The 72089-nt window shown below is 37.1% G+C and overlaps 2 protein-coding genes and 1 long non-coding RNA gene across 8 annotated transcripts; 2 read left to right on the top strand and 1 right to left on the bottom strand.

The window, feature by feature from the left end:
- The first annotated feature begins 21202 nt into the window (after positions 1-21202).
- Positions 21203-52300, top strand: LOC104449207. 3 transcript variants are annotated; one of them, XM_010063274.3, is made up of 27 exons: positions 21203-21718; positions 26048-26207; positions 26759-26851; positions 28182-28284; positions 28511-28598; positions 36009-36183; positions 36670-36798; positions 36907-37515; positions 37631-38233; positions 39369-39437; positions 40451-40561; positions 40636-40881; positions 42121-42168; positions 42323-42469; positions 43170-43340; positions 43450-43512; positions 43992-44102; positions 44192-44275; positions 44359-44406; positions 45125-45199; positions 46687-46782; positions 49131-49211; positions 49293-49364; positions 50275-50319; positions 50413-50496; positions 50582-50685; positions 51726-52300. In XM_010063274.3, the coding sequence occupies exons 1-27, from the start codon at positions 21519-21521 to the stop codon at positions 51838-51840; spliced, it is 3930 nt and encodes a 1309-aa protein (XP_010061576.2). In that variant the 5' UTR covers positions 21203-21518; the 3' UTR covers positions 51841-52300. The 3 variants fall into 3 exon arrangements, with proteins under 3 accessions (XP_010061576.2, XP_010061574.2, XP_010061575.2); XM_010063272.3 differs by having other exon boundaries at positions 28439-28598; XM_010063273.3 differs by lacking the exon at positions 21203-21718 and adding an exon at positions 21795-25246 and having other exon boundaries at positions 28439-28598.
- A 3828-nt stretch (positions 52301-56128) lies between these two features.
- LOC120294917 lies at positions 56129-60235 on the top strand. Its single transcript, XR_005552271.1, has 2 exons — positions 56129-56506; positions 59605-60235. It is a non-coding gene; the product is annotated as an uncharacterized LOC120294917 (long non-coding RNA).
- A 190-nt stretch (positions 60236-60425) lies between these two features.
- On the bottom strand, positions 60426-64495 carry LOC104449209 (probable beta-1,4-xylosyltransferase IRX9H). 4 transcript variants are annotated; one of them, XR_726511.3, is made up of 4 exons: positions 63042-64495; positions 61177-61426; positions 60851-61086; positions 60426-60774 (listed from the first exon to the last, which is right to left on the bottom strand). XR_726511.3 is itself a non-coding variant. In XM_010063279.3 (4 exons), exons 1-3 carry the CDS (start codon positions 63857-63859, stop codon positions 60916-60918), a joined length of 1239 nt encoding a protein of 412 aa, XP_010061581.1. In that variant the 5' UTR covers positions 63860-64495; the 3' UTR covers positions 60426-60774; positions 60879-60915. The 4 variants fall into 4 exon arrangements, 3 of the variants coding, with proteins under 3 accessions (XP_010061581.1, XP_018732258.1, XP_039171860.1); XM_010063279.3 differs by having other exon boundaries at positions 60879-61086; XM_018876713.2 differs by having other exon boundaries at positions 60426-61086; positions 63042-63891; positions 63926-64495.
- Between the last annotated feature and the right edge of the window lie 7594 nt (positions 64496-72089).

Raw genomic sequence — 72089 nt, 5'->3', positions numbered from 1 at the left:
CGTGATACTCTTCTATTGTATTTTTTTAAAATTTTTTGTATTTTCCTCTTTTTTAATTACTTTATTTTTTATTTCTTTTTCCCTTCCATCATTATCTAATAAAATTTTATTAAACAGAAAATTGTAGTAATATACATAAAATACTAAAACACCTAAAATATATAATAAACATATATTTATATATTGAATTTATATTATAAGATAGAATTAAATTTGAGTATATAGATAAAAATAAGATTGAATTAAAAAACTATTTTTTTTTTTTTTTATTTTGAATTTCTTATATTAGAATCCAAATATTAGTTATATTTAAATATAATTATAATTTGTTAATTTAAGAAATTTGTTATTGAGAAAAACTTTCCTATTATATATATTAGAAATCCTATTCACCTTTCTTCCATCTCCACCATAAGATAATTTTATTAAGTTTATATCTTCTTTATATTCAACTTTATCCTATCTTGAGTATACACCAAATACAGAATATGTTAAATTTTATCTTATCCTGAATTTTATTCTAACTGCCAAATGCAACCTAATATCATAACGATTGTGCCCCGGTGAAAAATTGTGTATCCTTCATGAAGCCCAAAAAAAAAATGGTAGCAAATTAAGATAAAATATATGATATGCAAATAATCAAACCCTGTTCATACTTATTGTTTAAACTTTTACTCTCACCAATCTTTCCTCTTTCCCTGTGCTAATCCAACTTTCTATCTTTTCTTTTTTCTTTAATTGATTATTAATAAATACCCTAAGCGGATCCATGTTTACATATAAAATTATCTTGATTAAGTTCACGGCCGTTACAAATTTATCTTAATAAATACCTATATGGTGGATCCACAATTATCATGTTCGTGATTATTTATAAATACCATGTATAGCGTATCTGTTGTGCTAAAAATATGGTTACTGCCCAATGTCGAACTTGAATGTTTTAAATTTATCTTATTTATATTCAAACATATGGTTATGCGCCGATCAAGTTGTGATTTGGATTTTAATTATGTCACTGGAAGTCCATCTTTATGAAATATTTAAAAAGGTAACGATATTTAGGCTAGCTAGTAGCGATTTGTCTTTATATTCAACATCTATATATATGAAAAAGAAAAAGAAAAACAGATTAAGAGGGTTTCACAATTCACCTCATCTTTTCTTTTGGCTTATTTTTTTCAATGAGGACAGCAATTTAATTACTTTTATGAAAAAAATTGCTAGTTGCGCTTTCCACGGTTCATATCTGCTTTTATTTTCATCATCATTTCAAAATATTCACGTGATGTCTAAAGTTATTTTGATTTTTACGACTTATGTAGTTTTTGTGATTCTCTAAGTATGTTGTCTTAAGTTTATTGTATAAAATTAGGGATAGGAGTACTACGAGTCTTAAAACTTATTATTAAAGTACGATTGAGTTTTAAAACTTTCAATAATACAATCAAGTCCTAAAATATGTCATTAAAGTGCAATTGAGTTATATAACTTTTAAAAAGTGCAATCAAATTCTACAATTTGTCAATTTAGTGCAATTAAAGCTTAAAATTTATCAGTATTTTTCATTTGTCAAGTTGAATGGAATTAATTGAAGGACTTGATTGTACTAACTTAACAAGTTTTATAATTTGATTGTATTTTTTGAAAATTTTATGACTCTATTGCATTTTCTTGATAAGTTTTAGGACTTTTAGTATATTTATCCCATATACTTGTTTGTATGCTTTGCTTCGCTTAGCATCCAACCAAAAATTATTAACCACAAAGAAAAGCTTATTTAAATATTGAAATATTCTAAAGATTTCAAAGTGACTTTAGATATTTACAATTATTCATCTTTTAAAACTTTGAAGTTTTTCTATACAAATTAAAAAACTCAACATCATGATTTGCTTAGCTCGCACTTTTGAGATTAAATGACTAATTAATCTAGAATTTGACTAGTTAAAAAGTTGCTGTACAGCAAATGTATCACCAGAATGCTAACCCTTCTTTCATCCGAGTCTAAACTCTATGTTTTAATGCATATATACAAGTTTCCGATCAGTTTTATCATGTCTACCTTGTTATTTCTCCACTTTTCTTCCTTTTATCTATTTTCTTCAAATTAATAAATTGGCATTCTCATAGAGTGCCTCGACCATATACCAAACATTATTTAAGATTTCGATTCATGAGGTACTATGATTCAAATGGAAATTCGATATATAGCTTTTTTGTTCTTAACTGCTTTAAGAGCGCATGTGCTGTTGGAGATCCTTCTTGGGAGGCAATTACAAGATTCAGACGGCAGATACGAATTTAGAATATCGATGATTCCGATTTGCTACACGCGCCTTTACTTTCGAAGGGGGAAAAACTACACTAAAATTGGTGAAAAATAATACCACCCACACAGATGCTCACCATATAAAGATAGCCCGCATCGAAATATTTCTTTTTTCCTTTCCAAACTTATATGACAAGCTATAGGTCAGACGGACAAAAGGATTAGAAATAATAGGAAATAATATCACAAGTTATTCGTGAACAACTTGGATGACCTGAACTATACTACATATATATCGACACATGTACAACCAATTTCCAATTTGAATATACTCTATATAGGCGGGATTCTTATACCTTTTAGGTGTATATTACGTCATCTAAACACGCATAGAAATTTCTATAATGATATTGTATTAAGTGCGTTACTTTCGGAAACTTTTTAGTATTTCACGATGATATCTCTTCCATGCCATACTTTCACAAATTGCTTAGCGCTAAAAACATACAACTTCATATAAAATCAACAACGCTTAACACCATTGACACTTATTAGGCCTCTACAAGTGCTTCAATGGCGCCGGATAAGAAAATAGTGAGTTACAGTAAGCTATGGAAGCCGAAGAAGGAGGAGAGGAAGGAGAAGACAGAAGGACAGAAAACTCGAGTTGCCCCGAGCGGTCAAAGCTCAAGAGGTCAGCCAAAGTCACTTTTTTTTTTATACTTTTTTTTCATGTATAAGTCGGTAAAAAGAATCTGATCGATCGGCCACGCAGGAGATCATCTTTTGTTCAAGTTCTCACACGCCTCGATTGATTATCAAAGGCCAAGAGGGTTTGCGACTTCAGCCCCGAAACAAAGAGAAGAATCTCAACTGACCGTGAGCCCACCCTCGGATCGAAGGCTGTCTCAGTTCGATGATGTTCAGCCGCCCAAGCACGATTATTATAACTCGGTGCTTCCTCAGGAGTTCGAAAATTTCGCTCATCATTTTAGTGAGGAAAATCCTCACCACTGCATTGTAATGTGAGTTGGATTCTTTATGATCGTGGTAATTGCTCGTTAGTTTCTGGCAAAACAGTCATATAACAATCCAGCGACAAGTTTCATATCGATTTGTGCTTCGTATCACATGGACGAGATTGCTATGACCAGTTAGCCTTTTTGTGTGTTTACATAGATATTTCAAGTGATCCTCAGCAAAACTTTATGATTCAAGTACATGATTTTGATGATCATGTCACAATGCTCCAGCATTAATGGTTTAGTATGATTTCCTCAGTTCTTTTAAACTGTTATGTTGTGTGGGAAGGCGTCAAATTGAGCTATTCTGATGCAGATGTAGAAAAATCAACTAGGCCATGCATGGGATTTGGTGTGTTTTGTATTCTAGGCTGCATATTCATTCTGGAAATTTTTTTAGATGTCCTATGTAGAAAGTACGTCGGAACAAAAAAAAAAAAAAACTTCTGGCAATAATGAGTGAGGAGCGCTTGAACTTATGCTTAAGTTCTTATTTGCTAATCTGTTTGCACTTAAACTTTGTTATATGGAGGCAATGAGTGTTTTGGAGTTGTTATACCGATAGAGCCTAATTTTAATTTGAGATATCAGTTCTCTGGAAAATTATTGTATAATAGTATCGTCGATTCACATGACAAAGTATCTTTCATCGAACATTCATTCTTGGTTTTTATTAAATTAGCTTCCATGGAAAATTATAAGGAAGTAGAACGAGTAACCAAGAACCTAAACATAGTGGCCACTCTTTCAACATAGAAGGGGGAGGTGGGGTTTGAATCCCCACCTTCTAGGGGTTGGGGATCTTTTAGGAGGTTGGGGTGGGGATGAATTAGTTTCAAGTGTGAGTTTCGACTCCTACGCCCTGCAAAGAAGTAGGGTAAAAGTTTAAGAGTGAGTATTAGAATAAGAGTAGAGTAGAACCGACCAATAAAAAAAAACCAAGAACCCGAACAAATTATTTTAAAGGAAAGTTAGTGTAGGAATTGAAAAGATAAATTGACAAACTGAAAGGTATAATTTGTGTTGATCATTGTTTCTCATTCACAACGGCTCCACACGGCTCATATAGCTTATTGCAAAATGTGACCGCTTCTAAGCGGTTGATATCCAAATTAAAGGCCACAACTTTTAGGCTCCATGATCACTATTCATAATTGCACGTAAACATGATCTATAAGTCGTTACAACTCTCCAGTAATCATTAGACTTAACTACATTTTCATATTTGAGACTATAATCGCTCTCCATAATTGTGTGTCGGCCTTCCCTACAAGCCCTTGTGACTTGTCAATTGTCACTGGATTTAACCGTTAGACCAACATTTTTATTTTGTTTAGTATATGCCTTCAAAGTTTATTTAATTCATATGATAAGTCTCAATCATTGACTAGTTCTAATTGTATGTTGATAATTATACTATGATCACCAATTATCTTGGTCATCAACAGGCATTTTACTAACCACGACTTGTTGATGGTATAATCCCTTTCTGTATTGATGGCATGTTGTTTTAGACAACTTGTTCATTTTTTGGTATTAACATATGCCTTTTAAAAGGATTAAAGGCTTATTACCTTTCTAAAGGATGACCAGGTGCTTGTCACCTTTCCAACCCGTATTCGTAATTTGACAGTTACTTTTTCTTGCCCTGTGAAAGCTAGACACATCATCGCCATCGACTTATTTCCCAAACCATTGCCATTGGGATGGCATATTCTTGACCCAGTACCTCTTTTGGCTTGGCAAGACCCATATTTATAGTCTTCTTTTACTTGCCTTCCGTCCTCAACCGTACGCCAATTTTTTCCAAGTCTTTCTTCTCCTCTCTTTGCTTCGATTCCAAAACTCATTTTTGTTCATTTAGAACTTTCATGGCTTCCAAATTCCCTTTTTTTCATCTTCAATATACCTGTCTCGTTTTGAAAAGCTCAAGAAGAAAGATTACCGGACTATAATGAGTCTATGCTATATATGAAGAATTATGTCTATCAATATCAATGCTGACATCTTGCGGCATCTATATGGGCCAAACATTTTGTGGCCATTAGATAGATATCTTAACTTGATTTCATATTAACCACTAACCCAATAATTTCTGTTGTGTAAAGTATTGACTTCAAATGTTACTATTTCAAATCAAATATCTTAACGATAGTCATTAGATAGCTATCTATTTGTATGTACGCTATGGAGAAATATTTGGCTAATTTTAATTGAATTATGTAGAGAATGTTGTAAATATTTTAAAATTAAAAGATGATTACATGATGTATAATATCTTTTTCTGGTCATATACTCAGCTATGACCACAACACTGTTCAAAATTGTTAACTTACGAAGTATAATTATAACTTAAAAGCGAGAGAAAAAAATGTAATTTGAGAGGGGGTAAGATACAAGAAATTGATTGGAAGTGCATTAACATTAGATGAAGAAGTAGTGCCGACATAAATTTAACTTAAGAATTAAACAAAAAATTGCAATAACCTATTTCGGGCAGGGTGAGATATAAAATTTCTATTGGGAATATCATAAGAGTAAAATATAGGTGCAAATAAAATATGCTGAGTACCAAATGCATATAATAAAAGGTTAATATCACAAACAACCCAAAACCCATATATTTATGATAAGTTTAATCCATATTAATTTTTTAATTACCAAAAACTCCAAACCGGTACATCAATGACAAATTTATCATTTATTAATTTTCATTAAATTTTACCGTCAAATTGCTAAATTAGATGATATCTAGCAATTGACAAGTGTACTAATTTGTGTTTTTTCATAATATTAATTCAATTTAACAGAAACTAACGGGTGTAAATTTGTCATAAATATACTAATTTGGAGTTTTTGATAGTAAAAAAATTAGCTTGGGGTAAATTTGTCATGAGAATATCAATTTAAGATTTTTAGTGATATTAACCTATAATAAAATGCATTACCCCCGCTAGCTCTTGGGCTTATAATTGATATAAATCTAGATGTTTAATTTTAGGAGAAAAGTCAATCTCAGGTATATCCAATAAGGAAAATTATCCACCAGCCTTAAGCCTAATATAAGAGGGATGGACGAAAGCCTATTGTACAACAAGACAATTCAGTTATAAATCTTTCAATTGTACTAATTTAGTCTTAAGCATATTGTACAATGATTAGTTTAGTTATAAATATTTTGATAATTTGTCAATTTAGTCCAAAACCTTTTAATGAATTTACAATGTAATCCTTCTGGCTAATTTTGATTAAAAAAAGGCAAACATGGCAGTTTAATTAGTGTAAGTTGTCCTACGTGGAATAGCCGATGTTGACGTTGACTATTTTTTATTTTTTTTTTTTTTCCAAAAGTTTTATTAACTTTTAATGATTTTTATAATTTATGTATTATTGGAAAAATTTTTAAAATATTGTCAACATTAGTGATTTTTAATCAAAATTAATTGGAAAGACTATATTGATAATTTGTTAAATGTCATGACTAAATTAGCATAATTAAAAGGTATTGGACTAAATTGGCCACTGCATAATAGGTTTATGATTAAATTAATATAATTAAAATGTTTAGAACTGAATTTACCGCCATACAATAGGTTTAAGGCTTTTTGGACAATTTTGCTCAAATCCACGAAGTGCCTTACTTATTTGATGGACTTAATAAGATGTGAGTTAGAGCGCTGATTGATGATGAGGGACCATCTATAATATTTTCTTAATGGGGACGGATATGATATGTCATTGCAAAAAAATGAAGTATTTTGCTCGAGAAATAAAAGCAGTATTCTTCAACCTAGAAATTAGAATGGAAATTATTGGTTTGTTTTTCTATTGATTACATTTTATGATTATTTATTAACTTGAATCACTTTACGAGGGCAATTGGCCCTCATTATGACTTATCTATAAATTTCTTTTTTGTGAAATTTAAAAAGGCAAAAGTAAATTTGAAAGTCAAAATAGTGCAGCAATGTGCATGATCCCTACACAAGCTTGTCCCCTAGCAGTGACCAGCTTCGTGATTAATCCAAGTGCATAGCTTTTAAGTATGTATTTATCGTTGATTGATAATTATGATTTATCAATGTTTTCAACCGCTGTAGCATTCTAATACATATTAAATGAATGGGTGATGAGTAATCATGAGATGACTATATTAAAAGATCGGATGTTCTTTTGAAGACTTCTAATGATTTTAACTTTCTTCCAAACTTACATTTCTATGGATTCTTTTTTGTCAAATGAACTCAATCAATAGAAAAATAGGAAAAAATAAGTATTCAAGGGATAATAAGGGTGCCGGAGAATTCCTTAATTCCTTTAAGAGCTTATTAATGAGTTTTTTTTTTCCAAACAAACTTTTCTTTATATATATTTACGTATATCGTTTTTTTCCCCTCCTAACCCTAAAACTACTCCATTATTGTTTTATGGATAGATGGATGAATAGCAAAGATGGGACGATGCTTTTAGGCAGACTTCTAATGATTTTAATTTCCTTCCAGGTTCACATTTCTATAGAATCTTGCTTCCCAAATGAACTCAAATCAATAGAAAGTACCAGAAAATTAATCAGTAATGAAATAACAAGGGTGCTCGCGAATTTCTTAAATTAAGGTTTACTTTCCTCATTTATATTCTACTTTTATTAGTTCTCACTTGTAAATTTAACATTACTTTTGATCTAACCTTATTGGTAGTATTTAGAAAAGTGCTTTACGAACGCAAATGTAATTGGAGTGTTTATAATTAGTGATTAACATAAGTGATTTAGAAATGATGACGTGGTTATTGCGTTCAACCTTTAGGAATGGATAAAAATTACTAAACTAAACATTCATGAAATAACACTCCACTTTGCACGATGCTTTAAGTTAAGAATAATAATGCGGAAAACATATTTGAAGAATTTATGAATATTTCAATATGTCTTAATAAGGCACATTAGCCTATTTATAGGCTTTATAAGAGACAATAAAAAAAGTAACATATATATATATATATATATATATATATATCTATTAATATATGCACAATTAAATGAGATATTGCGTGATCTTGGGAGATACAAAAAAACTAATAGAAATATTTTAATCTTTTTCTAATATAGGAAAATATCATAGAGAATTATCCCGATTATCTCTAACATCCTCCCTCAAAGTGCATTAAATATGTCCACTCGAGTTTGAATACAAGTCTTACCAATTTCCAACAACTCAGTCGTATGAGGCAGGTCTGATAGTTCGTCATCGCAAAACTTCCAAATCTAGTTGGTCTAAGAGCAAACATCGAGAATTGGAGGGGAAATAACAAGCAATCGATGTGGTTGGCTTGTGACATAGTAACTAAGTGACGCAGACATCGTAGTATCAAGTGGCCTATCTAGTTGGCTTGGGAAAATAGTTATTAAACAATGCAACCTATGAAGCTAACATCAAAAGAAAAGCCACCCTAGTGAAAGGCTCGATTGGGTGATGTGACTGTTGCAATGTGAAAGGCTTGACTAGTTGATGTGATTGTTGCGATTGGCATTGAAACATTACCATCATGAAATGAACTCGACTAAGCGCTTTCTCATATGAGGGGGCCTTGCAGACCACGTGACAAAAGTATGTTGGTTGCTAGATGAGATAAATATTGTTGAAAGCACTTGACTAGAGGATATTAGGACTTATTGAAAAGAAATAACAAGAAATGAGAGATCGACTAGCTTTGATACCAAGTTAAGAATAATAATGTGGAAGACAGACTTGAGTAATTTCTATGTATTTCAATATATTATAATGAAGAACATTAGCCTATGTATAGGCTTTATGAAAAACTATAAAAAAAAAAAACATATATCAATCAACATATGCTTAATGAAATGAGATATTGAATAGAAAACTAACAAAAATATTATAATTATCTCTAATATAGGAAAATATCTTAGAGAATTATCTTAATTACATCCAACACCTTATAATAGATGATACTCGTGTTACCACTAAGAAAACTAGTAGTGTCATTCCCAAATTTAATGATGAATTTAATATCATTCACAGTGGCCTTAGTGTGGGAAGTCATTAGGAGAAAGAAGGATCGTGTTCCTTGGGCTTCGCTTATTTGGAACAATTTGATTGCTCTTAGATTTCAATTCAACCTTTGGCTAATTAGTAGAAACCGTTTACCCACCTAGGTTTTCCTTCTCTCTTATGGTAAAATTGATAGTGGATTATGTGCTTTTTGTAATGCCAGACTAGACTCTGTTGATCATTTGTTCTTTGACTGTCGCCCAACTAGTCTTGCTTTTTTTTTGGGTTGCGAGATGTAATCTTCCGTGGAGAAACGGGTCTTGGTCGGAGAATCTCCTTTGGGCCTTGAAGTTCCTTCCTAGTAAGGATTTTCTCCATTGCATCACCCGTTTCTCTTTTGGAGCCATGTGCCACCTCATTTGGAAGAAGTGAAATAACATTATTTTTCGGGCGGAGACGTTGGAGTTGTCGGCTTTGAAAAACCATCTCATCAAAAGTGATCAAGGACAAGGCTCTCACCTTAGCAATGTGATTGACAACCCAAGGAACATGAGTCTCTAGAGATGCTGGGGCTTCGATCTTCCATTTCCGGTAGTGTTTCCGATCCTCCTACTCAGTGCCACCTGTAGTTGTGAGCCTTTGCAGTTGGTTGATCTTTCCTTGCTGTTGCTGTGTTGGCCGTTTTGAAGATTGTCAGCCTTTGTTTCTTCCTCCGTGTTGGCTCTTGCTGGCTATCTTTAGCCTGGCTTTTAGTTTGTTGTTTTGTCCCCCTTCTGTCGGGTGTCTTTTCTTTTACATCAGCTCCATCTAACTTTTTGTTACTTTGAGTGAAAGTTTTTGGCACCGATATTTTGTATAGTTGGTTAAAGCTATTTATATATTCTTACCTTTACCCCCCCCCCCAAAAAAAAAAAAAAAAGAGTTAATATCATTCCCTAGAATTTGAACAAATCTTCAATACTAGAAAGCTCTTTGCTATAGTTGGATGTCTTTGCTGCTTGACCTGGTCTCAAATAATATCTGGAAATACATTTGAAATAAGTCAATATCTATAGCAAGAAAGTCAATTAAATACTATCCTAGTTGATGGCTACGGAAAACAAAGATAGTGAGTATTAATCTCACATATCTACAATATATGGCAAGGACTCATTGAAGTGATTGACATCTTTCGTATCTGAATTATGTATAATTATTGCCTACTTCAAGCATTAACCAAGTATTCAACCTCTATTTTGCGCATCTTGTTTTCCTTCTGTCTTTTTCTAGCACAATGAGCCACCACCATGAAAACTTGCCCAACTTCCCTCATTCTTTTGTTTGTCCTATTGGTCACCATTGGTAAGTTTCTTCAACATAGTTTTCTAAGGTTTAATTTTATGTTTTATATCTCTTCTTTTTCTTTATAGTTTATGATAATAGCAATTATAATATATGCAGGAAATGACCTGGAAATCATTCCAGGCGTGGGCGCTCGGTGTCAAGAGGCATTGTCGGGCGTTGGCTATCATGATCAGCCCTGCGACACCGCGTGTGTAGAAATACGGGCCAAAAGCATATGGGTTTTGCTTCTTCTACAAAAGCCCTAGTGACACTTTGCGTGTACATCATCCATGTTGATGCTTTTTCTTTAGCAAAAGATCACTTAGAGTCTGTTTGTTTTCATTATTTTTTCTATTTTTGAACAAAATTTCTGGTTTTTTGTTCCAAGGAACAAAAAAAGAACAAAAACGCGTTTATTTTGTTTTGTTCCAAATCTATTTTTTTGTTCCAAAGGAACATAAAAGAACAGAAATAAGAAACAAGAAAAACGTGTTTCTTGTTTGGAACAATTTTCTCTCTCCTCTCTTTTGTTCTCTTTTTCTTTTTTCTTTGGCCGGTCGCCAACCTCGGCCATGGCTGGCGACCGGCCGTCAAGGGCCGGTGACCTCGCCGGAGCATCGCCGGCCCTCGTCGCCCGGTCGCCGGCCATGGTCGAGGCCGGCGACCGTCAAAAGAAAAGAAAAAGAAGAAAAGAAGAAAAATAAAAGAAAAATAATAAAAAAATTAAAAGAAACAAAAAAAGAACACAAATTTACCAAACATGTTTCGTTCAATTTTTATTCTCAAAACAAGTTTACCAAACGCCTTCTTCTGTTCAAAAATTATTTTCCGGAGCAGAAATAGTTTTTTCTATTTCTGTTTCCGGAACAATTTTTAAAGGTAAACGTTACCAAACGCGCCCTTAGTACCTGTTTGGTAACCATCCCAACAGTGACTAATTCTGATTTTTTGTTCCCGAGAGTAATTTAGGAACAAAATCGCGTTTGGTAAAATTTTTGTTTCTTGAAACAAATTTCTACTTTTTTGTTCCCGGAAGTAGATTTTGAATAAAATCAAGAATAAAAAGAAAGTTGGTTATTGTTCCGGAAATAAATCTAAGAATCAAAACCAACTCTTCTTCTTCCATTTTCTCTTATTCTTCTCTTTTCTTCTTCTTCATCGACTGCCATCTCACGGTTGCCGTCCGTCGCCGCCTGTCACCATTTGTCGGCAACCGGTCTGGCGAGCTCGTTGGAGGCAAGCCCAATCACCGGCGTGGCTCGCCTAGCCCCGCCGGTGGCCAGGTGGGCATCACCCAGCCCTAATAAGGCTCGCTTGACCACCGGCGAGGTTCGGTGGGTTTGGGCAAGCCTCGATGGTGGCCAGGCGGGCCTCGCCTAGCCCCACTGGTGGCTAGGCCGACCTCGCCGGGGTTGGGCAAGGCTTACCCACTACTGTCCGCCAATTCATCATTGTCCGAAAGGAAGAAATTTTGTGTCGTTATCAAATGAATTTCTATTTTTAGAGTAGAAATTTTATATCGTTATCAAATGGTTATTTTTGCTTATAAACTCATCTATAAATAGAAATAGAAAAAAATATTTCTCTTTTAGAAATCAATTTCTGGCTAGAATGGTTATTATTCGCGCCTCAAATGGCTTAAAATGCTTAGAATCTGTTCTCGAAAATAAAATAAAAAGAATTATTTTTATTAGAATCTACTCCCGAGAACAGAGTCGTTTCCAAACGCGCCCCTAAGTGTCAAAATCGAAACAAAATGGATCATTTTGGGAGGGTGCATGACAAACCAGAATTTTTGTTCTAGAAACAATTTTTTTATTCCAAACTTGTTTCTAAAATAGAAACCGTTTGATAAAATTATTTCATTTTTCTATTTTAGAATAGATTCTTGTTACGTAAATAGGTTTGGAATATAAATCGAAGTAAAAATTTTCTACTTTTCTATTTTCGGAACAAAAAAATTATTCTCATCGTTCGTTCTTACTACGAACCGATTGTTCATTCATCATTGCCAACCACCGTCCGTCGATGGCCACATCCATTGGTCGCCGGTCGTTGGTTGTTACCGTCGCGCCGGCGCTAGTCGCCAATTGTTAGTTGCCGACGTCGCCACCGGTCGCTAGTTGTCGGTTGCCGATCGCCGCCGCTAGTCGCCGGTCGTCGCCCGGTTGCAACCCGTCGATCGTCGGTCGCCACCGCCGCCACGGCCACCGGTCGCCGCCGTCGGCTAGTCACCACCATTCGAAATGGAGAAATTTTGTATTGTTATCAAATGAATTTCTATTCTTAAAGTAAAAATTTTGTGTTGTTATCAAACGGGTATTTTTGATTAGGTGGTGCATGACAAACCATAATTTATATTCCATAAATAATTTTTCTATTTCAGACTTGTTCCTGGAAGAAATCTGTTTGGTAAAATTATTTTATTTTTCTATTTATGAAATAGATTTTTGTTTCAAAAATAGGTTTGGTATAGAAATCGAAGTAAAGTTTTTACTTTTTTATTTCTGGAACAAAAATGAGAAATAAAAATTATTCTCATTGTTCATCTTTATTACGAATCGGTCGTTCATCCGTCTCCGCCGACCACAATCGTTCGCCAATCATTGGCCGTCGACGTTCGCTGCCGTTGCCATTTGTCGGTTGTTGGTCGCCGGTTGCCGTCCGTTAGGCGTCGGTTGCCTAGTGCTGCGCGTTGCTGGCCGCCGTCTGACGGTCATCAATTGCCGGTCACCAGCCGTCGGTCGTCGATTGCCACTATTACCATCTGTCGTCCACCGATTGCCACCGCCACCATCTGCCGGTCGTTGGTCACCACCTGTCCGAAAGAGATAAATTTTATGTTGTTATCAAATAAATATTTTTGTTTAGAAATTCATCTAGAAATAGAAATAAAAAAAAATTATTTCTCTTCTAGAAATCAATTTCTGGCCAAAATGGTTATCATTAGAAACTCATCTAGAAATAAAAATAGAAAATCTATTTCTCTTCCATAAATCACTTTATGACCAAAAATGTTATCATTCGCACCCTTAAGTGTCAATCCGGCAAAAATGTTGACGTGCGCAATTTCCAGCAAAGTAAGTGCAAAATGGTGTCATTTTGCACGCTGTCGTAGTTAGATAATACAAAAACGACGTCATTTTGGTGTCGACGTATAAAAAAAATTAATATAAAATTAAATTTAAAACTAAATTTATTTAAAATATTTAAAATAAAAATACATAAAAAAGGGGGAGGCGACCGAGTCCTCCCTAGTGCCGCCAAGAAGGGCCGGCGATGGAGGGGGTGGGTCGGCCGGGGTCGCCGGCCCCCGCCTCCCTTTTTTTTTTTTAAATTTTAAATAAATTTTTTAAATTTTAAAATATTTTTATTTTTAAATGTTTTAAATAAATTTAATTTTAAATTTAATTTAATTAATTTTATATTAATTTTTTTACCACATTAGCATCAAAACGACGCTGTTTTGCACTTATTTCGCTGGAAAATCGCCACGTCAGTATTTTGGCTCGATTTTGATCGGATTAAGACTTAAGTGATCTATTTTGCTCCGATTTTGGCACTTTTTTGTAACTTTTGGCACTTAAGTATCATTTGTGCCAACTTTTGGCACTCTAGAGGTCCGAATGTCCTTTTTCTTTTTGTGCTATCTGAGATGAATAACATATATTTTATTTTTTTGGCTAGAGAAGCATCAACATGCTCATTAAGAATTTTTTCGCAATATCATTTTGTGAATTTAATTTGTTCACATCGTACCCCGAATCAATAACTCTAGTCCGTGTATGGCCAATGCATTATCCACGAGACCCTTTGCGGAAGATTTCAAACAAAAGGTGGAAATTGGAAAAAGGGTGTGAAAAGGTAAAGAAAAAAAAAACTTTCTAGACATAAATAGTGTAACGACCCGGGCCTAGTTCGGTAAGGGGTGATTATGCCTTTGCTTGTGTGCCCGCGGGCTTTCCTATCTATTGAAAACAAGAGCATAGAAGTAGCGATGTGTAGGGTAGCTGACTTGCGATTCCTACTCCCGTATGTTCTTCTTTTTTTCTCTTATTTATTCCAATTATGAGAAGGGCTTGCGTAACCCCGGCTCAAACCCACCCGTTAGAGCAAAATGGGTGGTTACCGCTTGAAGTCGAAGGCGGGAAAGGGGTAATGGATAGAGGATTGGACGGACTTGCTTTAACCGAAGGGGAGAGTTACAAAGGATTAAGCTGTGTGATATTGTCCGCTTTGGACACTGAGTTTTCACGGCTTTAAAACGCGTCACACAAGTTAAGGGGCCCAAGCCATTATAAACTGGCCTTGGACTCCCCCCCTAAGCGATGTGGGACAAGAGAGAGAGGATCCCTTCCTTGCACACGTCCGGGGACCGAGGCGCGGACGCACCACCATCCCTCCTCCCCGCGCATCGTCGCTCAGGTTGTCACACTCTCCCCCCTTAGTAGAAGGGCGTCCTCGCTGTGGCCCCACACGCTGTCAGGAGTCGGCTCTGATACCGTTACAACACGTCCGGGGACCAAGGCGCGGATGCACCGCTATCCCTCCTCCCCGCGCATCATCGTCAGTCGGCCACACTCTCCCCCTTAGCGAAGGGCGTCCTCACCAGGTGGCCCCACACGCTGTCGGGAGTCGGCTCTGATACCGTTACAACACGTTTGGGGACCGAGGCGCGGATGCACCGCCATCCCTCCTCCCCGCGCACCGTCGCTCAGGCTGTCACACTCTCCCCCCCTTAGCAGAAGGGCGTCCTCACTGTGACTCTCCCCGTTGTGACTCTCCCCCCCCAGCGGAAGGGGTCCTCGCCGTGGCCCCACACGCTGCTCAGGCTGTCACACTCTCCCCCCCTTAGCAGAAGGGCGTCCGCGCTGTGACTCTCCCCCCCTTAGCATAAGGGGGTCCTCGCCGTGGCCCCACACGCTGTCGGGAGTCGGCCCTGATACCATTTGTAACGACCCGGGCTCACTGTGTGATATTGTCTGCTTTGGACACTGAGTTCTCACGGCTTTAAAATGCATCACATAAGTTAAGGGGCCCAAGCCATTATAAACTGGCCCTGGACTCCCCCCCTAAGCGATGTGGGACAAGAGGGAGAGGACCCCTTCCTTGCGCACGTCCAGGGACCGAGGCGTGGACGCACCGCTATCTCTCCTCCCCGCGCACCGTCGCTCAGGCTGTCACAAATAGTACACGAGAAATTACAAAATTCAATTGAATCGCAAATCAAACGAATATGGCATGTTGGCTAGGGTGTATATTTGAATGCAAATTAGCTTACCAAAAAAAAAATCAATGATTGGAAGACGAGAGAGATTTAAAATCGAGTTGGGGAAGTCAAATATTTATGGTATTGATTAGCAATATCTTGAAGCGAACATTATGCAAGTATCCATCTTTGTAATGTCGGGTTGAAATCATACTGTCGTCATTGTTTTGTGCCCGCGTCATAAATTGCCTCTTACACGTACCTCACCAACTTCGCTTCAAATTCATAACAACATTCTTGTAGGAGAATAATAAAAAAGTCCTAAATTAATTTTGTTTGCGTTAACTCAATTCTAAATTTTTTAATTTGATCAATTTAATAATAAACATTTTGATAATCCACTAATAGTCCATCCGGTCAATTTTTCCGGAAAGTAGATACTAGACATCCTAGAAAATTATCTCATATTTTGCTTAGTAATAAAGTTGGGATTATAGATTTTATATGTTAATTTTTCTTTGTTTTGTATCTTCTATTTATCAAAAAAAAGAGAAAGAGAGAAGAGAAAAGACAATGGAATGAGGAAATGAAAAGTGTTTTATCAATCATATACTTGAACAGAAACGTTATCAAACGCGCCCTTAGTGCCTGTTTGGTAACCATCCCAACAGTGACTAATTTTAATTTTTTGTTCCCGAGAGTAATTTGGGAACAAAATCGCATTTGGTAAAACTTTTGTTTCTGGAAACAAATTTCTATTTTTTTGTTCGGAAGTAGATTTTGAATAAAATCAAGAATAAAAAGAAAGTTGGTTCTTGTTCCGGAATAAATCTAAGAATCAAAACCAACTCCTCTTCTTCCATTTTCTCTTATTCTTCTCATTTCTTCTTCTTCATCGACTGCCATCTCACGGTTGCCGTCCGTCACCACCCGTCACCGTTGTCGGCAACCGGTCTAGCGAGCTTGTTGGAGGCAAGCCCAATCACCGGCGAGGCTCACCTAGCCCCGCCGGTGGCCAGGTGGGCCTCACTTAGCCCTAGTAAGGCTCACTTGACCGCCGTGAGGTTCGGTGGGTTTGGGCAAGCCTCGATGGTGGCCGGGCGGGCCTCGCCTAGCCCCGGCGAGGCTTGATGAGCCTCGCCGGTGGCCGGGCCGACCTCGCCGGGTTGGGCAAGGCTTATCCACTACTGTCCGCCAATTCACACCATTGTCCGAAAGGAAGAAATTTTTTGTCGTTATCAAATAAATTTCTATTTTTAGAGTATAAATTTTATATCGTTATCAAACGGTTATTTTTGCTTATAAACTCATCTATAAATAGAAATAGAAAAATTTATTTCTCTTTAGAAATCAATTTCTTGCTAGAATGGTTATTATTCGCGCCTTAAATGGCTTAAAATGCTTAAAATTTGTTCCCGAAAATAAAATGAAAAAGAATTATTTCGATAGAATCTACTCCGAGAAGAACAGTCGTTTCCAAATGTGCCCCTAAGTGTCAAAATCGAAGCAAAATGGATCATTTTGGGAGGGTGCATGACAAACCAGAATTTTTGTTCTAAAAACAATTTTTTTATTCCAAACTTGTTTTTAGAATAGAAATCCGTTTGATAAAATTATTTCATTTTTCTACTTTTAGAAATAGATTTTCGTTACAAAAATAGGTTTGGAATATAAATCAAAAGTAAAAATTTTCTACTTTCCTATTTTTGGAAAAAAAAATTATTCTCATCATTTGTTCTTACTACGAATCGATTGTCCATTCGTCATTGCCAACCGCCGTCTGCGATGGCCGCGACCATTGGTCGCCGGTTGTTGGTCGTTACCATCGCCGCCGGTCACCAATTGCCGATCGTTAGTTGCCGACTACCGCCATTGGTCGCCGGCTTTGGTTGTCGGTTGCCGATCGCCGCCGCTAGTCGCCGGGCCGCCCCCGGTTGCGCCCGCCGATCGTCGATCGCTGGGCCGCCACCGCCGCCACTAGTCACGAATCATCGCCGGCTAGTCACCACCGGTCCGAAATAGAGAAATTTTGTGTTATTATCAAATGAATTTCTATTCTTAGAGTAAAGATTTTGTGTTGTTATCAAACGGGTATTTTTGATTAGAGGGTGCATGACAAACCATAATTTATATTCCATAAATAATTTTTCTATTTCAGACTTGTTTCTAGAAGAAATCTATTTGATAAAATTATTTTATTTTTTTATTTCTGAATTTTTTTTTTCAAAAATAGGTTTGGAATAGAAATCGAAGTAAAAGTTTTTTACTTTTTTTTATTTCGGAACAAAAATGAGAAATAAAAATTCTTCTCATTGTTCATCTTTATTACGAATCGGTCGTTCATTCGTCTCCGCCGACCACAATCGTTCGCGCCATCATTGGCCGTCGCCGTTCGCTGCCGTTGCCATTTGCCGGTTGTCGGTCGCGGTTGCCGTCCGTTAGTCGTCGGTTGCCTAGTGCCGCCGTTGCCGGCCGCCGCTCGACGGTCGTCAATTGCCGATCGCCGGCCGTCGCAATCAGCTGCCCGCCTGCCATCCGCCATCCACCGATTCGCCACCGCCACCATCCGCCGGTGGTTGGTCACCACCGTCCGAAAGGGAGAAATTTTATGTTGTTATCAAACAAGTATTTTTGTTTAAAACTCATTTAGAAATAGAAAAAAAAAAATTATTTCTTTTCCAAAATCAATTTCGGCCAAAATGGTTATCATTAGAAACTCATATAGAAATAAAAATAGAAAATCTATTTCTCTTCCGTAAATCACTTTCGACCAAAAGGTTATCATTTGCACCATTAAGTGTCAATTCGGCCAAAATGTTGACGTGCACAATTTCTAGCAAAGTAAGTGCAAAATGGCCTCATTTTGCACGCTAACGTAGTTAGATAATACAAAAACGACGTCATTTTGGTGCCGACGTTATAAAAATTAATTAAATTAAATTTAAAACTAAATCTATTTAAAATATTTAAAAATAAAAATACATAAAAAAGGGAGAGGCATTTGAGCCCTCCCCACCGCCGCCAAGAAGGGCCGACGATGGAGGGGGTGGGTCGGTCGAGGTTGCCGGCCCCCGCCTCCCTTTTTTTTTAAATTTTAAATATATTTTTAAATTTTAAAATATTTTTATTTTTAAATGTTTTAAATAAATTTAATTTTAAATTTAATTTAATTAATTTTATATTAATTATTTACCACATCAGCATAAAAACGATGCTGTTTTTACACTTATTTCGCTGAAAATCGTCACGTCGTATTTTGGCCCGATTTTGATCGGATTAACACTTAAGTGATCTATTTTACTCCGATTTTAGCACCTAAGTGTTTTTTGTAACTTTTGGCACTTAACTATCATTTGTGCCAACTTTTGGCACTCAGGGGTTTGGATGTCCTTTTTCTTTTTGTGCTATCCGAGATGAATAACATATATTTTATTTTTTTGGCTAGAGAAGCATCAACATGCTCATTAAGATTTTTTTCGCAATATCATTTTGTGAATTTAATTTGTTCACATCGTACACCGAATCAATAACTCTAGTCCGTGCATGGCCGATGCATTATCCACAAGACCCTTTGCGGAAGATTTCAAACAAAAGGTGGAAATTGGAAAAAGGGTGTGAAAAGGTAAAGAATAAAAAAACTTTCTAGACATAGATAGTACACGAGAAAGTACAAAATTCAATTGAATCGCAAATCAAACGAATATGGCATGTTGGCTAGGGTGTATATTTGAATGCAAATTAGCTTACCACCCAAAAAAAAAAATCAATGATTGGAAGACGAGAGAGATTTAAAATTGAGTTGGGGAAGTCAAATATTTATGGTATTGATTAGCAATATCTTGAAGCGAACATTATGCAAGTATCCATCTTTGTAATGTCGGGTTGAAATCATACTGTCGTCATTGTTTTGTGCCCGCGTCATAAATTGCCTCTTACACGTACCTCACCAACTTCGCTTCAAATTCATAACAACATTCTTGTAGGAGAATAATAAAAAAAGTCCTAAATTAATTTTGTTTGCGTTAACTCAATTCTAAATTTTTTAATTTGATTAATTTAATAATAAACATTTTGATAATCCACTAATAGTCCATCCGGTCAATTTTTCCGGAAAGTAGATACTAGACATCCTAGAAAATTATCTCATATTTTGCTTAGTAATAAAGTTGGGATTATAGATTTTATATGTTAATTTTTCTTTGTTTTGTATCTTCTATTTATCAAAAAAAGAGAAAGAGAGAAGAGAAAAGACAATGGAATGAGGAAATGAAAAGTGTTTTATCAATCATATACTTGAACATGTAAAAATCAATATTATTTAACTAAAGCATTATTTTTTTTCAAGACTACTTGCACATTATCTATAGTAGGTGCAACTTTATTTTCGTTCTTCTTTTCATCTTTGGTGTATTTGATAATTTTATTATCTTCTATATTCTTTAATCTTTATCAAAGGCATTTCAATCTTCTTTTTTATTTTTATTTTTTTCGTTTACTTCATAAAATATATATCCCTTTTTCAATGTTGTCGTATTCAGCAAGGGGGGTTTGCCGTTTCGCCCCAAAACGGCGGCGTCGTGTATAAACCCCAACCCCATCGTGTCTGCTCTCTCTGCCGCTGGAGCAACGGAGCCAAGCCGAGTGATGGCGACCGCCTCGGAAAAAAGCGGTTCTATTTACATTATAAAATAGTACAAATTAAACAAGTTTTGTTGGTTTCATGGCAATATGATTTATTGAAACAACAGCATAACAAAAACATTTTTACGTAAACTTTTTATATAAGAAATGTTAGTATACTTCCGTTGATATGGAAAAAATGAAAAATTATATTTCAATAGTAAGAGAAGGAAATAACCAAATGCTTCACACGAGTAATTTCGCCTAGCATGATTTGAACATGACAATACTTGGTCAAATTAATAATCTCTGCAATCATTAGCATATATAAAAAATGGAGAAAAATCCGATCATTGAAAATTTGAAAGAAATCTAAGAGACTTTACAAAGAAAAAAAGGTTTTATTGTTTTGCATAAAATGAATAATTATAAATATATCTATCTAAAAATGTTCATTTGTATTACTTGAAATAATTAGTTAACGAAATACGTCCGATACCAACAACATTATATAACTAAATATTGTGAAAGATTCTTCGTTTGTCCATTTCAGTAATTAATGCAGGCAATCATTTTTTGAAAAGCGGGGCCTAAGCCCAAATGACAAATTGAAGCACATAATAATTAATATTTGGCGCCACCACCCGGCGAATTTATCTCTTAATCAGAGGGGAAAAAAATCGATCAAATGTTATTTATGGATATACAGAGTTAATAAAATCTTATAACAGCGCCATCTCTCTCTTCCTTTCTGCTCCCTTCTCTGTCGTTCCTGAGACGGTGCGTTCCCCCTTTCATCGTCTTCCCCTTCATAGCCCTTATTTTCTTGCTTCCAAGCTCCTCTCTTTTTTTTTTCTCTCTCGCTGCACTACTCTCTCTCTCTCTATCCATCCTCTTTCTCTCTCTTCCATGAGACTGCAGAGCCTCGCCGCCCCGAGCCGGAAACCTCCATTGCGGCCCGCCGAACCCTAAACCGATCACCCCCACTCCCCGACCTCCCCCACTTCGATTCCCCGTCGCCCGTCGCCCGCGCCGCGCGCATTTCGGGGGCTTCCGGCATGGCTTCGTCCCGGGACCAGGCGCTCTCCCTCCTCGCCGCCGCCAACAACCACGGCGACCTGGCCGTGAAGCTCTCCTCCCTCCGGCAGGCCAGGGACATCCTGCTCGCGATCGACCCCGCCCTCGCCTCCGAGCTCCTCCCTTACCTGGCCGAGCTGCAGTCGTCGCCCGAGGCCCTCGTCCGCAAATCCCTCGCCGAGTCAGTCCCCCCTCCCCGAGCCCTAACTCCCTCCTTTTCTTCTTTCCTTTTCTTTCTTTCTTTCTTTCTTTTTTTCCTTTTCCTGTCTTCTGGTTTTTGTGTGGACGAACTCGCTCCTGCACGCTTCGGAATCGGTGCGTCGCGGTGAAATGTCCGCTTACGAGGAGACTGTGTATCGCTCGTTGCGGGATTGACGCTCTGGGAATTGCTCGTCCTTTTTTCCAGTTAGGCTTTTTTTTTTTTATCTCTTATGCCTGATTAGCGATTGCCTGCGTCGTGCCTAGGTGGTATGGGTACCGAGTTGCCGAATTTGAAGAATAATTGGGCGGTGTAAAGGACTTACCTTGCTAGTGCTTCTTGTTGTTGAGGACGTTGTGGCGTACTTTCTGTTGTCGGAATTTACTCTGTTGTGATTAACTCAGTCGGGTGATACTTCTAATTGACTGTTGAAACCTCAGGAGTGATCGTCTGCCTGGTGGCTTTTTGTCGGTTACGGCAGAAAAAAAGAGTGGATAGAAATTTGGGTCTTCGTAACTGGCTATTTTCCTCATTGTCATGAACTCATTTGTCATTTGCAATTGGCGAAAGCTATCATTTGACATCACGCCCTTTTATCTCATCGGTGATCTTTATTTATGGGTTATCCCTAAACTTGTGGATGCTGTTGTTTACACTTGTGTTGGATGCGTTGGATTGGTTGTCCAACTTTTTGTCATATGTTACTATGAAATGTTTCTTTAAATAGAGAAGATGTAACTAGTGTATCTTTTTTACTTGCGAACTTATCAGAATAAAACCGTTGGATAATTTGATGAAGCTCTTGAGGTTTAAACAGAGCTAACTCTCTGGCAAGGAAAGCATTACCTCCCATGATGAGAACATTGTAACGCTACTCTTGGATAAGAAAGCCATGTTTATATGAGTAGAGAACGTATGCCTCGGCAAAGTCACTTTTGGTTAGAGAATATTTTTTTTCCCCTGCTCAGAGTACTTTTCTTCCGCTATTTGTGGGTTTTGCTACTTTCCTGATATTTAAATGCCTTATGGTTATCAATCTTTTAATTGTACTATTTTGAGATAAAAGAAGATTCTCTTGATCAAAGAGTAGTTACTTCATCTGAGTTGCTCTTTCTTGGACCAAGATTTTTTTTCTTTTAAAATTGCAGTTTTTGTGGACATAGCTTTTTTTACCAAGTAACAGAGCTAATTTGCTGGTTAATAATTCTATTTTCTTTCTTCCCTAAAAGGTTTCTTCATAACTTGCAAAGTCAGTTTATTGATAACAGAGATACATTTCCCCTAATAAAGCTGCTTTCGCTATCATTATTTACCTCCTTGAAAAAAACTAATTTTTATTAAGTGGAGCCTTTCATCCCAAGGTCCATAAAAGAATCACAGCAGGGGGGATTTGATCTGTTTTATGCTTCACGATGATTAATCTTATATTTTCCAAGTTGATGTGGATAAAGACTTGGTTCAGAATTGTATTCGAAATGAACATATGGCCATGTGTTTGTTCAATGTACACAATCATGGTCTTGTGATGATACAGATGGCAATTTGTTTCTAAAAAAAATTCATGATCACAAAACTAGGATGTAGAAATGATGGTGAAATAATCTTGAACTTCTATTTTCAAGCTCTTTAGTGTAGTAATTGGGTTGCATTAGGGGCCACGGAGAATTACTTAAATATAAGGGAAATTACAGAGAGATCAAACATACAGAAAACTTAATTTGAACATTGGTTGTAGCTGAGGGTTGCCACTGTTTTGGTTTCCCCTCTCTCTCTTTTGCTCTCAACACCTTTCCACTCGGGCTGACTTGTTGTCACCTTGAGTGCAAGTTTTGTGGGTGCCGAGATTTAGCTGTATAGTCCTTGCTGGTTAAAAGTCAATACTAATCTTACCTTACCCAAAAAAAAAAAAAAAAAAAAAAATTGGTTGTAGCTACAACTAAACAAAATTACTTGTGGTTTAAAAAATTCCCCCTGGGCACCTGATTTGTGCTGATCTTGCTGGTCTTTCAATCAAGGTTTAATTTGAGAACTTTTAGAAAATCCTAGTTTTTATATAGTCAGTAAGTGATGTGAAACAAATTTGCTTCATAGGTAAATAGCAAGGATGAAAACAACTAAAATTCAGAGGAGCATCTCTAAAAAGAAATTTGGCTAATTAAACCATATTTATTAGACCAGTAAATGATATTCTCAATGTAGTCAATATGTCTGTTGAAGGGTAAACAGTGTAGAGATTTCGAGATTTTATTTTGGTCATAAACTTCTCACTTCAACTCTTATCGATTTAAGGTAAAAAGGATCAGAGTAAAGACATGAATGAAATATGCGAAACTTGATGAGAAAAGGCTTGTCAATAGTGAAAGACTAGTCAAAATGTTGAAGCATGATGGGAAGAAAGATTACATATTTAGATCCAATAACCTTTGCCTACTCTGAACGATTGAATTAGCAAAAGGCATAACATCTTGTGGTAAAGAAGTGACATATTGAGAGGATGAATAGCATGAAAAATAGATAGTATTATGCTTTCCTATGTGAATGGTTTCTTTCAATTGCTTATGGATATGAATAACTTTTAAAACTTAGTCCATTTCTTAATCATGAAGAAGCCCACATTAGGTTAGTAAACGCCTGCCCAGGAAATAATTCATTTACTTGTGGACCCGTTGGTGGAGCCAAGCGGTGGCCCAACAATTTTTTGTAATTGGTAGTATGGGGAACGAAATCGGTGTTCATTCCTTAAATGCTTCTAATTTTCTCGCAAATGTCTCTTACTTGTAGGAATACATGTCATGTTAAAGACATAAAGTGGTGATTAGGGGGTGCACATGTCGAAAGTGGATATTAAAATCTCCTGTCATGATTTGTCTACATAATGAGGAAATGTGTACTTGCCTTCTTCAAACTCATTTGAGAATATTTGTTTAGGTAAAAAAGGAAGATGGCAATTATTAGTGTTCTTGTGGTTTGGATATGAGATGGGCAATCGATTTTTTGTGGCCTTTATGTGTTGATATTGAAGATTGACTTCAGATATTTAATGCATTTTAGGATTATCAAATACAAATGGTGTTAATTTTTACTTATACGATATGATATGATGAAATGAGTTTTATTTGCTCTATTTGGTTTAAAGGAATCTCTTGAGGGCATATTTCGTAAATTTTAAATTTTATCACGGCGCTTTTTTCTCCTCCCCTCTTTTTAATAGTTAATGCAGCATTCTTGTGCCCTTTTCCCCAACCAAATCTCTGCGGCTCCCTCAAAACCCTAGCGCTCGTTAGTCCTCTAACGTTGCTCATTCCCCATTCACATGGCATCGAGAGACCAAATTCTGTCCCTTATTGCTGCTGTGAACAATCGTGGCAATTTGACGGTGAAACTTGCTTATCTCAAGCGAGCTAAGCATGCTTTACTCTGTGTTGACCCTTCTTTGGCTTCCAATCTCTTCCGACATTTGGCCAAGCTCCGGTGTTCGCCGGACAGCCTTATCCGAAAATCTCTTATCGAGTTAGTTTCATGAATCCTAACTCGTGTTGCTTTTATCTGTGTTGTGGTTGAACTCTTTGTTGTGTATTTTGTTATGTGATTTGATCCTTGGTGTTGCATATTTGCTTGTGGAGCTATATCACCATTTATGGAATTGATTATGGAGATATATGTATTAGATTTGGTTGGTAAGAGTCTTCCTTTTTTATTGTCTATTGATGTCATGTCAAAACCGCCATCATTTCTACTGAGCTGCATCACACAGATTTGCTATTTGTCTGTTGATTTTTTTGTCTTTGATAAATGTCATCTGTGAGAAAATCTTTCATTGAGTTAGTTGTAATCTGGAGAAGAATTAATAACTTTGGAGGATTTACATTTAATACAATTTATGGAGCTTGTTATTCTGTCTAACTTCACTTTCTTCCAATTTTGATTGTTTCATGAGTAAGTAGAGAATATTTTAGTGGACTTTCTCAATCTGTCTAAGCCTCTATCCTACAACTTAGTAATGACCGGATATGTCTTGATCTACCGAGAGCTTAACAATGATACTCTTTTTTCTGGGTATTTGCTTGTCATACCCAGAGGGAGAAGTGGAAATAAGGCCTCAATTACACCTCTTAGTTTTGCTTGGAGATAGGAGTCATTCAGTATGTATTACTAGAAGCCATTGTTGGATATGCAATTGCCCTTATATCTCTTTGGCCACCACTAGTTATGGTTGATTACTTACATACATTTTCTGATGTTGCTGTGGTATAGTTCTTTTTTTGCGGCACTTATCTAGCAATTCTAACTCTATTCAATTATGGTTACTAGGACTATTGAAGAACTTGGACTGAAAATGTTGGAGCATTCTTGTGTGTTAATGCCGGTATTACTGGCATTTTTAAGAGATGTTGACTCCATGGTTGCTAAGCAATCTATAATCAGCGGTACCAAAATTTTTTGCAGAGTTCTGGAGGAGATGACAGTGCAGGTCTTCTCTTCCTCTCTCTCTCTCTCTCTCTCTCTCTCTCTCTCTCTCTCTCTCACTCACTCACACACACAAAAGCGCGCATGCACATTAAATTAGGAGTTCTGATGGCCATTTGTTTTGGATTGCCAATGAACTCTGAGATGTTTGAGTGATGCCACTCTGGCACAGTTTTGTCTTAGTGTTTTTCAGATTGTTGAATGTACTTTTAAGTTATATCCCTACATTAATTTCACATGTATGTAATTTACCATAGAAAGCTGTTGTACAAATAGGTTGCACATCTGGGAGTAATGAAATCTCAGTGACACTATGGTGCGTGTAATTTCCTTTGTGAATGGCAGAACGGCCGATCCTTCCGTTCTCTTATAACTTCGTAATTGAGTTCCTATTTCAAATTACTGTCTTAGTGGTAGTGTTCTTTGTGTCATGCATGTTTCCTAGTGCTTCTGTAGGATTCTTTAGATTGTTTAATGAGAGTTGTTGCTGTAAAGTAATGAAAAATAAGGTTTACAATTCAAAAAGCTGATTCATGGCCATTCTGTTGGAAACAGCTAAATATCCGTGGCAAAATTGAGAGATGGCTTGAAGATATGTGGCTGTCCATGCTCAAGTTCAGAGAGAACATTGTTACCACGGCAATGGAGGTGTGTTGATTTGCTTTTTCAAGGTTTTTTCATTATTTTATGATTTCACTACATAAACATTCATTTCTATGGCTGAATTCTAAGTTCTCATCAAGCAGTCCTGGTATGATGGAATACCATGATATGCTAGCATGCATATTTATCAAGACTACTGCTCTTTCTTGTGTTTTAATGAGTTAATAAAATTTGTACAATATTTTATCTTTGTCTTAGAACTGATAATTCACTATGCATTTCCCTTGAAATGCTCGAATAAGATTATACTGTCTGAGCTTCTAAGAGAGGAGTAGGTTAGATGATCCCTCTAGTAATTGACTGTATTTGCGCATCAGAACACGTGTTTATGATATTTTGACAGTTGGTTCAAGTGAGGACTTTATATAATCTCCAAATATAAAACAATACTTATTTAGATATTTATGTGTTTCTCTAGTTTACACCCAATTTTGTATATGCTCTGTGATTTTGTTACCATTGCCATTATAATCTTCACTTTTTATGTTCAATATCGAAGTGTTACTATAGGGAACAAAGGAGGTGCTGACACTTTTATATTATCATTTGGAAGAGAATCAGCTACATAGTCTGGCACGGTCAAACATTTATAGAAGGTTCTGACAAAAGTGTTCTGGCTGGAGCCATCTATGTATAAAGCATGACTAGTCTATTGAATGCTCTTGAAGGCTCATTTTTTGTCTCTATTAAAAAAAAAAAAAAGCTATGGAGAAATATGATAGTGAAATTTTTTAATCTTATCTAGGTTAGATTTGACTTAATTACATGCCTGCAACTATTCATTTCACTGAACCTGATCATGTCCATAAAATACCTAGTGAAGGCAGTCTGTTGCTTTTCCAAATTGACAGTGGTAGGGCAACTGCTTAATTATGCCATGCCACGTAGTTTGAATTATGATCTTATCTACGATTCTTATTTGTTTGTTGTGCAATATGCGAAAAGACAATAATATTCTAATGCATATATTCAGCTAAGTAAATCTTAGATTGCTCTTGGGTAGTGGCTTGTTCTGAACTTAGATATATTTTGTGCCTGGTAGAAAGTCCTCTTTTCTTATGGCAGACCTACATGTGATAGTGCATATAGATAAAATTTTCTTTCTGAAGTATTGATATTTGTTGGGAGCTTGTTGGTATTTACTATTTATTCATTAATTTGAGCTTCTCTATTGTAATTGGTGTTTGCTTGGTGGATTTTATGTTATCGGGATTTATTACCATTTAAAACCCATTTCGGTCCATCTTAGCATATTTCCTACTATGTTGAAGAATACCATTGTCTGACTAGAAACTTTATGGACTTGATATTGTAGCCTGGCTGTATTAGTACAAGATTGTTGGCATTGAAATTTTTGGAGAGATATGTCTTACTTTTCACACCCGACAACAATGAATTGGGAAAACCTCTGCCCGAAGGTATTGGTCCTTACTATAAGAAGGTTACTGTTTCACAGTTTGCAGTTTGGTATGGATAGTTCAATTGTCCTTTTGCTTACCCTATTCTGTTGGATTTGATTCTTTTTTAAGGAAATTGATGGGATAGTTATTTGTCTTTGCCTGGTCAAAACAGGTGGACAGGTGTTTAATGTGTCACGGCTCTCTGGGAGTCACTCTATTATTGATCCTGTTTTGCTCATGTCAGAAGCAGGGATGATTCTTGACTACTTACTGGATATGTTGTCCATGGCCAGTGGTCTACCGGGTTGTCTGGCAATTGCGGTTATAAATTGGTGAGCTTGAATGTTTCTGTTAGTCTTCATGCTGAATGTCATATTCTTTGGCACATTTATTTTTGTTCTTCTTTACATTATATCTGTTGACATATTCTCCTTATTGTGAAATCCATAGGGTTCAGATATCACTGGTGGATGATGGAATCGGAATTTTAGTTTTCAGAATTAGCTTAAAGTTGATAGAGGCTGGATGCAGTATACGCTTGAATGATTTTGGAATCTGACTCCTAACTCTTTTGAACTTTAGACCATTAAAAATGCACTATTTTAACAAGCAGGGATCTGAGTAGTGTCTGGATGGGTCAGTTTCTGGACAATTCTCTTGATGAGATTGCCAATGAGCAAAGTAAAGTAACAGGGCTTGCTTGTAATTAATGCTGATGCTTCTTGATGTTTATTTTGCATCGTTTGCTTCTATATAGCATACTTAGCATTTTAACTTCTGAGAGAGGATTTTCCTGGAGTTATTATGCTTGTCATGGTGGTTTTGGGTGAATTTTCTTGGACTTTGTGACCATCCTTGTTTGAGAAAGGATTTTGCCCACTGCTGTTAGTTGGCAACCCTCAATCCCTTTTTGGATGTGCTTGATATCAGAAATAGGGGGATGACTGATTGTCAGTCTTTGATTATCAGAAAATTCTCACCCTTTGTAAAAACAGAAACAGAGAAATATGCATCCCACACTTTTTTATTGAATGTAGTCATGGTATTGCCTTTACAAGCTTTTTTAGAGTGCAAAAGATAGTGTTTCATTTATCTTTTATTTAACTTGTTGATGACCTTTGCGAAGATACTTGCGTATTATCTTGGAAAGAATTGTTTTACCGCCAAATATACATATTTCAGACTTACAACAGCCTGGTGGTTTTGAGATGAAAGAACAGTTGAAACTAGTTATAATTAAAATAAATAGTAAAAAAATGACATCATAGGAAACCTCCAGAAACAGCACCCTGTATTTGAAGTTTATACTGATATTGCACGCTACTCCAGATAAATGTGCTTTCTGTTATGGTGTATGGACGGAACATGGATAGTGCTTTTTTCTTGTTTTCTGTCATTACTGTATTATCAGGCATAAATTCTATCAAGTGTCTTGGTTGTTGGGAAATTTGAGTTCAAAAAGTGTTTTTTGATAGATACTGGGACCTCTTGCTTGTTTGCTGTTATGACTTCATGCACAATCGTGACCCTCAATTCTTCCCTGAAGATTTTGATGTTCATGTTTGCCGCTTCTTGCCATATTCAATGATTCCAATGGCTTGTCCTTTCTGTCCATGTTTTTGGTCTTTGCACCCTATAGACGGTAGGTGCCTTGTGTCATGTCTGCTATTGTATGTCTGATGCCTGTACTTGGAACTATTTATTTAATATACATTTGTGTTGCAATAGCAGCTGAATGTAGTTTATACCTGTATGCCAAAATGCCCAACATATGTATTGACAGTTGTATGAATGCTATGCTATTAATTCTGAATTTGAGTTTTACAATTATTTGAAAGATGGCTGTTAATTGTAGTACTTGCTTTAGTTTCGTTCAAGCAGGAAGTGACTATAGTTCCTTACTGCGTCAATTTCCAATTAGTGGTTATTGAGTTTGTAGTTTGTTAGAATTGTGAGTTTTTGTATATAAATGCTTTTTATGGCTATACCATAATCTTCAATGTGTTGCTGATGTTATTAAATAACTTTAGAATAAGTGAAGTCACATAATCATGCAGAGGTAGTGAATGGAATTGCGTTTTTGCCCACCCATTTTACTATCTTGAAAACATTGGAGATGTCACTGAATCTTGGAACAGGTAGTACAACTTTCACTGCTTGTGCATGATAATAGTGCACTATGCTGATCAGCTCTCTTTTGTGGAGTTAATGGCTTTGGATACTGCAGCAATGGTGGTTCAGATATTTGGAGTCACAGGACTAGAAGTGTTAAGACTGCACTTATTTGGGGAGCGCCATTGGCCAATGTAGAACTGTTAAGCAATGGATAATGGCCATCCTTGAGCGCAGGGAAACTTTTGGTCAAATGATGCAGTTTATGCTTTGTAAACTGACGTATAGACCATTTACTTCACAGTTCTTTGAGTTTGTCTGCTGTACCTACAGCTGAATGTGTACAAATTATTCATGACAGCTGATGCACATTTTATATATTCAATGATCAGAATTAATTCTTATTGGGAACCTCACAGCTTGATATGCTTAGCTTGATCTTTTGCGCTTGCTGGTTTTTCAACCCCATTGATGGGTCTTTGCATCAAAGTGTCGGTAGACTTATTCACCTAATGCTTGCACTCCCATACTTTTTTCTTTCCTTTTCTTTTCATGGGCACTCCAAAGCCATATCAATTATCAAAGAGGTTTTTCACAGGAAAGCAGATCCAGAAGAGATGTCTGATGGGCTGAGTTGCATCTTCTTGTCCTTTTCTGATTGGCCATCTGCAAAATGAGTGAAATCACATTTGATTTTGCTGACATTATTTACACACATATCTGTACTAATTATTAGTATGCATTTCCCAGGAGCCAAAATGCTAGACTTACTGTCTCATTAGCACGAATCTTGACTGATTATGGCAAAACTAAAGCAGGGCGTTCACAAACTAAAGACACTCCTTGGTTGTCTGCTGAGTATTTTGACTTGGAAAGTGATAATAACTTATGTAGTCACAGGTATATATTACTGTAGGGATCCTTCAATAGATAACCCATGAACTGGTCCGGCTTATCAATCGGTGCTGATAGAACTAAATAGGTCGTTGGCAAGAATTATTCAGTGTATAGTTTTCGGCAATTGATTGGTTTAATATGTTTTAAGTCACTGATCACAAGGGTAGGAAGTGGGACATATCTGGCATGTAATGCCTTTTCTTAAGCTAATAATTGTAGAGAAAGGGCAAGGTAATTTTATTTTCAAGAATGGATTTTGATGGATATGGAATTTGTATGTTGACTTTTCATGTTTTTAACTGAGTTGTTAGGGTTCATGGAGTGGAATTAAATATATCCAGAAGCCAATTGTATGTAATCTAATTTGAAGTTTTCTTTCCCAACATTCAGATTCTATGAGAGCGACATAAATCCTCTGATTTTGATATAGTGACCCGATGTTCTCACATTTTCTGGTGATGTACTACATTAGTGGTCTATACTTAAAATCTCTAAATTCCAGAAAAGAACCTCTGGTATTTTTATGCAGCTGTTGTTGAAAACATTGGTTATGGTAATCATGATGACATGTGGAGGACCTTCCAAATTTCTTTTTAATCTCCACATGTGTGTGATTTGCATTTTTTATGATTAGCGAAAGAAGAGGATGGGATGTGGTAGGGCGCTATTCTTAATCTTTGACTGTTGTTGTGACACTTTGTGTTTTCTTTCTTTTGGTATGTTAAACTTTGTCGGTGAGTCTGTTTTCTCTTGCTAGGTGTTCATTTGCTTTTTGTCAAACAAGGCGAATTTTCACATGTTCCATTACTCCCAGTCATGATACATCCATAGCAAAAACCACTGTGCTAATTTCTTTGGTGTTATCATCCTTTTCAGGCTAGTATTACGGTGCTTATACCCTGCATTTGACATACTATTTAGTTCCCTCTCCAAATGTCATTTGCAGTAGCATGGCTTTAAGATTTTTTTTTTTTTTCAAATGGAGCTCTTCAAGATTAATTGTTCTAGGAATTGTCATGTTATGTTCTTCTCAAATGTTGCAGTTGTCATATTGCTTATTTTTTCCCTTTACATTTTTTGGTTTCTGGACAAATATGTGTCTGGTTTTTCTTTCTTTTTTTGGAGAAAGATATAACGAGAAGCCTACTTGAATTCTTTCTAATCTCCTCTAGTGGTGTGTACTTTCCCTGGACTTTGCTTTTCTTTATTTTGTATTTTTATTTCGATGGTAACGAAACTCAATTTAGGTAGGTAAGTTGCGGGCCCTTGCAATGTCCCTCTCAACTTATTGGTCAAGTAAGACACAAGCCAAAGTCCAATGGTTGCTTCAAACTTAGGATTGCTTAAACTGGCTGGTTTGATGAAATGGACTTGTATTATGTGCCTTTTACGCCCATGCCTCCAGTCCTTAACTATTAGACTAGCCCATGGGATTTCTTTATTGTTTCTAAAGTGGGGAATGAATAGATTCTAACTTTGTTTTGCTCTATTGAGCTGGTTGATCTTCTTATGAGACTGCTCATGACTGTTCTACCCTGTTAGTCATGCTCATGCGGGCACCATGATGCTTTTAATATGTGTCCATAGTTGTTGTGTAATTGTGATATGACGTAAAATTTGGCAAAGCATGTCACAATGAAGAATTATTTATATGACCAAGAAGAGAAAGGAGCTATGATTGGAACTCGCAATAGGTTTTGCTTGCATGATGTTCTTCTTTTTGTAAAAAAAAAATGAACAGAGTACTCATTAATTATGCTTGACTCTTCTATTCTTGTGTATTACAATACCATAGAAGAAATAGAGATTTCCACAGAGGCAATATATTTAACTCTTGCTTTCATGTAGATGAGGATTTAATGGAAGACCCATGTTAACTTGAATAAAGAAGGGAGTCATTGGTTCAAAGTTGTATACTTAAATTGTATACTAGCTTCTTTCATATGTATATATCATGGGAATTTTTTACATGTAATTGGGTGTTATGTACATGGTTAACTCAATGATTGAAACGATAAACTTCCAGATCTACCTGCTAAATGAGTACTAGGTGCATGAAGCAGAGTTTTATAAGGGTTTAGTGAAAGTGGCTGTCATATGCGTGAACTTTTCTTTAATTACTTTTGCTGTTTGAATATGGAATAATGATAGTTCCTTATGTCTGATGAGTTCTCGGTACTTCTGTGGACCTCTCCCTTTCAGGAATCTTTAGGAAGACAAACAATTGGCTTATTAGTTGAATGGCATTTCAAAAGGTGCTTTTTACAAGAATAGGCATGTCTGATCTATTTATTTCTAGCCTCTAGGGACTGTTATTATAGTATTCCAAGAAGAGGGAGCTAAATCTTTCCCGATGCCATTTATACTGTGGAGAAAAAAAGCTCTTTAAGAATTTGAGTGTCTTGACCTGCTTTTGAGGGACTGATAGGAAAAATGTCAATTGTGCTTTAGTTTAACTACAGGGAAGCTCATTGAATTGCACCTTGTTTCTGATCCGGACATTCGAGTCGCATTGTTTCACATATGACTCGCATCAACTTGTGGATCACACAATGTTAACAACGCTGTTGATGGAGGGAGGGAGGGGAGGAGGGAGCAAGGGTTAAACTATATAAGTTTGACATACATCTGGTCTTCTATCATAGTGACGTTTGTGTTCACACTAATGAGTATGGAAGTTGCTTGGTGGTCTTTCTTCATGATACACATGCTTCCTTGATGGTATCTCCTCTAATATTCTCTGTAGGCGACCTCCAACTTTTCCTCTCTATCAGGACAAGTTATTGCCTAATTCCCTTGACTTGGAATTGTTTCTCTCGAGTTCTCTCATCAGTCGCTGCACTTTGCTCTGATGTTCATATTGGTTTTGTCATGTGACTAACTGTTGGCTTTGGATTAGATAGGTTCTTGCTCTTCTCTGGGTTTTGGTACATACTGATGCATGTGGATATGGCTTGTTGTATGTGATTTGAATTTGCTTGAAGCACCTAATGTTAGCCATGGCTGGGAAGGGATATATTTTCGTACAACAGCTGAAAATGACCTTTATATTGCAGAGGTGCTGCCAGAAGATTGTGTTCTTGAAAATTATACTTGAGAGCAATTCTCTGTAAAGTCAATTGATTTTAAGATTTATGTTGTTAAAAAAATGTGTTTTATAATATTTAATTGTTTTTATACTCTGCATCACACGTAACCTGAGATTTGCATACGATCGAAGTGTCAAAATGCATATTTTTTGTTTTTCTGGGTTTTTTTTTTTTTTTTTTGGGGGGGGTTTGAGAAAGAAAGGGGCTTTTAGAGATTTGTATTCCAGACCTCACGCTTCAATATCCTGTAAAATTTTATAGGATGACTGCCAACTGATCTTCAAGCTGAGCTGCTAGATAAAAGTGTGATCTAATATTTAAGTGTTACAATAGACTTAAGAGGATCACGTCTAATGACTTGGGGGAAATCCACCATCAGCAAGATTCAATAGGTCTTGGGTCAACACTTATCATCCCTTCATCATCTTACCCATATAAAAATAGTGAAAAAAATACAATGCCATGACCAATGAGGTCTGCATTTGTTTATTCTGCACCTTTTGGGTATATTCTGGGTGCCTAAAGGAGGTACCCTTGCTCTACCTTAGATAGATTGCTTTTTGATGGATGAGAAGCTCAAGTGATAATTTCCAGATACCATGTTGAATCATAGGACTTGAACTTCATATTTTTGCTTCAGGCAAATTTCTGTAATATTTGAATTAAATCTCCATTTTACCTTGGTGACACAGAGTTTTGCGTTCTATGCTGTTTAGATAATTCCATAATCTAGGATGCCCGTCCATCTTCTCCAGTGTATTTTAATGAAGCTTTAGAAAAACAGCTATCGTGAGCATGATAATTGCTCTGAGAGCACTATCATCCTCATTGAGTTCAGATGCACATGTTAAACTGAATGAAGCTAAAGTCTTCTTGTTGGATCTAGATATTACCTTCTTCATTTTTAAGTGAACTTTTCACTTTATGTATGCTAAGCCACTGGCCATCACTGTCTGGCCTTTTATTTGATTGCAGTATTGGACTTGCATGTGCTACATTATTTGACATGAAAGTCTATCTTTTCTTGACTGCATCCCTTTGTCTGTGGTCAAGTGCATTGTGTTTATGGTTGCCTTTTGTCTGACAATTTTGTTGTACATGGATACTGTTCATTGTAAAGTGTGCCTATTCAACTATTTTCTATCCATGGTGTGCCTGTCGGTTTGAATTAGGTCGATCAATTGCTATTATATTTAAACTTGCAAGTTGAAGGAGCTTAGGCGTCTTGGCATGATAAATGTGTTCTGAATTGTGACATTTCTGGGGTGATGTGATATCGAGAATTTGAGAACTCCAGATCCAAATTTAAAGCTCATCTAGCTTTCCACTGGATGATGCTTAGGAATTAAGGAATAGAAATGTGAAACTGTGCCCTTCTCTGTTGATTGGCCTCTTTTCCTTGAAGTCAAGTGTTGTAAGTCGTTTGGCACTAACCTTCATGACCGTGAGTGAATTTTCATTGATTTATCTATATCTGATCTTGCAATGTCTTGTCTCATGCGGGAAAGTCTTTTGTTGCCTTTTCATTTGTCATCATTTGGCAATGGCATACGGTTTCTCTATGAATTACTCTCTCTCTCTCTCTCTCTCTCTCTCTCTCTCTCTGCATTTCTAATTATCACTATTGTTGCTCAACTTTGACAGTCTGGCATCCATAGGAAGAAAGAGGCCACAACACTTCAGCACTGTCTTCGCAGCACTGCTTGCTTTCGATTCAAACTGTGAAACAGGGAAGAGATATCATGCTGCCAGTGTTCGTTATTCATTGAGAACTGCCTTTTTAGGATTTCTTAGGTGTACTAGTCCCGCCATTCTTGAGGTATAGTTGTTTTTGCCTTAACTGTTCGTATATCTTCACAGTGTTGTTTTATGCTTTTGTACTATTTCTGGGGATCATTATCAGTGAAAATTTGGCTTGAATTGTTGTCAGAAATAATTTTTGCTGTTATATACTGTTGAGAATAATGCTGTATGTCTGTCTCCAAAAGCCTTTGTCTAACTTGAGCTTGGCATCCCCTTTATTTGTTTAGCATGAGTGGCTGCATCTTATTTCTCTGATAGTTGTTCAGTGCTTGAATGCCTGCAAGTTTGAAGACTCTAGCTGGTCTTTAAACCTTGCACCTATAATAAGTTGGTTGTTGATCTGCATGTTCGAACAAGTTAGTCCTACTGCCCCTTATGGGTGTACTGCTTCTAGAATCTTGTTCTCATCATCTGTGTAGTGCAAAAGAACGAGCTCGAAAAATATCTTCTGCTTTTTAAGGCGAAGTTAAGTCTGATAAGTTGCATTGACTTCCATTTTCAGTCTAGAGAGAGACTGCTTGGGACTCTACGAGCAATGAATGCAGGGGATGCGGCCGAGCAAGTAATTCGGCAAGTGGAGAAGTTAGCTAGAAATGCTGAGCGAGCATCACGTGATGCCCGTTTGGTCAAGGTTGAATCTTCTTGATTTTGTTTTTTAAACTGATATCATGTTTTCTTCTTGAAGAGTGTTAACCTTTAAGTGTGTAATCTCCTTTCCTTGATGTAATTTGATGAGCAGGAAGATCATTCTTCAAGCCAAATATCTGCTCATGGAAGTTTGATTAAGAAAAGGCCAATTTCTCAAGATGAAGAAATGTTAGCCCACAATCTGGAAGTGGCATCCAAGCGAGGTCGATATATTGCTGATACCGACTCAACTTTTTCAGGTCAACAAACAGCTGATTCTGGCCATGGTTCCACCTCTGCAAATGGTGTATCCCCCAATGTTTCAATTTTAAATGGTGATTTGTCACCTGTGGAACAAATGATTGCTATGATTGGTGCTTTGCTGGCGGAAGGGGAAAGAGGCGCCGAATCACTTGAAATCCTTATTTCCAAAATCCATCCTGATTTACTAGCTGATATTGTGATAACTAATATGAAACACTTGCCTAAGATTCCTCCACCTTTAACAAGGCTTGGAAAATCTGAAGTAATTGGACAATTAGGTTCTGCAAGTAGTCCAGCACAAGTTGCAGCACCTTCTTTTCTTCCTGCAAGTTCTGTTCCATCTCCAATGTCCGCTATGCAGATACCATATTCCTCTGCTTCTATTACCAGTGAATCATCTCCTGAAGCATCCATTGTCAATAGCGTCTCTGCAGATTCTAAACGTGATCCAAGAAGGGTAAAAAAGCTTTTATTGGCTAATTTTCATGTGCTTCTTTTTCTGAACTTGTTGATGTTATGTGGTAATTTATATGGGATGAATGAATACATAAAAGATGTTAATTATGTTCCAGGATCCCCGCCGCCAGGATCCACGATTAGCAGTGCCTCCTGAAGCTGTATTACCCACTGTGGTTGACTTTGGAGATGTGCAATCTAAATTAGATGATTTTAATTCGAATAAGCCGCAGTTATCTGCAATGGTGGGTGGTAAAACAGCTTCATCACCTTTACTATCTAAAAAGAAAAGTGATGATGAGATTTTGGGATCATCTTTGCATGGTACCAGTGAATTAATTCCAAAAGAGGTGGTTCAGGATGGTTTTCAGGAAACTAAACCTACTGCCGAAGTTGGTCTTTCTTCAGATGTAGCGTTTTCTTCTGAACAAATAACTGAGGATGATATAGTGAAAGCAGAGGACATACAGATGGATGAATCTGAGACACCATCAAATGTTGAATTAGATCACAGTCCTCCAGCTGTTGCCAACATGGCAGCCTTTGAGGAGACAGGAAAGGACCTACCTGTTGTTCCATCCTATATTGAGCTTAATGGAGAACAGGAAGCCAGTGTCAGAAAATTGTTGTTTGAGCAGATAATGGAGTCATGCAAGCATCCAAATGGGAAAGAATGTGGACGTATGGGGATGTCATTAATTGCTCGACTTGTTGCTCAGGTAGGCAGACTCTTTATTGCCCATAGAAAGCTGAGGCTTTCCTTTTTTCTTCTGATCAGCGAGTTTCTTTGGTGTGGGAAACCTTCTTTATAAATTATGGAGCCATTTGTCTTTAATGTTTATAATATGCTGGAAGGAAGTTCATTCAGAAGATGAAGGACATGATGACCAATATGAATAAGATTTTTTGTCTTTGCTTGTAACCTCTCACTTTGTTATGCGTCTTAACGGGAAAAAAAAATTCAAAGACGATTGATAGTTTTAGGAGTTTGAAGCTTTTCCACGCTTGAAACTCATGCAAAATTGTGGGTTCTCACATCAAGAAATACTTGTCATAGAAGAGCCAGATCTCACCAAGTGTGGTCTGTGATTAATGCAACATTACGTGACTAAATGTTTCTGCTACAGCTTTCATAGGAAACATCCTTGTTAACTTGGTCCTTTCTTGGAGGGGGTTGATGGTAACTATACTTTTGCAAGCGACCTCCAAGATGGAAAGGATATCTTAGGATATTTCTTTATCGAATTTGTAATGCATGTTGTCTTGGTTACTAGGCATATCATATGCCTAATGGTGACTATTCTATTAGCTTCACTAGGCTTTCCCCAAATCCTACAGAAAGTTTGTCTTCCATAGTGAGCCTGAAGATGGATATCTGTTGTGTATGCCTGCTAGTGGTGTTTTTTGCTCTCTTACTTTTATTGCCGTTTTTATGTTGTCTTGGGTTGAACAATGGGATATCCACCGGCAACAAGTATGCTGCTTGTTTTTGGTGTCCTGATGAGATGAAGATTCTGGTTGTCTCTACACTTGCTGGGTTGATGATATTAGCTCCATATGAATTGAAACATCACAGACCTAAACCAAAAGCTCTTCCACACTGGTGATGCTGTATAATGTTCAATTGTTCTTGGGTTTTTAGAAATTACGATATAAGAGGGGGTATATGATGAAGTGCTGTTTGTAATCTTTGTTCAAGTTTCATATAGAATTTGCATTGTGAAGCTTGGTTCTTATACTTCATTTATAGTAAATGCCATTTCTTGTCTGAATACTAGGGCAGCGCTAATCCATTTGTATCTTTTTCGATCCTATCAACAAATTGTGTGCTGCTAACATATAATTTTTATGCAGAGTGCTGCTGCTGATGATTTAGTTGAGATGCTGAAGAACCACATCCTTGAGGATTACCAATTACAAAAGGTACTTCACAGTTGGGACCTTAGTGGTACATTTGCTTCCATGTTTTCAAATTTTTAATGGCTACAGCCTCCCAAGCATGTTGTCTGATTTTACATGCTTAAATATGGTAAGTTTCTTATATTAGCTTTCTAAATGTTATGTTGAATTCTAAAGTGGAAGTTGGTAAATTTCATCCTCCTTCAGTTTTTAGTACATGCCCTCTCCCATTGGTATATTGTGTACTGGATGACTGTATTGCCAAATTTTCCAAAGCTAGTAAAAAGAAATTCCCAAAATCCTGCTTGGTTGTTTTTGACCTGGACTGGATTTTTTTTCTTTTTGTAAATAACATAGAGAAGGTTGACACTTGCTGCTTTCAAGAGAAACTTCAAGGTTTTTGGGAGTTTAGCCTCTTATTTTTTTGGGGGTAATAAATAGATGGTTACAGGTCTTGAGCTTTTTGGTCACTGGAAAGCCCCTTTTCATGTTATACTGTGTAGATCCTCTCCTTTTCTCTCTTTTAACTTTTCCATGGGGTGGCTGCCCTCTTAGTACATATACAGGATGTGTTTTTGGTCTGAAAAAGGAACTGTTTTTTTTCCAGTCCCTAAATGTGTAATCTTGTGTAGGATACTTGAGATGTCGTGTGGCCTAGTTTTCCTTGCAGTTTCAAAAATCTAAGCTCAAGACTATAGGCCTTTGATCTTTTATAGTTGACATCCCATGCACATATGTCGAGGAACAGACTTTCCTGAGGAATAATTAAAGTTTGCTTATTCTGTGTTATTTATTAGATGCTAGCTAGAATTTAAAGGAATTTTATCTAGGTGAGTCTGCTGTGTAATTTGTCAGATGCTAGCTAAAGTCAAAGAATTTGCACGTAGGTGATTCATATAATTTGGCACATCGTCTGTCCATTCATACTTAATTGGTGGAATTTCATCAACTTTTATTATTGCTGATGACTTGGTATAATGTTATAATACATTTAACTTGGTTGTTTGATAATTGATACTCACTTAGCTCTCTTTCAGGGACATGAGCTTGTGTTGGAAGTCCTCTATTATCTATATTCGATATCTGGATCTGATTCGGCTGAAAGCTCCGCATGTGCTGTCACATATGAAAAATTTCTCTTGGAAATGGTAGGTACTCGTCCATCTCACTGCATGTTGCTTCCTATATTGTGAGGCTTTATTGTTTGTGCATTCTTGTGTAGGCTGAATCTTTGCTACTCAAGTTTCCAGCTTCTGACAAGTCATTGAGTAGACTTCTTGGTGAAGCTCCAGTTTTGCCCAGTTCTGTCTTGAAACTTTTAGATGATCTCTGCAATTCTGACATTTCTGATTACCATGGAAAAAGTCTGCGTGATGCTGATCGTGTCACCCAGGGCCTTGGTGCTGTGTGGAGTTTGATTTTGGGCCGTTCTCATTACAGGCAATCCTGCTTGGATATAGCTTTGAAGGTAATCTTTTTCAATGAAAATCTCTTTATTAAGACATTTTTGTTACCCCATGGTTCTACTAACATTTCAATCTTATAATCTCAAAACTTAACGGTGAAAAGTGTGAAACTAATGTGATGCCTTTTTGTGACTGTATTGAGTACAGTTCCTTGCCTTGCTAAATTTATGCACTGCTTCTTCAATTTATGCCCTCGTTTGTGTGTTTGTTATGTTACTGTGGCTTGCCAATTTCTTACTCACCTGATTATGGAAGAACTGAAAGTATGATTACCTACCAGGATTTCTACTGATGATGATTTGACCTGAAAAGAAATTTTTAGCCGAAAGTAGTGGTTTATACCTACAAATTGATTCTTTCCTTCAATTTGCAATTGTGATTTCATGAAGTAAGATGACTGTGTCGAAGTGGACTTCTATTGCATGGTTTCTTCTAAAGCATATTGCTGCAAGGATCATTAGTTCAACTTTTGTGGGATTTTTGGCAGAAAAAGGAGTTTGAAATGGTTTGCTTATTGGTAGATTTGATTCTATGAAAAGGAAAAGTAAAATATTGCTCTTTCTTTCAAACCTATTCTTGCAACCTCCTAATCTACAGAAAAGGCAGACTTCAGAGTCCAGTTATAGATTACTGTTGATTACTCTCTGCATCCATATATAATCTAGTCACATTGAACAAAGACCTTTGGAGGCTCTAATGAGGAGATGTGATTAGTAGATGGAAACCTGGGTAAAGGGGAAAGGGAAGGCTTAAAATGATGTGGAAGGAGACAGTAGGAAAGGATTGGATTTTATGGATCTTATAAAAGAATTAAAACAAAATTGAGCACAATGGCATTAAAAAATTCATGTATCACTCTTCTGCATTTTGGGAAAAGGCATAGTTTGTTTTTGTTATATCCAAAAAGTGTAATAGGTCATCTTCTTTCTCACTTTTCTCGGGTAAGTAATTGCCCAGCATGGCAAATGCTGTCTATATCGTAGGACAACATCTTTCTATGTATGCTACCTTCTTAACTTGAAGACAATGGTAAGTTTGCAAAAGAATATGTGTAGAAACTGCTAGCAATGATAATATGATTATATCTGATTGTGTATTTCTTAGAGAGAGGATGAGGTCTTTAAAAGTTGAATGTTTTCACAATATGACACTCATTTAGCAGTTATTGTTGCTACCTCTAGGCTATACCTGGCTAGTTTCTTGCTATTGGCATCTTGTAATGACACTTGTCTTCATGGCAGTGTGCTCTTCATTCACAAGAGGAAATCCGAGCTAAAGCTATTCGTCTGGTAAGGAAGCTCAAGATGTAGCTACATGTTTTGACCTTTCCCATGGATTTTTTTGAACATTTGGGTTCTATAATATATCAAAAAAATCATTCTTTGCGATGTCAGAACATGATTTGTTATGTCATATTATTTTCTGCTTTTTGCATTTGGACAGGTGGCTAACAAACTCTTTCAGCTGAGTTATGTTGCTGAGACTATTGAGCATTTTGCAAAAAGTATGTTATTCTCAGCTGTTAATCAGAATGCTTCAGATGTTGAGGCTTGCCAACCTGGCTTGAATGAACAGCTGGATGAAGGGAAGGTATGGAACATTGCTTTCTCTCTTTTTATTGCCTTAAATCTTGTTTAGATATAAGAATGCCTAAAATTGTAATAAAGTTGCATTCAGAATAGTTTACTTTCTGATGTCCAATATAGGTATTGCTTGATACTTTTGCCGTCTTTGTGCTCCTTCTAGGTTGAATCAGGGACTACTAATTTTAAGTCACAAATACATGTGTTTTTGGATTTTGACAGAGCGTCATCTTCCTTGGTTGAATATGGAGTTACAATAGGATTTTATAGCATGTATTCTCCTTCCACCTAACATCTGCTTTTGGATTGGAGATTCTGACATTGTATCATTCCACGTACTTGGTGTAATAGTTAAGTTAATTTCACAGTGGTTTCCCGTGCTTCATACAGTTTCAGTACATTTTGCTTGTGAGATGGGTGTTGAAGTGATATCCCACATTGCTTAAATACATGTTCAGTAGGGCTCGTGTGCATGTAATCTTCTTCGTTTTTAAATTTTAAGCTTTTGGATTAGAAATTCTAACATATTTGTTTAAAGTATGTGATGCAAATTTAGGCAGGATTGCATGTCTGAGTATCACGGGCTTGAAAATCATTCCTAAACTGCCAAAACCTTCTACGACATAAAATCTGTTAGGTTTTTGACAACCCTAACTCATTCCTACATTCACAAATGAGCTTAAATTCTCTTCATATCTTTTTAACAGATTGGAAGCCAGAATACTTCCAGCAGTGGTTCTCAAGTTCCATTTTCAGAGGCTGCGACTTTTGAAAGTGAATCTATAGGTGGCGCACAACCTCTGGCCCAGGGCATCTCTTCTTTATCTTTGTCTGAAGCTCAACGACTCATTTCTTTGTTTTTTGCTTTGTGTATGAAGGTCAGTAGTTGCCCCCTTAATATCCAATAGTGTTGTGGAGTTTTATGGAGATGTTTCTTTTGTCCTTTTTTTCTATATCGAAAATATGTTGATATTTTATTTCTTGCAGAAACCTAGCCTACTTCGCCTTGTGTTTGATGCTTATGGTCAAGCACCGAGACCTGTAAAGCAGGTGTTTTTCTAATATCTAAATTGGCTTTAACTGCTCTTTTGTTTGACATAGCCTTGACAGCTCTTTTGCTGAACTCATTTAGTACTTAAAAAGATGATATCTTCCATTGTCCAATTTCTGTGTGTTATTTTTGTGTTTCTAGCTTTGTGTGAATGGGAATGGCATTCTGATGTGTAAATAGTTATTTGCATGCTGATGTGCATCAGTGTGTTGGGTGGATTGGACTGGATTGGGTTGCATGTTGGTCATGACTTGCAATTTGCACATGGTCAGCGGAGTGCTCTCCAGCATGAAGGATTATAAGTATTTATTATGTTTTGTGTGCATTTCAATATGCGATTTTAATTGGTGAAAAAGTATGGTTTGCCCATCACCGCTCTTTTAATTTCAGGTTTGCTTCAAACACAATATAGTATGAAGAGAAATGGTCAACTGCTACTAACATTTTGCTTTGTTGTGTGTTTCCTCAAATGTTGCAGGCTGTGCATCGCCATATCCCTGTTCTTATACGGGCTTTAGGGTCATCTTATTCTGAATTGCTGCAAATAATATCAGATCCGCCTCAAGGAAGTGAAAATCTTTTGATGCTGGTATAATCCTTTTGTTATATATCTGAGTTTTATTTTTATTATGGATCTTGTATGTTTGAATTCGTTACTTATGATTATATGTGTATAAGGTGCTCCAAATATTGACCGAGGAAACAGTACCTTCTCCAGATCTGATAACCACTGTCAAACACTTATATGAAACTAAGCTGAAGGTTCTTATGATAATCTCCACCTTTTGCTACATAATTCAAAAATTTGTGTATGTAAATTTCCACTAACTGTATTTCTTGTTCAGGATGTTTCAATCCTTATCCCAATGTTACCCTCATTTTCCAAAAGCGAGGTCTCTTTCTCTCTCTATCTCTCTTTATTTGTACTAGTTACTTGTTTATGATCTACAATAGTCCGATGATCATGATTGTGCTAATTCCAACTGTTTGTCAACTAAACTGCATCTATAATAAGAAAAAGAAATGATTTGTTGAACGTCTATGTTTCCAGTACAAAGTAAATATTGCCTGTAGCCAATCGTGCATGTCCACCATCTTAAATAGCAGGAGTTCAGATTTTTTCTTGCACAATGTATTAATTAGCTTGGGAACCCATGGTGATGATTGTGTTTTGCTGCGTGCCACCAATGCTAGGAAACTCAGAGAATAATATTACTGTTAATTGATTTGAAAGTGATAAAGTTAGTGTATTTGTATGTACGAATTTGACTCTGTTATCGTCCCTGTTACCTTTGTCATTCAGTTACAAACTGTAAATGATTTGCATGTTATGAGTGTCTGATCATAATTATTTTGTTTACAACTTTTGATCTTCGTAAGAAAGGAAATCACAAATAACTGAGTCTTTCCCACTAAGGTGGTCCAATTACATTGATCTTCTTTTGCCACTGTTCCTTACCATTTTCTTATTTGAGTCTGTTGGCCCCTAAAAAATAGGTCGCGACAGAGTCCAAGAAATCTTTGGACCGTCAATTGTCTGTTAGAAAGCAGCTTTGTTGGCTTTATTTGTCGTCATCAAATAGAGATTTAACTGGTTATGTTTGTGATTAGGTTTTACCCATCTTCCCTCAAATGGTGAACCTTCCTCCGGATAAGTTCCAAAAGGCACTTGCCCACATATTACAGGTACCAAAAGAAGTTTATATATTGGCTTGTCATTGTAAAGAGTATAGTGATCCATATGGGGTGGCAACTTTTGTGTACTTATTTCTCATTTGCATAGCCATACTTATTCTACTGCAGAGCGCATTGACTGATCCTTTCTGTGAGGGTTTATAGTTAGATTTGGTTTCAGATGAATGTTGTACATTAAATTTGGAATGGACGGTCGAGATAGTTGACAAGGTTGTGCTTCCAATCTCAAAACAGTCTTATGCTATAAGTTTGAGCAACTTGAAAAGTTGACATTCTTATCTATGATTAACTTGCTTATTCTACGACCAGATTAGGCAAATTATTCCTACACCTTTTTTTCTGGCAAAATAGTGTGGAGACCATTGTGTTTTGATTAGTTACTTTGACATTATGTTAAAATCCAGTGAATCCACTAAATTAATAGAATTTGACTAGGTAATTTGGCGTGTACTTTTTCAATCCAGAAAGATTATTTTAAAAGAATCTTGTCCTTTATTATTGCAACTTATCATGTGCAGTGATGCTTTTGAAGTTACTTTTTTTAGTTTACCTGGATTCATGGATCCAATGGATTCACAAGTGGTGTGCACAACAACTTTGTCAAGTAAAGGATGGGTGATGATTATTTCTTCGCCAGTCTATTAAGCTTTTCTTTGTCGGAAAGAGTAGTATCCTATATTTATTCTATGACATTAGAGAAGGTACTTTAATTAGGGTATTTTCTTTGATAAGGGAAAGCTTAGCAGGGCATCATGAATGGGGTATCTAAGTCGGATATCCTGAGCAACACCTATAAACTGCCATCTAGAATGTCAACTATAGCTTTGAGTGAGTTCTCCTTTGGATAACTTGCAAAAACGAGGTCAAATCTTGGCAAAATAGGTCTTGCCTCTGTAAAGAGGCAGCAGAGACCGTTTACTTTTACCTACACTATGGCTGTTCAAGAATTTTTTTGGAATTCGGCTAGGTCAGTTGTTAGGTGTTTAGTGGGTCAGTGCAAAGACTGCAAGAAGAGCTTAAAACCCCTGTGGGCATATGCATTGAGAAAGAAAAGAGAGGAGATTCAGTTGATCCTTCTGGCATCCTTTTGGCCGATTTGGAGGGAAAGAAACAGGAGAATTTTCGATTATACAGAGAGCCATTTTGTAAAAAGTAGGGACTCTTTGCTTTTATGCACTGAGACATGATCTGGATGTAAATGCCAGAAGAAGACGTGCTCATGTTTCTTGTATCGATTGTGAAATCTTCATATGTGGGTGTTACTTTTATGATAGTTTCTAATTTTTCTAAATGTGACCATGTCACGTGAAGTTAACTATCTTTCCTTGTATCAGCTGCTAGATTAACTTATAGATTTTCACAGAAGTCTTCTTTTGACCTTAAGGAGAATTTGTCTATTTAAGGTCCACGAAGAATAAAAAGAACAAAATTACGAATTTTTAGTTCAACAAAAAGATCTGAAGATTCTTTAATGGCAGGGTTCTGCTCATACTGGTCCTGCTTTGACGCCGGCAGAAGTGTTGGTTGCCATACATGACATTGTTCCTGAGAAGGATGGTGTTCTGCTGAAAAAGGTGACTCATCTTGTTTAAATTGCCAGTCCATTGAAGGAGATAGCCATATTCAGTTGGAAGCTCTTAGCAAATCTTAAGTCTTCATTGTTTGTGCCTGTAAACTTTATGTGTTGTTACTACAAAAAATAATGGGTCCAAACATCCACAGGGAAAAATGTTCAACTTGATTGATAAGTAATGGACTATTTTGGTTGGAGCTGCATAGGCTGTGCCATGTGCAGAAAGCCACTATGATTTAAGGGTCATATAACTGCATGTACTGCAATGTAAAATTAAAAAATCACTGGATTTAGGCTTCAATGATGGAAATAGGTTTTGCAAAGAAATTGAATCCAGTTCATTCAAGGCTCGACAGAACTTTAAAAGAACAGATGGTTGGCTCGTTTGATCGGCCTTACTTAGGTTCCTCTTGATTGTCCCTGATTGGAGGATCACCTTGGCCCACCTGAGGTGCTATTGATTTGGAGTTACCTTTAGTTCAACATTCTACTAATAAATAATGGAGAGTATATCAGTTGGTAGGATAGAGGCAACTCCTTAGGCAGCCCTGATTCTTATATCTGGTGGTTGTATGATGCTGTCCTTTTCCCTTTGACTTATGGTTCTACCAAAGTTACTGCCAATATCCTGCTTCTCTGTGCAGCGTGTACATTTTTTCTGTTTCCTTGGCAAATGTTCTTTAAGATAACTGCCTCTGATGTCACAGCTGAGCCTGAGTGGTTCAATGCTCAAAAGTGAACTGTTCCTCAATCTTAAATTATGCCTTTGATCATTGTAGTGTATATCTTGTATCTATTAGGGCTGTCCGACAACAAATAAAGTTTGATGTGGTTTTACATGAATGTTTTTGGTTATTCAGATAATAAAAAGCACGATACTGTGTAAAGCTAATTTTTGTTGCAGGTACTAAGGTTTTTAAAAAATGCCCAGGTGGTCGAAAATTGGACTTTGTAGTAAATCATTTTGCTAAAATTAAGAATGTCTGTACACCTACATATTGTGCTTGTAGACTGACTTATTTTATTTGCTGTTTTTCCTGGACACTCTGCTTTTCTTGTTGACTGTATGAGAAATGGAGTCATCATGCTCAGCAGAGACATAGAAGTCCCACATCCTCTGCGACTGAGAGAGAAGAAGAGAGGGAAAGGAGGGGGGGGACTAGCTGAACAGTTTTCTCTTTCTCAGTATTGCATTATCTTAACTGTGACCATGATTGAGCCAGTGTGCCTAAGAATACAAGACTAGGAAGCATCTTAACAGTTTCATACATTAACCTGGTTGACCGAACAATTTGGAGTAAAAATTTCTGGTTGATTGAACAAAATCTTGTTGGATCGACTGGTTTAATACCAGCATGGGGGATTTTAGGTGGATTGACCATTGGGAGCAGTTATCTCCTTGTGTGAGCGGTCAAAATATGCAAATTCCTATAACCATGTTAATTAGCTGTTTTTTAAACTCGTTGTGGTAGTCCAATCGCTAAGATGCTCAATTTCTATGAAGTGATAAACATAATTAACATTGTCATAGGCAACATCAAAAGGAAGAGAGAGAGAGTTTACGTCCAATAGGTACATCAACCAAATGGTGTTATCCAAACTCTGATGTACAGTTAAAGTCTGAATATTTGGAAGTTGTCCGGGATAAAAGGGATGAGACAATCTAAATGTTTATTGTCTGTTGAGGTACTTATTCAGTTATAGCTAAATTCAATTTTCTGAGACTAGTCATTTTTGTAAATTGCTGTTCCTCGCATGGTTAGTGGGTCAACCTGTTAAAGTCTTCTGCCAACGGGAAAGTAACTTATTGCAGTACCATACAGCACTATCAAGTTGCCCACTGAGGCAAGATACAATTCTTCTTGTTGAAATTCTTAGGTTAATCATAAGAAGCAGATAGGTTCACCAGTCACGTTTTAATCGAGTTTCTTCACCTGGGCTTACCACCAATCGTTTAGTCAGGCTCTCTTCTCAACAGTGAATGTTGACCTATTCATATGAGGGCATGAAGACCTCAGGCTAATTCTCGGTCATTGGCAAGGGAAAGTTAGCATCACTTAGCAGAAAAAGAAACAGCCTTGCCATATTCTTCATGCTGTCAGCATGTTTTTGTGGGATCAGAAAGCCTCATATGTTGATTGTAGCTTTCTTTTAACTATGGCAAATCTATTTGAGTATAGAGTAGGAATAGAGTAGGACTGACAAAAAAAAAAAAAAAAAAAAAAATCTATTTGAGTATTTAAAAATTGCCTGTTGCATCGAGTGCTGTTGTTTTCACTTTAAGGTCGATGCTTTAGGCAGCATTATGACATTGTCTTTCATCTATAAGGTTGGCCATTGATTTTACAGGTGATGGATGCTTGCTCGACTTGTTTTGAGCAGCGGACGGTTTTTACCCAGCAGGTGCTAGCAAAGGCCTTAAACCAGATGGTGAGTGGTTTTTTGCATGGCGGATGCCGGGACACATATCTTGTTCATTTTTTTATGGACAAAATCTTATTCATCTTCCAGGTTGATCGAACTCCATTGCCTCTTCTGTTCATGAGAACAGTCATTCAGGCCATTGATGCATTTCCTGCTCTGGTAACTCTTTTTTCTAGGCTTTAAGGTTGTTTCACTTTCAATGGTAATGATAGGACTTGTTTAACTGCCTCTCATTTTTATTTATATATTTTTGGTGGTTAACCATTGGGGTTTTACTCTATTTGTTCCATTTGTCTGGCTGATATTTTCATTTGCTTAATTAGGTAGAAATACCAGAAAGCACATCTCTTATATGATTGGATGAGCTAAGTTGAATTAATAGCAATTGAATTTTAGGCAGCCAGTCTCCTTTGCTAATGACCTTCTTGGCTAATTGCAATGCATCAATTGGGTAGACAAGAAATATGGAATTAAGAGAAAAAATGAAAGATTTCAGTAACGTTGTTGCTTCAAGTTTAAAGGGCTAAAGCTCCTCCCTGTTCTGGATTGATGGGTTACAAATGGGAAAGAGAGCATGAAGCTGAAACAAAAAGAAGTTAAGAAAAGTAAAGGTCTTTCAGGGAAATAAATAAAGGAAGCGACATGTTGGGACTTGCAAGGGTGAATTCTCTTAAATTTGACCAAATAATATAATTATTGAATCCCATAATTGAAAAATGATTGTATAGCTGTAGGGAACTGATCCTAGTACTCCTTGCTTTAGGGATGCTTTATCTTACCTTCAGACCCTCAGCAAGCATATAGTCTAAGATGACAGGAAACTGGCTGGTGAAGCAGTTTTATTTGTGCAGATTTTCTTGATATAGGTTATTGTTAAGTGGTTGCTTTCTAGATAGTTAAGCACATTGATTGCCTAATCAGCTCCAGTGTCTCCTCTCCTGTTCTTGATGCCTTTTGATTTATTAATTGTCTAAAAGCCGCGGAATAGTGGTGTTTGTATTTATCTTCAGAAGAAGAGGTCCCCTTCTGTTACTTGCATGGAACTTGACTGTTCTGCTTGTAAACACAGGTTGACTTTGTAATGGAGATTCTCTCCAAACTGGTTAGTAAGCAGGTATGTTGGCTTCATCTGCCATTTAGCTTTTCTTTTATTGGCTTATATAATTTTGATTTGTGGAAGCTAACATGATCTATGCTTTTATGTCAGATTTGGAAGATGCCTAAGCTTTGGGTGGGCTTCTTGAAATGCGTATCCCAGACGCAGCCACATTCTTTCGGCGTATTGTTGCAGGTGCCTATGATAATTTTCTTTGAATACTTTTAATCTCTCCATGTAATTCAGTAAGCAGCATTTTCCCCTCAATTGCTGTTTGCAGTTGCCCCCGCCGCAACTTGAGAGTTCTTTAAATAAATATACCTCCTTGAGAGGGCCTCTTACTGCTTTTGCAAGTCAACCAAATATTAGAGCTTCGCTACCCAGGTACTTTTTGCTCTATAACTTTGTACATTTTGTCATTGCTGTTCTCCTCCTCCTCCAGACATTTCTCTTTTCTGGTACTTCCAACTGAGTAAAACAAGAGGCGTGTGCCGCAAGCAGATTTGGCATTTCAATAATCTTCTGTACTCGGATTGCCAGCCAATTGTAGTATGATCTTGTTAATAATAAGGAGAGCCATTCGTGCCATGACCGATGTAGAAGCATGTCCCATGGTGGTTTTCAATGATTTGGTTCTACTTTAATTTGTGGAAAAAAGAACATTCACATCAACTGTTGATTTGTTATTGTAAATGAGTGGACAGCCAACTTGGTAAGGTAGCTGGGTTGAATTCCAAACGAAAATACATTGCATAAACTAAGTTTTAGATTGGCTAACCAACTTGGCAGAAGCAGAATCTGTTGGTACGTCTTTTGGAAATAGGTTTGTTTGGTATTGGGAAAATTTAGGTGTTGTACAGAGTCCGTGGGAGCTTTAATCTGGTTGTGGTCCTCACTTTCACTACTTGCTGCTGTTGTCCGTTCACTCATCTCCTTACATGGATTTATACACCTCACAACCTGATATTTGCTATCGAACCGCTGGGGTACAAGGTCCGACAAGATGTATTTCTTGATTGTCCATTATTATAGTATTTTACTATTTACCTGGCATTGCACTTTAGCTATAAATCTTGATCTTGATGCATGAATGGCTCGGATCAACAGTGTGATGAACATCACTCTTTCTGTTTTGACCTATGGAGAAAGAACTACTTAACATAGAGCACGAATGGACTGATTTTCCGCCACTAAGTGTGAGATGTAGAGCTCCAGAGAGGAATGTTTGGGTTACCTTTTGCATCGACTATTTAGGCTCTATGCTTTAAGTAGTTTGATTTGATTTTGCTTTTCCATTTTGTCTTCTGTTAGGGGTTTTTCCCTCTGATTTCGGGGTCTTCGATGTCCCCTTTTCTGATTGAAGTTTAAATTGGATAACTTTGTCCTTGTTTTCTACTTGGTTTTTAAACTGTGACTGTTGGCAGGACGACTCTATCGGTTCTTGGCCTCACAAGTGAAACTCATGTCCAGCAACCGCATGTTGCATCTTCCCTGGCCTCGGGCGCAAGCTCTTCGGTCCATGGAACGACGATGACATGATATCACAAACACATGGCTTGATAGATTGATCAAACTGTGCTATACGGCAGCAGATGGGGATGAGGAGGATGGCAAATTTGGTTCTTCGAAATTTTTTGAGTGGAAGATGTAAATTGGCGGCTCGTTATGGTGGCTGTTGGCCTTGTTAAAATTGAAGGGGTCACTTCAGCTCTGCTTCCATTATGTTCTCCGGGAGGGATTGCCGTTTAAGTGAGATCCCTCCGCTGCTGCCGACGCCGCTGCTGCTCCTCCGGAAATGTACATTAGTTGTATATTTCATCGTAGTTCCGGTGATCCAGTTCCCATCGGATAGGCTCTGAATTTTTTGTTCTTATCATTGTATTATAAGAAATAATTGATTCGAAAAGTTGCCGACAAAAAGCTAAAAAAAAAAATAGGAAATAGCGCACTAGATTAGCATTTTACCATTTACAGCAATATAAAACTTTTCATCATCTAATTTACGTATTCAGACCATAATTTAATTGCGCTCAGTCAAGCAGAATCCGTGTTGACACCATTAGGGGTGGCCATGGGCCTGTGCCGGTGCTGGTGCCGGGGAATGGCCGGACCAGACTGGGCCCGTGCATGGACGCCGGACTGGGTCAAGTCCGGTGGGGTAGTTCAGGCCCGAGGATTGTTTTTTATTGCAGATTTCCTACGTTTGAAGTCATGGCCGTATAGGCCGAACATGAAATCAATTTTTAGGGCCCGACCCTTGAAACTGGGGTCACTAGGTGTGTGATCGTTGAACGCCGTACAGCCGATTAGTTGACTGATCGGAGAAAAAGCTTATCCCCTTTGTAAATTGGCTCCCTTACCTTTCGGCTTTCTTCGGTCCTCACTCCACTTCCTAACGAAATTGCTCTCTAAAAACAGTTTGTGGATATCAGTTCTTTCATTTCCCGTTACCATTATTTGATCATGCTCTAAGTATCGTCATAGAGAATAATAACAATATTATCCATTTCCGTTCATCCTAACTCAATTCATACTTCATCACACAATTGCCATGGGACTTACTGAGTCATGCAATGATAATGCCCCGTGAATAGATGCAACAACCCGACAATCGGTAGGTATTCAAGGGTGAACGCTGAAAGCCAGTTTTTGGCGAGACTCTTTTCTCCAGAGAATTCCCTATACCGAAGAAAACTCACTAGTAATTGCAGCGACAATGAGGCGGGATGGACGTCCGATGTCTGGATTGTGGGGTTGAGATTGATGCTAATGGTGTTAAGAAGGCCGTTTGCACGATACTCAGTTACAATAGGTAGCCAGCAGGACAAAATACAGAGATGCAACGATAAAGGGAGCTTGTATATCAATGTTTTACTGCCGAGCAACCCTTTGGCTTCACTTAAGATTCCTAAACAGCTCTACTGACTCAATTCAGGCTCGTTCCCCATAGAAAATGGGGATTTGGCATGTCTATCATTGATGGGTAACTTTTGAACCTCTTTCACTTTTAATTTGTGGAGCTACTGGGTAGTTTTCGGACATCGGGTCAATGAGGAAAGGAAATTACATCACTAAGCTCTTGCGATTAAAAAATTAGCTATCCTCATGACTCTCGAATTGTGACTGTCAAAATAGTAAGAGCTGACAATGAGTTTGCCATCTCCGATAAAATCTTCTACATTACTTTAGATAATGATGGCTTGAACAACTCTCCAACAAAGTCTAATCTAACTTCTGTTCTTCCATATGCGGTGCACATGCCACTGTATTAACTTGTGTGTACGAAACAATCTCTACAGTCGTGCGATTTCATGGCCACCCTACATGAATGGATTCAACAAATTTAGATCCACCCCCTTAGGCATCAAGAGCTAGAGGTCCTCTACATGACAAGCAAAGAAAGTTGAGAAGTTCCTTTTAGATGTAAGAATAAGGTGGAATTCCACATACAAAGTGTTGAAGAAAACGTGAAAGTAAATGGGTGAGCCATCGCTATACTCCACCATTCATAGCAGAAGCGCTGATCTCCTACTGTTTACACAAGATTGGAGGATTGCTGAAGTCCTTACGAGCTTCTTGTAGATTTTCAATGGTGCAACAAATATTTTGTCGTCTAATGATTTTCTGTCAAACAACTAGCAACGTTCTGTTTTTATACATGATATCGGTTGAATTAGCGAACAAAAGAGGTGATACCTTCTCCAATGAAGTAGTATTGGCCGTGAAGGAGAAATTCTCAAAAGTATTACAAGAAAATTCTGTCTTTTTTCTTTTTTAATCCATCGTCTTGGATCCTTGGCTCAAATTAGAGGGGCTCGAAAGTCTCCTTGTTCAGTATTGCGACCATTTGGGATTGGATGAGGAGGTCTAAGTGAAGTAGATATAGCGATGGTGAGGATTTTGCTCTAGTCAATTCAATATGATGAACTCTAGTCCATAGACAGAGATGTTGCGCTTGGAAATCTATATGATATTCTCTTTGTAAGAAGAAGAACATCTACGGCCTTCCGCTAGCTCTGTCTTCATCTACTAATAAATTGGAAATGTACTTGAAAACAAACTACTTCAAAAACATTGAAAGAGTTGGTGAAGACAACTCCACATTCTAAAGTAATGACAGAGCATAGTGTCATGTTTTCCAATTCTTTCCACCATAGCTCGCAACTTATTGATTTCATTGGTTTTTACGGTACCATCAGAGTCCACATTAAATACTTGCTAACAGATTATGAAAGACTATAGGTGCAATGTTGATTGTGAAAAAATGAATGAATGGCCAAATGTGTCAAACCGTAAATATGAGGACAATGACACCTTATCATCCGAATTATGATGAGGGATTGGCACGAAAATACTGAGTTTATCATAATTCTCTTGGGTCTAATCTATCTGTAATTATTATTGTGGCACTTGTACATGTAATTTGTTTTTCAAATTTGATGATATATTTATGCTATATTTGTGTTTAATTTGGAGAGTGTTTTTGTTTAATTTTTCTCAAATGATTTTTGAATTACTCTTAATATTGGGAAACCAACATATATATCCCAAAATATCATTATATTTGCATGTCTTGCAAATTGTATTTATTATGACAATATAATATTCAATTTATAATCATCATTTTGGATTTTAAATTTTGAATTTAATTAAAAGAATGTGGGGTTGGGGTTAGTCCTGCCTGGACCCGGCACAACTCGCTATTGGTATGGCCCAATGACCAACCCAAGTCGCTATGACGATTTTTCTGATGGAGGCATTGACATACAGAATAGGACTCTTTATCATCATCTAATTGAGTAGTTTTTTTGATCAAATTTTTGGTTTCGCATCTTACTTCTTCCTTTGTTTTCCACTTGCTCTCCTTGTTTTCTCTTTTAATTGTAAATAGAGGGATGACCACCTGCTTATGTCATCTTTTTCTGATATGGCATTTACTTTGATGTCAAAACTTTTTATCGAATCACTTAAGTGCCATTTTTATTAAAACAAATGATCATTTAAGTGTCAACTCTAATTTGGGATGCTAGAAATATAACATGTCAATATTTTATCCATTTTCCATAACCAACATAGTTTGTCAGCATGCTTAGTTAGTATTAATAGCCCTAAACAATGTTCTCTACATGTTTTGTCCCAAATATAAAATTTAATTTGGGCAAATCAAGTCATTTCCCCAAAATTTTCAAATCCTAATTTTTTTTTGTCAGTCCTACTCTATTCCTACTCTACACTCACTCTCAGACTTTTGCCCTGCCTCTTGTAGGGCGTGGGAGTCGAAGCCCACTCCTGAAACTTATGCGTCCCCACCCCCATCCCCCCTGAGAATGTGGGGATTTGAACCCCTCACTTCCCCCTTCCATGTTGGAAGGGTGGCCACTTGGGCGAATCCTAATTCATAACCCTAAAATTAGGAGCTAAATTTTGCAATTGGAGAATAAGAGCAGTACAAGTGGCTCAAATTTGTTTGGACAAAGCTAAGGTGAATACTCCTATTTTTGCGGGCTCAGAAATCTAGGCTTAAACAAAGTTAAATCTCAGGTGAAGATTTTATATTTGTGGAGTTCGTCTTTCTTAATTAGGGATAAGAATATTAGAAATGCCAAAAATTTCATATCTTACTCACTTTAGTGTCAAAAATTTTCACGGACTCACTTAAGTGTCAAGTTAAAAAAATAAAAAATGATTATTAAAGTGCCTTCAACGAAAAATTCCAACCAAAAAAATCACTTGACTTTTATAATTAAAAGTTCCATCTAAGGTGGCAATTATAAAAGAAAAATTAGTCCACATTGGACAAATAAAACGATGTTTTATAATCCAATGTGGCCGGTTGTGTAACAAGTCATTTTCTTCGACTCTCTCTCCGCCTCCCTCCTTCCCTCCCCACTACCCTCTTCATCTTCTTCTACTCCTTCGCCATCCTCTCCACCACCAGCCCAGGAGCCACCACCCACCGTGCCAAGCACCGCCATCCTCTTCCCTGAAAAAATTCGCCTTGTTTCACTTTAGCTGCCATGAGATCGTCATCGTTGCCGTTCTCAGCTGCGTCCATAGTTGTGATTTGTCAAGTTCTATTTTCCCTGTTCTTTGATCAAAAGCTTTGAAGAGCTGGAATCGCGGTTGCAGATCGTTCAATAGATTTCGATCCTAATTGCCATTCACGTTGCTGGTCGTTGTTTGTTGCTGTCCGTCGCCGTTCATTGTAAGCCATCTTTGCTGGCTTCATCTCCGATGAGCACCAAGAGTGTGCTTTGTTTCACTTTGTTCCATCACCTAAAATTTCGAAGGTTGTTGGACCTTATTTGAAGTCCTCATGATGATTTTAATTTCGAGTGTTGACGAGTTTTAAAGTCAGTTCACGCTTCCTTAATCATAGATTGTGATTAGAATCTTCATCAAGGTACAATTCTATTCACTTAATCTTGATTTATTAAGGACAAAAATAGCTATGTCAAAAGCTAGTTTCCGATTGAACAACAATCTGATTGAGTTTGACTTTAGCTCGATGATTCTTTGTATGTTTGCTTGTTTGGCTTTCATTTGGATGTCGGATTCTAAATTGCTTTGAATGTAAATACTGTCAGGAAATTGGTCGCCACATGTTCAATGGAATACCTAAACTGAACTCATGCAGATTTGTCTCCTCCTGCCATCAATGTCGAAACCAAAATGAAACCCTTAAAATGGACATCCTCAAGCAAGATAAAATTTCTGTTTCTCGATTTCTCTGTTTCTCTGTTTCCGGAACAGGTTTGGAACAGAAATCCGTTTGGTAAAGCAATTTGATTTCTCTATTTCTGAAACAGATTTCTATTCTAGAAATAGAGAAATTGAAGAAATCGAAACTGAAAATTTTAACTTCTCAATTTCTGAAATAGAAATCAGAAATTGAAATCAAACCATATAAAATAATCTTGCAACTTTCTTGCTAACTTAATTCACTCATAACCACAACTTCACAAATTATTGCTAATTTTCATTTTCTTATTTTGCTCGTGTTTTTTTTTTTTCAATTTTTTTGATAACTTCCTCTTTAGGATGAAAGGCAATTGAATAGGTCCCCAATTTTCAAAAATGACCAAAGTTCTTAAATACTTACTTAAAAACAATGGGGGCTCTTTCCCTCCTAGAAAAGGCACGCGCATGGCTAGTTGAAGAAAAAATTATTACGTAATAGATGAATAAAAAACGTGCCTAGAAATTTAACCTTATTTTTTACGAATTCAAAATTCTTGCAAAATCAAAATAATTAGATTGTTACACAATCTTGAATTTTAATTCGAAGGCAAGAGATTCAAGAGAATCTCTCTATTTGCTATGCAAGGGCCATTAAAGGTTCATTGAGCAACAATAAAGAAATTAGGGATGAACAACTGAACTGATTCAATTCGAGAATCAAAATAAACCAACCTTTCCCCGATTGGTTCCTAACCATAAACATTACTTTAAGGTAGAATTCTCATATATTCCTTTACACCATTAATTTTATTTTGTTGATAATTTTTGATAAAATGACAAGGCTGTATAGGCGCCATTGATAGTACCCATATTCATGCTTCCGCAGTACTTGTTTGAACCTACGCAGGATGGGCTTGCAAATGATACATTGACCGATGAGGGAAACCAAATTAATACGCTTAGGAAAACAATTGCTAATAAAATGGCAAGGGATAATAATATGCCAGAAATTCTATGAAATTGTATTTTCAACTTTTGTAATGTATTAGTATTATTTCGATTATTATTTTGTATTTGAGGATTTCCCATGTTGTTTTAGTATTATTTCGACTATTATTTTGTATTTGAGGATTTCCTATGTTGTTATCTAATCAATTTTTATTTCTAGAAATATAAAATTTGTTATGTTATCAAACGGATTTCTGTTTCAGAAATAGAAATTTTGAGTCGTTATCAAACAAGTTTCTTTGCTCAGAAACTTGTCCGGGGAATAGAAATTAAGAAATTGATTACTGGTCAGAAATCAATTTCTGTTTCAAAAATTTTGTCATGCGCAGCCTTAAGATGCGCCAAACCCTCGCCGAAGAAAATGACGGACGGCGCATCTTCAACCCTCCTCCATCTACATTGAGGGCAAATTGAATAAGGTTTTAGTTTGGGGTTGCGATCAATTTGGAAAATTCTTTGTAAGTTGTTATTTAGGGTTTATATGTTGGGGCAAAACACGTAAACAACATTGTTTTGATACATATGCTGACTAAACTAGAGGTCATCATCTTTGTAATTGTGTTTCTCCGACAATTATGAAGATGGAGATTGATCATATTTTTATAATAATAAATGAACAAAAAATATTTTTGTCGTCAAGCGATAATAAAAATATTTATTGACTAATTATTTTAAAAGATACAAATAATTATTTTTTGAAAAAATATTTTTTAAATTATTTAATTTCCGTATAACAAATTGAGCTAAGCGTCCTTTTTTTCTTTTATCGATTGTGAGAAAATTACTCTAACATGAAGATAAAGCAGCGTGCAGCGTTCCCCCCCTCCTTCTCTCCTCTGGCGACAATCTGTATTGAAAAGTCTCTCTTCTACGGTACCAAACAAAAATAAAGAAAACAAGGGGAAAACTCCCCTTTTTATCTCATTGACCCATTCTAAGTTACGAAATTTGGCCTAAGCATAATTCTTAATTTCTAACCTCTGAAATAGAAATTCAAAAAACAAGCATGAAATATATCAAATAATTAAGCATTTCTGTAATTGATTTTATCATGAAGAGATGTATACTGTAATTTCCAAGATACAAACTCCTAAGTTGTACAGGATAGAAAGAAACACACGCTTGAATAAGTTCTTTAAATACTGTTGAGTCTTTGACATTGTAAAACAAGTTATCCAATCACCATGGATAAGCATTGTATGTGAGATTCAGCTCCCGTTGTTGATGTTAACAACGAATGACGTAGTCACTTAAAGTTCTATTTCACCTTCCGGATGGCTCTTTTCACCCTTCTCCTCAAAGTATTATTGAAAAAGGTAACTGAAATTCGGGGCAACACATAATAATTTTTCTACAGTATTCTGGTCACATGAAAATTTTGTACACGGGTAGCAAAATGTGAGTATACTCATTCGTGGGCTATTGTATCCCTTCATAGTGAGTGGTTTGAACGGCATGAGGAAATCCTATATAATCAATATATAGCTTTCAATGCACTCATCAGACTTGAAATGGGAATCATCGGGGCATGGAGCACGTGCGGCGTGCGGCGATCTACCTTTCGGCAGATGCTGTTGCATCGAAACTCATGGTTTCGTGAAATGGTATCTGCAGGCTCTTATCAAGGGAAGTGATCGAGAATTTGAACGCGCATCCGGTTGCCAGATCGAGCGAAAGAACTGCAGACGAAAGCATGGCGGTAGAGAAGGTAACAGAATTGGAGGAGAGAGATCCGACGTCCGTAGAGCCCGAACAGAGAAAACCATGGGAAAGGCAAGGACAGGAGGAGGGTCATGTGCCAGATGAAATATAAAGCTTTTGGATTGTTGGTTTTCCGCTTCCGCCTTTGCTACGCAAGCCTGACCACTTGAAGGCGGGACTCGAACCCACCAATCTGACAGCAGTTTTAGTTCAACGTTCGGAAAAATTGAAGTTTCATTCTCTTAGAATTGTCCACGCCTTTGTCTGAAACCATCGTTTGATGAAATGCAGGATGCACTCTCTGCTCGCGGCGCCAATATAGGAGATTTGCAACATCAGCAAATCAATGCGTCGATGAGCTTGTGAAGATAGGACTTGATGGAACGCAACAGGCCGGCGTTTATGTTCATGTCCCGGATGATCTAGCCAGGATTTTGGAACTCATTATGAATGGGTTCTGGACAACTGTGTTTTCTGCAAAAGCTTGAGTTCGCCTCTGAAAAATCAAGCAAAAAATCTTCTAATGAAGAGCAATTTCATTTTATTTTTTTTGTTTCGGCCAGATAAGGAGGAATTAGCTGCTCTAGTACCAGATGCGAATTTGATCCTGCTTATTTTCAGTTTTCACTGCTTGACTTCCTTTTGGCCACTTCCATATCAGCAACTTTCAGAATAGACAATCGGTGAATCAAAATGATGAATGAACATATCATGCCTTCATTTAAGTGCAATCATTTTTAAACCAGCATAGTGTGTCAAATGCTGGAAAGCAAACGAAAATTTTTGGCATTTATAATCTTGAAGGACATTTGCCCACGTTTGATTACATGAATGATAAGCAACCGTCCCAACCTCAACAGGAAACCAGCACCCCGTACCTTTTGCATCGAACGGGTGCACTTAAACCCAAAAGATTTCCGAGAAGATAAAGAAACGAAAAATGGAAACCTTGTGTTGGAGGATGAAGCTCTAATCAAAATTTCATTCTGAGAAAGAATGACTTGTGCGTTGTGCACCTTCAATTGGCATCAACGCTACACCACCTGGTGCTGCTTGTACAACCACCACCAGCGCCAGCACATCCTGTTCATACAACAGAAGCAGACATGAGAGATGACTAATCTGCTTGTGTTTCTCTCCTCTTTTTCACATGTATGACCTTAAGAGGAATATCTGAGGATCAATACATCTCTCCGGTGAAAAGTATCAACGGTCAAACTTCAGTCATCTTAAAGGGAGAACATCATCAAGATTCTTCTGAAGCAACCAGCCAGGGGGGTACGGAAGACCAGGACCATCCAAATAGAGATGCCAGTTCATTATTAGCGAGCAGCCAGGAGGAATTGCTTCCATTTGACTTTCATCTTCTACCACTTGTTCTATAAATTTTGTACCCTGCAAAAGAAATTGAGCAACAGTAAATTTCATAAATCATAATGTCGAGCACACAAGGCAAATTCTTTACTTCTGGACTTCAATTATTACCTGGAAACCTTCCTTCAAAGAGCCCACCAGCTGAATTGGATTAGATATGGGATGGTGCCATCTCTTTGGATCCCACAAGATTGTACTGTTGAAAGCAAATCCAGATTTATCAACTTGGAACCTATGGAGTCTCTTACTTCTTTCATTTGTGTGCCAACCCATTATTTGACTTCCGTTGCACACGGGACCTTCCAATATTACTTTGTTTTTGCTCTGCGCAAGCATCGCGACAGGCCAAGTGCCAAAACGACTGAAAGGCAAGCAGAGCTAAGTCAGGACATCCTATATAACAGATGCAAATTTCAATTATATAACAGATCAACAATTGACAGCAGATATATTCATTTACTATATGCCAATTGTCTAGTTCGCCTGGACAGAATAGACTTCAACAAGTCCTTTTTCCACTATGGATACACACATACACCACATGGTAGAAGAGTCAGAATGTAGATATTACAAATTCTCCCTTAGGGGTTGCCTAAAAGTTTGGCACTCTAGACTCTAGATAGCCAAAGATGCCTTCTCCTCATTGCAAGGATTGTTTTTTTTTGGTACATTCTCCAGAGTAGGCTGCCACCCAAGCAATTGGAAAATTTTCCTACAAGTATTTTCAACCAATGGAGAATTAATTACGTAACTCCTACCATCTCTTAATTATTCGTCTCTAGTAATATTTATGTACTTTTTAAATGCTATTAAGTGTGTGCTTAAGCGAATTAAAATATAGTCAATATGCTATGCTATCAAGTGTGGTTTCATTTTTCACTTTGCCTTAAATTATGTTTTGATTAACTATAAAATCACAGGTCATTTTCTACATTTTCATTAATTCGACAAGACAATATTCATTCACATAACTACACCAACTTTGTTCAAGTATCCCTTGCACAACTACGTTCAGTAACTACATCTAAACATCCAGCTTCATTTTTTATTTTTCATATAATATTGATTCTAATATTCTCAAATATCATCGTAAAACATTCAGTAACTACATCTAAACATCCAGCTTCATTTTTTATTTTTCATATAATATTGATTCTAATATTCTCAAATATCATTGTAATAGTCTTAATTTTATAGCCATCCCACTCAATACACAGGTTGCCATCTAAATGTCAGTAAAATCGATAAAAAGAAAAGAGAGCAGAAAGCTAATGGGTTAAGACTAAAACAGAGATTCAAATAATGAGGAAATATATATCAGCACCGAAGATAGTGTCATACTAATAACTAAGGGCAAAGTATACAACTCCGATATAGAATATGCAAAAGTTGTCTCCATGAATTCAAGTGTATTAGTCATGAGCATGTGAGAGATAACGGATAAGGGGGCCACACACAAAACATGATCCACGGAGTGCGGTATCCTAACAAACTCCTGATTGTCAATATTGTCAGGCAAATTGGATGAAAGATGTCCGCAGACTCTAAACTCGATTGCAACCTTACGCATCCATCAAACTAGATGGGCAAAGAAGCAAAGAAGCAAAGAACCTAAATACATTCAGCAATAAACATTCACCAGTACAAATAAATAAAAAAATTACTGGAAGCTAATAAACAGGTAAAAAGTTACTAACAAGCACATCTACAATCCTATGGTGTCTTCTGTTAAGGGCTACTTAATCCCATGCCAGCAAGGCCAATTACGATTCAGAAAACATAAGATTCATCTTTGACTTTCTTCCAACGGTTCCTGTTCTGACACATACACCTTCAGTCCAACAATGCCAGATTTTGAAGCAAGATACTTACAATCAAATAAAGATTAATTGACAATTAAAGAGCTTCTAAATGGCATCCCATCAAAACAAACAGAAACAACATAATAAAGAAGAAACAGTAAAGCTTATAATTACCTAATTTGTCTTAGGTTCTTGAACAACTCTATTGAGTAAATGTTATAGTCGTCCGCAAAGTAAACAATGCCATCGAGTTGATGGTGCTGGATGTGCTCCAATGCTTTGTTCCGCTGATGCACACCCTGGTCTTTAACATCTGTCACGTTCTTAACACACACCAAATGCCTATACATGACCCCGGTTTTTCTCAATACGTCTGCAGTCTCCATTGAAGCTGCATCCATCTCCACCACAATCCACAACAATGGAGATTGCACGAGCCTTAATACCTGACCAAGCCTGTTCAAAAAGTAGGCCTGCAGGGCCCTGTTATACGTTGGTGTAACCACAATCAGCTGCTTTTTAGGCACCAAACTTGAACCCTCTTCCAAATTCATCTCAACCTTTTCTTCTACCCTCAAATTAACAGCTCTAATGACGAAATCCTTACGCTCAATCGACTGATCCACTCCAGCATCCAACCTGACATTGGTCGGAGGCGGCTTAACCTCCAACGAATGATTAGCTCGCAAGTCGTTTACATGCCCATAAGGGATCAAACCTAGTAAAAATCCTAGTATGAAAAACAACAAAAACCTATAAAATGATCTCCACAGCGGCGGAGACTTTCTCGAGTACTTTCCGGGGAAAATGGCGGCGAACATTCCACGGATTCTAATTCCTGATGCGGCGAAACCCAGCGAAGCAGATGATGCTTTGCCAAAAACATAGGAAGGCCTCTGATTTGGTGATGATCCTAACAAAAAGGAGTCCCCATTTGGGTAATTGCGATCATTATAAGGAGGCAAGGTTCTCCTGCTCGACACCATTGACATCGCACGTCAGAGACCGATCACCCAAGATGATCCGAGACACGTATCCTTAACCACCAATTCCCTCAATTCAGCACAGAAAAAACTAAACTAAGACCACCGAAAAACGCCCCAAACAAATGCCCACTGAAACCCAAGAAAGCAAGAAGAAGTTCAATCCAACGAAATTACACAAGTAAGTCAGAGTCGGGTCATGCAGGAGATGAAATTGCCAAGAAAAACCCACAAAAAGAAAAACCCAGATGAACAGAAAGAGTCAAAAAGACAAACGGGAAAGTGGGGAGGCAGCGACGATCTAGCGACAAAGAGAGGATTTTTATCATTTCCCTTTTGAGGATTCTGGAAGGATAGAGAGAGAGTGGGGGTGGCAGGTGAAGTTTGAAGCGTTCAAAGCTGGAGCAAATCCTTCAAAGGCACCACCTGGGTATATGCAGATACATTACACGTGAGCCCTCGGTCGTGAGAGAGACATGAAACTCCAAGGTTGAAACATTCTGGGCACAATCGAATCGGAAAAATGGAGTCTTGTCGGCCTGGTGAACCGCTCTCGCACGTTAAAACCTCCGTGTCGGAGGCTTGCGAGCTACGGTGGTGGCCAATCCCATGGCGATCGAAGGCGTTCCTGTCAACTCGGGTTGCCTTTTACTCTCAGTAATGATTAATTTACCATTTTTCTTTTTTGGGTCTGTAGTAATTTTACCATTTAATTATTTTATCATCTGAGCTTTTCTTCACGACAAAGGACCAAAAAAGAAAGAAATATCACCGACATTTCACCTAATTTTCGATCGAAAGAATACAGGATCGCTCTAATTTATCATAGAGCAACTCTGCTTATTTCAATTCATTTTCGCGATAGCTTTTAATTTAAATTTTGAATTCTGCGTCAAGAAAGTTTTAAGTATCAATTAATCTTTGCACTTTCCGTTTCAACGCTCATCTTTCAATGACTTTCAAACATTTAATACTCCCTATATAATATTAGCCCATAACTATTTACCATCTCTTTAAATAATCGTTTTTAATGAATAAATTTATCATTTTCAATGCTATTGAAAGATGACATTATTCATGTTGAGATTAGTAGATTTGTAAGAATAAAGTATTCAATGACATTGTATTCATACAATATACTAATCCTCATAAGGTAATGATATTTGAAGTTTTGATTACATTATTATAATTTGATGATTTTGGTACCTACTTTTCCAATTATAGCCTTTGGCTCAGTTTTGATTAAACCTTGTCGTGAAGCCACTTATGTGCGGTGAAGATCATCGAGAGAATCAGGTTTTTAACCTAGGAGTTTTATTTATTTATTATCTATTTTTATTATTTTTTGCAGTTATGGAAGACAAATCATGATCTGCCATGATAGATGTGCAATTTATTTACTACATTAATTAAGCTGTATCCTGGTCACATTCCCCAGCCATTGCATCCATAAACTCTGCACTCTGCATCATAAATATTAAAAAAAAAGAACGTGATATATTATAACAATAACCTAATATATTATACAAAAAGCCACTTTTGCCCATTAAATGAACTGAATTTTGATGGAGGGAGATTTATTTTTATATGAAATATAAGAGCTATTCCAAAAAAAAAAAAAATGAAAGTTTAATGGAAAATTTCTCAACAATAAGTAGTAAAATTGATCTATGAGAATGAGAAAATATCTATAAAATTAAGAGGTACTTTTTCAAAAAAAAAAAAATAATATGATTATAGTAATTGCATCTATCTAGTAAACTCTATGAGAATGAGAAATTAACTATGTCTATAATTGCACGCAAAATTGATTCTATTATGCATCATATGTGATGTGATATATTTAAAAAATAATATGGAGAGAAAAATTGACTTGCATTCTTACAATATAATACGGCATAAAGAGCAAATCATTTCGACTCAATCCAATAAAACAACAGTAAAATACAATGTTGTAGTTAATATTACTTAAAGGATAATTATTACTCAAAAGAAATGACCATACAATTGACTCGAATCAAATAGATTAGTTCAATTTTTAATCAGGAGATTATTGGTAAATGCTTACAAATAAGGAAAAATAAACCAATAATTTCAATTATCTTCTAAATGATTTATTTGCAATGTGTACTTCTTTAACTAGTTCATGATTATCGTCGGTTCTACAACTAAAAGATACTAGTTTCATATAACAAACACAAAATTTCAAAGTAAAAATTGTACATGAAATCCATGTGAAATATGGACAAATACACTATTATATGACTAATATTAACTAGGAATGCATTTAATGTGGATGTTTATTAATGAAGTCTGTTTTTTTTTTCCTTCTTAGAGAATGTTAATGAAAGAATCTTTGAAACCTTAATTTAAATATAGATATCCAACTCTATATTTTAACATATATAAGCAATATGCTTCGGGGGAGAACTTCTTTGCCTATTGTCACAATTTTTTTTTTCAATTTAAATGTGAATGATAAAAACCGATGCAACGCATGAGTCTATTCCTTTTCAAATAGAAGTTTAAAGTTTTCCCAACAAAAGTAAAACTTTGAGAGATGAATCTTTGATATGTCAATTTACAGACAAATGTTTAGTTCTACTATAATATTCTACGTATAGTATAAATTAGCAACATAACATGTCAAGAATTATTTATATGCCCAAAAATATAATTTATTGGTTTCATATTTACATTGACAAATATATCACATTAGATTATGCAAATTAATAATGATTCAATCATTACGTATTATTTTTCTATCGAATGTTGTACTTTAAATATTCCATCTATAATATGGAATCATTTCGTGTTTACAACACAATTGATGTAAGATCATTTTGATATTTGCGATAAGCCCCTTTTCTTTTCTCGAATTCCTATTCCTTTCCTTTTTTTTCTTTTTTTCCCCAAACTCAAAAGGCTGAGGCATTTCTTTTCTATGAAGGAAAAAGAAACACAAGCTTTTGACGGAGAATACAACTAAATTGTATAAAATGGAAAACGAGTCAAAAGATGAAAAAAGGGTGGTGGGAGAGAGAGAGAGAGAGAGAGAGAGAGAGAGAGAGCATGGCCTCCTGGACGAAACCCAGCAAAAACCTGCCCATAGATATTGATTGCCCACCAACACACTCCTCTTCCTTAAACTGGCATGTTGGATTGGATTGTCCAAGAACCGCCCCTAGATTTTCTTCATCCTTTCTTATCTGCTCTCTCCTTACAACCATCAATTCATTGAACCTCTCTCTTCTGTATATATAAATCCAACCCTCCTGGATCATCTCCAATCCACATACAGACTTGTTCGCGTCTCGCCATCAATCAAGACCCCTCTTCTTGATCCGACATCGCTCTGCGCCTCTCAGTTCGAGCCCGAGAGTCAAGAAAATGTCGCCAACATCAGCAATGCTCAGGCTTCCCCTCCTCCACTCTCATCAGGCGCAGTCTCACCCCCGAAACCCAAACCAGGGAGCTCCCGCCCGCAGCCTCTTCACGGGCTTTCTGTCAGGGAAACTTAGCATCAGCGGACGACCTAAAGCCGAAGCTGCCGTCGAATCTGCGGGAGGTTCTGGTTCCGAGTCGCCTGCTTCGACATCTTCCGCGGCAGCGAGGTTTCGCGAGGCGCTCGAGCTCAGTTGCTGGTCTTCTTGACCTCCACCATCCTTTGTCCCGCTATTGTCATTCTGCCGTGGCGTTTGTATCGTATTGTCCTCCGTTTCTGCTTTCGAGAGATGGGAATGTGTACATAGATCTCTCCTAGGCCTCCACGCAGATATGTGAACGTGCGAATTACTTCTATCCGAGTTTCGATCTTTCAAATCATTTTATTCCCCTGTCAATCGATTATTGACTGCGAACGTTGTACTTTACAACGTGCTGCGAACCCAATCTACTGAACGATAAAAACAGCGGCGTGCCTTGCTGGAATACGAAGAGCGTCACCTGCCGTGAATTTCAAACAAGCATATGAAAAAAAATAAAAAACGAAGACATGTGATTGGATTGATCACATGACATTACCGCCTTCTCTTAATTAGGGCAGGGCTGTTTTTGAGTCGGGCCATCCCTCGAAATGCGATTGCCATGAGAATTAGGTCGAGACGATATTCGGCGCTCGAATGCGGGCTCATAGTTCAAGCCCATGACGAAGGATTATATATTGCCAAAAGAATTCGGGCTTATTGTAGCCCAAGCCCAAACTCTGGCCTGGTGCAAAATCTTTGGGCCTAATGAAAGTCGTGTCGTCCTCCGACCTGACCAACATAGCTCCGGCCGAGCGGCTTGTGGGGGACTCCTCGTGTTCAGACACGACCTGTTTACAAGACGCCAAGCCGAACATGAAATTAATGGGAAGAGGAGTTTCGATGCGTTGCTTTGCACATTAATTTAATACCGTGTCATGCACAAGTGACTTATTCAACAAGTTCCACGATAGTTATGACAATGTGGAGCTCATAGAAATTGATACGAAATCTAGCACAAATCGCATGCCTACCCTTACAAATAGCGGCAACCCTTGATCTCACAATTGTTCCTTAGCCTATCAGGTTGATAGTAGATGTACCGATGTTTTGTTCATAATGATAGATTGAAATCAACTGGCTAATTTTAGCTGCACCTGGGAATCATCTCAAGCTGCATTTTGACACTAGTTTGATCATTGGCACCGACGATCGAATCACTAGGAAAGGCAAGGAGTTATGGTTTCTGCCATTTGAACTGCATATTTACGTCAATAACGAGCATTGTGCAGTGATCAACCGAGAAAAAACATTGTCTTCAGTAATTGTGAACATCATTAGCTTTTCAACGTACAGAAAACTGGGCCCTAAAACTCGTTGAATAAACAGGCTCAAACCTAACTCTGCCCATTGCGATTTTCAACCCAAAAAAAATCTCCACCGCTCACGTGGATCCCTCGAGAGGTTTAATTGGTCAAAACTAATGTTAATTGCACCTTTTTGTGTTTATAATTCATGTTAGTACCCCGACGTAGCAATTCATTCTCTTTGAGGCAATGCAAAGATCATGAACTCATGTGCTCCGTCGACTATCCGGCGTGTGTTGTCGTATCCATTGCAAATTAGAGGAGTGTAGTAACCACATAAAGAATCGCATCAATGTTAAAACATTAAAAGGTTCTTCAAAGGATATGAACGACGAGCCGCAAGAGATGAAATCTCTACTATTGTCCCCAAAACACCAAACTCTTTCTTATATAAAATCACTTTGTAGACGGGTTGGCACTAGCTTTCTAGCCTAGTCTAATGCCAAACACATACTTAGCTCACACCTTAACTAGTTATATGGATGAAGGGCTGCAATGGTTCAATAAAAGTTTCTAGTTTGTGCGTTAAGTCATCAAGCTACCTTTCATCTATAATTAGACATGTCTTAATTCACATTTGATGGGTTAAATTATTATATGAATTACTTATATTCATTAAATGGGTTATAAATAAGTTTAGCATTGTAAAACCCAAAATAATGAGTGTTGTTAAGTGGATTTACAACTTATTTAAATCCAACCCACCTCTATAACTTTATCTCGCCCATACTCAATTTGGCACTCACTCACTCAATGCTCTCACCTCAGTTTAGGCATGATTTTCCTAAATTAGGTTAAATATAAAAGTATTTTAACAATATAAATCGAGTTGAGCATGATCCGAGCATAAATATGGATCACTAGATTTATATTGCATAGAAATTGATAAAAAAAAAATGATTAAATGAGTTAATTTGGGTCGAACTATTTTCGACCCTACCCATCCATTTGATGGTTCTCTACCGCCGACAATTCATAGTGTAAAGGTTTGGTTGAACAATAAATTAATTGAGATATTATGTTTGAAAAAATATGAGGTTTCCACGGCTCGGATTCTATTACGTAGGACTTGATGCGTGGTGCATTTGGGTGAAGTTGCTGAACGAATTCAAGGGAATGACTCTTGAATCACGTTAGCCAAGAGGAAGTGGTCCATTGCGAACAAGTCATTGACATGAGTAACCCAGAAGTGGACACAACACTATCGACGATGTGGACTTAGCTAATGGGCTGAAGCAAGCCTGGCGTGCACATCCCACCATTGCAACACCAAGTGATACACCTCATGGCTGAAGCCAATTTCGTCGCGTCCTGTCCGACATTGCCAGTCCTATTCTTCGACATCGCCTTTTGAATCTCCCTCGATGCCTTTGGACCGGTAAAGAACTCTTGTCTTTATCTACTCAAAGGAACATGTTGAACGAAATGATTATTCGTGTCTTTTCCGTGTATCGCATTACGGTTCCCTTCCCTCCATGAATTTTCTCCTGTTTCTTTTGTTAGAGAAGCTCGAGGACCGTATGTTAACCTCATTCTAGTAAGTGTCTTCTTCACCTCAAGGGGTCTCTTCAAGATAATGACCAGCAAATTGACCAATCACTTGCCATGCTTTCTTCTAGAAAAATCAAAAGGTGCTGTATTCTTCAGTGCTTGCGTTCCCCCCCGGAAGTGACTTTGATTTTCAAAATAGAGCCCTGCATGCAAAAACCTTGCCTTCTGTCTTCAATTGCGTTTCATAGTTGGTATTCATTCAGCATGCGCAATATCTCCATCAATCCATGTAAATCCTCAAGTGAGACTTTTTCAAAAACCACGAAAAGATGATGATGATGATGATCCATGTTGAATCTTCGTCAATTCCATTACAGCTAATGTGAGGCGTGAACAAATAAAAAGATTTGACCAAGAAATAAATTACAAAAAGTGCCAACTCTACGGAGAGAAATCAACGAGATGGATCGATTATAATAAGGTCCCTGACTAGGTGCAGACTTCAAGGCAAAGCTAGCCGGCCGGCTTCCAGACAGTGTCTAGTAGCTATTGTGTTTTTCAATGCACTAGCCAGACACTTGAGGTTATTTTGGCAACGCTCGACTCCCAATGGGACCTCATATAGTGGAGCAACTTGTGAGACCTCTAGAGAGACTTTTATAGCCATCATCCAAGAGATATGAAAGCACCACTCCTCTTTTGTGATTAATTCGTGTGGGTTTGGGTCTATTTAGTATTAGGAAACACTTGAATATAATAATCATTTTGAACGATTGTAATTTATTCCTCCCTTTCAATTATAATAGAACCATCCTGTCTATTTATCAACGTGATTAGACATATGCCAAATCATGTAAATTTATTATTTCTAGATTTCATTTTTACAATTTATCTTTTATTCTAATTGTGTCATCTATTCACATTTTGGCGTAGGTCGCAATAATATCTCGGAGAGCAGAATGATGTCGTGGAGTCCCATTTGACAAAAACAAATGGGAGTTACCGTCCAACCATTTCAAAGGAGAAGTCTCTTCTTGTCGCAACATGCAAAATTTCCTCTCTTTTTTTTGGGTGGGGGGAGAGGGAGGGGGGGTTAACAAATGCGTTTCGTGGCTTTCAAGGCACAAACTTGGACCTTCTGTCTGGCCAAAAAGGAGAGGTTTGAATGAAACACTAAGTCTATTACGACAGAATGTGAAAGACTGCACAGAGAGGCTTCATCTCTTTCTTCCGTATGTTGCATCGATTATATTTCCTTGTTTCCAATTCAATTTGCCACGCCACGTAGTGGTCATCTATGAATTGTGCACACACGTCTGACCAATTAGCGCTTTGACCCATGATGGGGGAATTTGAAAATACTCCATCATCTGGTCTCATGGTTTGACTTTTCTTCATGTTCCCACCAAGAAAAGCAATTATTCTGTATGCTCTTAGCATTATGCTTTGGAGTTTCTTTCCGTAAAGGATAAAAAGAAAGTAAAAAAAAATAAGAGTCCATGGCTTCTTGGACTCTTTCTCTCCCTCCCCCCCTCCCTCCCTCTCTTTTCATAGAGCATGTAATCTTGTTTTTAGCACCGACAAAGACATAGTCAAAGGACAATGATGTTAGAACAAGGGTCAAACATTAGCATGGTGATAAAGCAAACCCCCTAATAAATTGTCAAGCCCACTAAGAAGTGGGAGGAGTGGCGTTCTATATTTGTTTATTTCTCACGTCAAAGTGAAGAAAGACACATGCAATGACCCAATTGATTGATGTTCATGTTCTTTTAGTTTCAGCTCGGAACCACTCTTTTTGAGCCTTATCACACACGTGTTCCCTCGAAAGACTCGACAGGTCGATGCTTTAGAATAATATATTTCAACTCGAAGATAAACAAGAACGTTTTCTCACTTATATTAGCATTCCCCGGT

Source organism: Eucalyptus grandis, chromosome 6 (assembly GCF_016545825.1).
Source record: "Eucalyptus grandis isolate ANBG69807.140 chromosome 6, ASM1654582v1, whole genome shotgun sequence".
Classification (NCBI taxonomy): Eukaryota; Viridiplantae; Streptophyta; class Magnoliopsida; order Myrtales; family Myrtaceae; genus Eucalyptus; species Eucalyptus grandis.
The sequence above is the reverse complement of the archived record's forward strand: the minus strand, read 5'-3'. Positions and strand labels throughout refer to the sequence as shown.

Bases quoted from the DNA above. Each gene is read 5' to 3' on its own strand.
- LOC104449209 (XM_039315926.1), bottom strand. From the start codon at position 63,859: ATGTCAATGGTGTCGAGCAGGAGAACCTTGCCTCCTTATAATGATCGC. The intron at 61,427-63,041 runs GTAATTATAAGC...CTTGCCTTTCAG, and splicing joins AAGAACCTAAGACAAATTAG to TCGTTTTGGCACTTGGCCTG. The intron at 61,087-61,176 runs GTAATAATTGAA...TTTCTTTTGCAG, and splicing joins CTTTGAAGGAAGGTTTCCAG to GGTACAAAATTTATAGAACA.
- LOC104449207 (XM_010063272.3), top strand. From the start codon at position 21,519: ATGGCTTCGTCCCGGGACCAGGCGCTCTCCCTCCTCGCCGCCGCCAAC. The intron at 36,184-36,669 runs GTATAGTTGTTT...TTCCATTTTCAG, and splicing joins CTAGTCCCGCCATTCTTGAG to TCTAGAGAGAGACTGCTTGG. The intron at 37,516-37,630 runs GTAAAAAAGCTT...ATTATGTTCCAG, and splicing joins CTAAACGTGATCCAAGAAGG to GATCCCCGCCGCCAGGATCC.